This window comes from Cajanus cajan, chromosome 11 (assembly GCF_000230855.2).
Source record: "Cajanus cajan strain Asha chromosome 11, NIPB_CcT2T_4, whole genome shotgun sequence".
In the NCBI taxonomy this organism is placed as follows: domain Eukaryota; kingdom Viridiplantae; phylum Streptophyta; class Magnoliopsida; order Fabales; family Fabaceae; genus Cajanus; species Cajanus cajan.
This window is the reverse complement of record NC_138527.1, coordinates 15,134,691-15,206,779: the sequence shown is the minus strand read 5'-3', so window position 1 is coordinate 15,206,779 and position 72,089 is coordinate 15,134,691. Positions and strand designations below refer to the sequence as shown.

The 72,089-nt window shown below is 42.1% G+C and overlaps 2 protein-coding genes across 2 annotated transcripts; both read left to right on the top strand.

Annotated features, from left to right (window-relative positions):
• The first annotated feature begins 34,564 nt into the window (after positions 1-34,564).
• LOC145953396 (uncharacterized) lies at positions 34,565-42,157 on the top strand. Its single transcript, XM_083067339.1, has 4 exons — positions 34,565-34,815; positions 36,200-37,796; positions 41,007-41,122; positions 41,738-42,157. The coding sequence occupies exons 2-4, from the start codon at positions 36,203-36,205 to the stop codon at positions 42,155-42,157; spliced, it is 2,130 nt and encodes a 709-aa protein (XP_082923465.1). The 5' UTR covers positions 34,565-34,815; positions 36,200-36,202.
• Positions 42,158-53,935: 11,778 nt separating this feature from the next.
• On the top strand, positions 53,936-59,386 carry LOC145953143 (uncharacterized). The gene is made up of 2 exons (XM_083066823.1): positions 53,936-54,186; positions 55,571-59,386. Exon 2 carries the CDS (start codon positions 55,574-55,576, stop codon positions 57,218-57,220), a length of 1,647 nt encoding a protein of 548 aa, XP_082922949.1. The 5' UTR covers positions 53,936-54,186; positions 55,571-55,573; the 3' UTR covers positions 57,221-59,386.
• Positions 59,387-72,089: the final 12,703 nt, after the last annotated feature.

Sequence of the window (72,089 nt, the reverse complement as noted above, 5' to 3'; positions counted from 1 at the left end):
CAAATGAATGATTGTGTTGTAGAGTTTGTAGAGACTAGCAAACAATTAGCTTATATTTTTATAAAACCTCTACCAAGGGAAAGATTCAACCAATTGAGAATTGAATTAGGAATAATCAATGAATCATGTTTAAATTGATTATGCTTTGAGAATGACAGTTAGAGATATATATAGAAGAGAGTATTCAAGTGGCAAATTAGACTTGGTGTAATTTGAAAGGCTAAAAATTCTGGGAAGCAAAACCTCAGTGGAATAATCGATTATCTTAAAATATAATCGATTATTTTAAGTAAACCCATGATAATAATCGATTATTTGGGTAATAATCGATTATCTGAGAAACGAAGAATTCAAAGAGCCACTGGAATAATTGATTATTTAGGGAATAATCGATTATCTAGTAAGAAGAATCTAAAGAGTCATTGTTATAATCGATTATCTAGGGAAATAATCGATTATCTAAGAAGTGGAATCTGAAAGGCCACTAAAATAATCGATTATCTTGCAAATAATTGATTATCTAGGCAATGTTAGGAGAAACTACCTTCTGTAATAATTGATTATCTTGAACAATTTGATATAGATAATCGATTATCTATATCAAATTGTATTTTAAAGGGATTTTGCTAATGCAAATAATTGATTATTTGCATAAATAATCGATTATCTGGGCGATTTTTGAAAAACCCTTGAAACCTCCTATTTTCTCCCCCACTCAGAAGTTGTTAGGGCAAAACTTCTCAAAACCTCTCATTCTCTCATTTTCTCTCATTTTCTCTCATTTTCTCTCAAACCCACAAACCCTAACTCTCTCAACTCTCTCATTTTCTTCATCTTTTTCAATACCCACTCATGGCATCTTCATCAAAGAGACCTAAGAAGCTTGAAGTGAGGGGGAGCAAACGCCCTCTACCCTCTAGGCAATTGATTTCAAAGTGGTTTTCGGATGAGAAGACTCAAGAATACTACTTTGAGTGGTACGCTGGGCGAAGAATCATTCCTCCGAAGACTCTTAAGCTTGAATGGTTTAAGAATGAAGGTTTCAGTTTTCCAACCCTTCTAGAGCACCAAGAACTGGGCATGTTTTTGGAAATAGAGGGTCCCTATTATCCTGAGTTGATCAGGTTATTTCTCTGTTTTGCCACAAGCAATGAGGGCATCATACAATCGATGGTGAAAGGAAAGATGATTAAGTTGGACGGGCCAACATTGAAGGCTGCTGCGGGGCTAAGTGGTTATGGACGAGAGAAACCCCAACCCTTCAATTTTGGGGATTTTGAAGCACTGACGACCTTCCGGGACTAGGGATGGCAAATATACCCGTACCCGCGGGTAATACCTGAACCCGTCCCGACTTTGACGGGGAATACCCGGTTTGACCGGGTACGGGTACGGGTACGGGTAAAACCCGATATATTAAATCGGGTACGGGTACGGGTACGGGTATGTACTTACCCGCCCCGTACTCGTACCCATACCCGTCCCCGTTCCCATTTTTAATTAAATACCCACTTTTAATTTAATTATAATAAAGAATTTTAGTATTTTTTATGTGTAATTATTTATTATAATATGAGATAGAGAAATAATCTAATTATAATTATAATATAATTAAAAAAATAATTTAAAAATATTATATTTTTAAAAAATAATAATAAAATAAAAAATTTGACGGGTACGGGTACGGGTACGGGTATACCCGATACCCGACGGGGACGGGGATGGGGATGAAAATCACATACCCGACGGGTATGGGTACGGGGACGGGTATGGGTTTGGGTTTGGCTCGCGGGGACGGGGACGGGTATCATGAAACCCGTACCCGCCCCGCCCCGTTGCCATGCCTATCCGGGACTGTCAGAGGAACCCGGTGAATACCAACTATGAGAAATTCCTAGCGGGAGGTATGAAAAAGAATTCCCGTTCAATTTATTTCATTATTGCTTGGATGTTGAAACCTCGTTTACATAACCATGCCCAAATGTCAAGAGATGACATTCTGTTAATGCATGTGATTAAAAAATAAAATCAAGAATTATTGGGTATCAGTTGTTAATGATTGTATGTGGAAGGCAAGGCAGAAGGAAGATGGACCAATTTCATATGCTCTGTTATTGTCAAAGATTTTTGAAAATAAAGGTGTGGATTTATCAGGGGAAAGAAAAATAATTTTACATGCTTCGAACAAAATTGAGAAGTCTTCTTTACATCACATGGGGATGCTTAAACAGGAAGACAAATGGGTGTTCAAAGGAGATGTACCCCCGACCCCTGAGCCAGCAACCGATGAAGACGGTGTTCCGTCACACGATGAGGATCAACCACCACAGGTGGTGTCGCCACCGGCCCGAAACGGGCTTTCGGCATTCGCGAAGGATGGTTGGACTCGTTTATTTGTTTAAAAATGTGGATTGCTAGAATGACTTATTCTCAAACTGAGACCTCGTCAAACGAGCAATTTTATTAAAAGTCTCACTAATCCATATTAATCCCAAGCGGGACCCTCCATGGATTAGTGGTTTTCGCAAAAGGAGGGTTCGTGGAGTCGCCACCAATGTTTTACTCAAAACATTGGAAAAAGGGATAAGGCAATTGATTTTATAAATCAACTTTGGCCATTACAACCAGAGTTGGGTAAGGGAGTCGGTTACGCGTGGGGAAGGTGTTAGCACCCCACAGCGCCCCTTTCGGGTTCCCTATGACAGATTATTTCTAAAATAATAGCGTAAAATTACTAAATTACCCCTATTTATTATAAACGATTATAAATTAACTATCTACATGATGACAGTTTAAATATGCACACAGAAAGCAGTAAAAGGAAGGATTTAAGAAGAAACCTCTTGAAGCGTGCTTTTATATATTGAGTAAAACTGGGAAGCTTTTTGGCGTTCCCTCGCTCTACAAGCTCGCTCGCTCCTTCCTAAAAACTTTTGACTATGGAAATCCGGAGGATTTCCCTTCGACTGGGTTCGAATCTCCAAGCTAAGTGCTCAGAATTCCAGAACTTCGTCGGATCGACTCCCAGAGAGATTTCTAGGGCAGAACACTGCTCAAAAACCCCAGAATACTCAAGGAGGGAGTCAAAACTGTCTGAAAAAGTGTGGAATGACGTCCAATTGACGTCATATTTATAGGGAATAGGCGCAATACGGCCTACAGGGGCAATACGGCCGTATTGAAATTTTTGAACTTCAATACGGTCGTATTGAAGTTCAATACGGTCGTATTGAAGTTCAGAAATTTCAATACGCCCGTATTGAGTTCGCTGCGGTTGTATTGAAGTGTCAATACGGTCGTACTGACTTCAGTATGGCCGTATTGAAGCTTCAATACGGCCGTATTAAGTTCAGTACGGCCGTATTGGGCTTTTTCCCTCCACTTCTTTATTTTGAGCTATTCTAAGACCTCTAGACCTACAGAGAACCCTCCTAGGGCCTTCCAGGAGTCCTTCTGGCTGATCTTCCTTCAGTCTTCGAGAGTCTTCAAGCTTTATTTCCGACCCGGACAATTTTAGGGGTCTACAGCTGCCCCCCCCCCCCTTTACTTAGTCGGACGGTCTTTTGGTGTACCGGCTGACAAGTAAAGGAGTTGACCCAATTGTCCGGGTGATGTGCCAACCTTCTGACTTGTAGCGTCTTCCGGTGGAAAATTATAGAGTAGCCTCTCCAGGTTGTTGCATACCTCGGCGCTTCTGACAACCTCGGTAGCTAAGTTTAACACCAACGTGCCTCTGACGACGCTGATGGCTGAGTATTGTCTCTCCAGACCTTGAGTATTGTCTCTCCAGACCTTGAGTATTGTCTCTCCTGACCTTGAGTACTGTCTCCCCAGACCTTGTTTGAGTGCTGTCTCTCCAGACTCTGTTTGAGTACCGTCTCTCCAGACCTTGTTTGAGTGCTATCTCTCCAGACTTTGTTTGAGTACCGTCTCTCCAGACCTTGTTTAAGTACCGTCTCTCCAGACTTTGTTCGAGTACCGTCTCTCCAGACCTTGTTTGAGTATCGTCTCTCCAGACTTTGTTTGAGTACTGTCTCTCCAGACTTCGTTTGAGTACCGTCTCTCCAGACCTTGTTTGAGTACCGTCTTTCCAGACCTCGTTTGAGTACCGTCTCTCCAGACTTGTGCATACCTCGGTGCTCTCGACAACTGGGTAGCTGAGTATTGCCTTTTAGGCTTTGAGATGATTTTGTCTCCACAGTCCACGATGCTGCTTCGACGGTTTTTTCTGATTTTGTGCCACTGAGGGCTGGATAACGCAGGGATCCGTCTAGGGGATGTGCAGTCATTCACAGGTTCCTGTGCCCCAACTTGCATTGCATTGTTGGTACCCATGGGGAATTTCTGACTCCTTGGGGTGTAGACACAGATGCTCTTTCTCTCTGAGTTGAGCGATGCCTTATGTTTGGCTGACGTCCTTTGACGTTGGTGGAGTATCCCGGTTCATCCTTATTCGGGTATCTCTTTTTGATTTTCTGATTTTTGCCTCTGTGTAGGCTGTTATCCGCTGGGGGATTTCGTCGTTGATTTTGATTAGCCTCTTCTGTTAGGCGTATCGGCTTGACGTTCGATGTTTGGCTAAGAGCCGGATTCCACTTGGGGAATACTTATTGATATTTTTGATTTTCTTCTCCTTTTTGCAGGGATGCCTCTTGAGTAGGCGATTGGGGATTTGGGGATCTTATTGTATCCCAGAGTATTATTTAGGAAGCCTCTACAGGCTTAGCCTCGCTCAGTGCTTTGAGTCGGAGAGTTATCTTCCACTGAGGAAGTGTTAAGTCCTTTGACTTGTATATATTGTTTGGATGATCGCATTTCCATTGGGGATTGCGTCGATTTTGCTTTGATAGCTCTCGCTGGGGATTTTTCCGTGAGCTTGAGCTGAGGTTCCCTCTGGGGAGTATTATTTCTGCGAGCCTCTCCAGGCTCAGTTATTCTGCATACTGTGGAGGATGTGGAGTATTATTTTGGTAAGCCTCTCCAGGCTTAGTTATTTGGTACAAATTGTTTGTTGGATTTTCTATATCCTTGCCTTTTTTATTTTCGGCTTTTTCTGTATTTTGCCTTTTCTTCTGATTTGGCTTTTTCTGTATTTTGCCTTTTTTATGTTTTTGGCTTTTGCTGTACAGAAATTAAAAGTGCTAAAGAAATTAAATTTATGAGAGAGTATTATTTCGGAAAGCCTCTCCAGGCTCAGTTATTTTGTAGGAGTATTATTTCGGCAAGCCTCTCCAGGCTCAATTATTCTGTGGGAGTATTGTTTCGGCAAGCCTCTCCAGGCTCAATTATTCTGTACGAGTATTATTTCGGCAAGCCTCTCCAGGCTCAATTATTCTGAGAGTATTATTTCGGCGAGCCTCTCCAGGCTCAGTTATTTTGAGAGTATTCTTTCGGCAAGCCTCTCCAGGCTCAGTTATTCTGTATGATGCTGTTGATTTTCTGAATCTTTGCATTTTGTTTGCTGCTGTCATACACAAGCAATTTTCTATTTTTCTATTTTATGCAGTTGCCTCATGATAAGGTCTTTGAATGTGCAACTAATGTGTGTGTGATGCACAAATGCAATACAATTTTTTATTTTTGTTCATTTATTTAGAAAAGTGAGTGGCTCTCCCTATCCTCTTCTTCTTGGAGGACTTTCTGTCATTGACGCGAGGGAGTATTTTTGTGAGCCTTTATGCAAGAGATTATGGATTTTACAGGAACCCCTCCAATTTTCTTTTATTGACCGATTATTAAGAGTTTCGTACAATTTTTAGAAACATCAATTTAAAGGCATAATCACAAGGTCAAGAAAGAAAAGAAACAAATGGATATTTTATTGATATTCACAAATGTTTATACAGAAAGATTTACAAAGGGAATTTCTGAAGAATGGCTGGCCAAGGTGGGCTATACATTTTTGGCTTAAACAATTATATCTGTAATTGCTGCTCTTCCCGTTTCCCTAGTTGTTTCGGGTGAGATGCCTGAGCTAGGAGTGTAGATACTGCAAGACGCTTGCTTCTAGAAGATTATCACTTGAACCGCCTTTCGGTTTTCGGTTCAAGTGATCGTTGCTTGCTTTGTTTTTATATCTTATTCTTTTGCCCCTAATTTTTGCCTAGGACATGTCCTAGCGGGGATAATTTTGCCTTTGTTTTGCCTAGTACCATTGTACTAGCGGGCTTTTTGTCTTGCCCTAACTTTTGCCTAGGATGCCCTTTTTGGGTTTTCATCCTAGCGGGCTGATGCAAGCAACGTCTTCAAGCATAATACTTCTTTACCACGTCAGCGTTGACTGGGTATCGAAGTTCTTCTCCGTCCATGTCTGTGAGAATCAATGCTCCTCCGGAGAAAGCTCGCTTCACCACATATGGTCCTTCATAATTTGGGGCCCACTTTCCGATTTTGTCCTTTTGAGCTGGTAGCAATTTCTTCATCACCAGCTCTCCCTCATGGTAGATTCGAGGATGGACTTTTTTGTCGAAAGCCTTTTTGATCTTCCTTTGGTAGGCTTGATCATGGCATATGGCGTTCAGTCGTTTTTCTTCGATAAGGTTCAATTGGTTGTATCGACTTTGAACCCATTCTGCCTCGGAAAGTTTTGCTTCCATGATTACTCTCAGAGAAGGTATTTCGACTTCAACAGGCAGAACTGCCTCCATTCCATAAACAAGGGAGAATGGAGTAGCTCCTGTGGATGTACGTGCTGAAGTCCTATAACCATGGAGAGCGAAGGGTAGCATCTCATGCCTGTCTTTGAATGAGACAACCATCTTTTGTACTATCTTCTTGATATTCTTATTGGCTGCCTCGACTGCCCCATTCATTTTTGGCCGATATGGGGAAAAGTTGTGGTGTTGGATCTTGAACTCTTGGCACAGTTCTTCCACCATCTCATTATCCAGATTAGATCCATTATCAGTGATGATTTATTTTTCCATGCTTCCACTAGATTATCCTAAAATCTTTTGGGACAAGAGAGAAAAGAAAAGAAAGATATTTTTATTCTGAAGTTTGTGTTTTAGAGGGGATTTATTTTTTCAAAAATGGTTTTTGTAAGAATGGGTGGCCAAGGTAGGCTTAAGTGTTTAGGCTTGTTTGATTAAACACTTATGAAGTTAAAAAATCGTGTTGTGATTCGACAACTTGGATAGCTTCCCTTGAACCTTTCTTTTTGAATTTGGTTCATGGTACCATCATGGATTTCTTTTGTTTTTTGATTGTCCTTATTTTTGCCTAAAACACCCTTTTGTGGCGTTTTAGCGGACCTTTGTTTTTGTTTATTATTGTAACCCTAACTTTTGCCTAGGTCACCCTTTCGTGGGATTCCTAGCGGGTCTTTTGCTCTTATTTTTGCGCAGTCCCCTTTTTGGGTTTCCTGCCGAGCTTCTTTTATTTTGAAAGATTTCTTTTTACCCATGATGGCACTTGTCGAGGCCAAGGGAAGGTGCTCCAAGTTGTCACACACACCTCCACATAAAAATGATGTGGGTTTATTATCATTAAGATGATTTTAACCTCATTCATGTTTATTCAAACAGGGTTAAAAATAATGTGGTTTAGAATTTTATTATAAGCAAGAAAAGAAGCAATGAAGAATGATTTTATTATAATCATAGCGGAAACATGTGTCCTTATTTCATCACCGATATGGGTCCCAATATTGACCTTTTTATCTTTCGGCCCTGCCCCAAATTCACGGTCTCCAATTCCTCTTGACATGGTTGGAGTAGACGAGTTTCTTGATCTAGCAATCTTTGCAGATCCGGAGAGATGGTCTCCTCATCACTGTCCAACTCAACCCGTTTATCCTCAACTTTCGGACCCCGGTCAGAGCGAACAATTACAGACATAATTATTTTATTGGTTCTATTTAGGTTTAGAATTTATTAATGTTAATGGGGAAAGAGAGAAAAGAACAAAAAAGAGAATAATGTGAAAAATGCCTCTTTATTGATATTTTAAAAAAACTGTAAAACCCTTATTTACATGAAAAGGTTCTCATGATCTCGGGTACTGATCATGAGTCCCTTAAAAGAAAAGAAAAATATGAAGGGGCCCTATTGTGGCTTGCCATTCTCTACTCCTGCTTTGGTAGAGGATTCTTGCTCACGTCGGGCGCTGTCGAATCGAAGGTGACCCACCCGGCATCAATAAGGTTTTGGACCTTGTATTTGAGAGCTAGGCATCTCTCTGTTGAATGCCCTGGTGCCCCCGAATGGTATAAACATTTGTCTTGTGGCTTGTACCAATCGGGGTAAGGTGGGTCGATCTTCCTTGGTGGAACATGAGCTAGAAGTTTGGCTTCTACTAGCTTCGGAAGGAGATCGCTATAAGTGGTCGGAAGTTTATCAAACTTCTTCACAGGGATGAATTGTGATCTTCCTGACTTCGAAGTGGAAGAAGCCGAGGATATGGTTATAGCATTGACTCCTCCCTCATTCTTCTTCCTGAAGGTCTTCTTAGCCTCGAATGATTGGGAAGGCTTAGCTAGCTTCCCACTTTTCAATCCTTGTTCCACTCTCTCCCCAATAGTGATGATGTCCGAGAAGAGTGTCGTTGTGTTCCCTATCATTTTATCGTAATAGGGACCAGTCAACGAGTTGATGAATATGGACACCATCTCCTTATCTGACAGCGGGGGTTCTATCTGTGCCGCCAACTCCCTCCAACGTTGGGCGTACGCCTTGAAAGATTCATCATTATTCTTGCTCAAGGCTTGAAGATCTGACCTATCGGGTGTTAGGTCGATGTTGTATTTGTAGCGCTTGAGAAAGGCGTCGGCCAACTGCCTCCATGTGTGTACTAGATTTCCATCTAGCTGCATATACCAGTTGAGTGCAGTTTCAGCCAAGCTCTCTTGAAAGCAATGAATCAAGAGCTTTTCGTTTGTGGCATATGCAGCCATCTTTCGGCAGTACATGGTGAGATGACTCTTGGGGCAAGTCGATCCCACGTATCTCGGGAAATCTGGCACTTTAAATTTGGGAGGGAATTGAATATCCCTCACTAAGCACATGTCGGCGGCATCTTTGATGTCAAAATCATGCCCCTCCATAGCCCTTAGCCGATCCTCTAGGGCGTGGAATTGTTCTTTTGAAACCTCGGGCTCTTTGATCATAATTCCAGCCCCAAGAGGTATGGCATGTGGAGGATCTTCTTCATGCTCCTCCTCCTCTCCCTCATGATGGGACCCATGGTCACTGTGATGAGATCCATGAATGTTATGGTGACGCATGAGTTCCAACATTTGCGCCATCTGCTCTTTGAGCTGTGAAAGCTCGGTCGTGAGCTTCTTGTTTTGTTCCTCTAGTGCTTCCATTTTCTTGATTTTCTTTGCGCGTGTGAGGACAGAGAGATGACCAGCCACTTTCTAAAATGAATTTTTTAACCTAATTAGTTTATTCATGAATACGCTCTTGACATGAGCTTGATAACCTTTCATCTTTGAGGCGCTGCCTTTTTAAGATGAAAGTTTATCACCCTCCCTAGACTATTATCTCTCCACAACGGAGAATCTCAATAGTCACGGGTCTCTTTCGCTCACATCGAGAGGGTATTAGTGAACCTATAAATGATGATGAGGATGCATGAGGTATTATTGATAATGATGCCTATGCTCCTTACTTTTATTATATTTTCACACATTGGTTTTTCCTCTCATGTCATGACATTTTCATGCATGGGGATTATTCTTAGACCTTATCACGAGGTTATTTATTAATGCACAAACAATTGCACATAAGCATTTACACAAACAATTCACTCATCCACGAACAGTCACGAGCGAATCACGAGGTAGGGGTCTCCTGCAGAAAAGTGCATATTCAAGGAGGATCTAACTGTTCTCACTTGGTCAAAGGCCCCCAAGGTGCCCCCATTATAGGGACCCAATTCCTCTCGTCGTAGGTCGATGGAAAGTTCCAACGCACCGTCGGACTCAAGTTCATGGTTATCACCTTGAGTGATGTTTTCCGACAACGGTCTCATAGGCTCCTATAAACCCATCAACCGGCCGTACTAACATCCACTCCCTATGGATTACCACTCATGCCCCCGGGTATAGAGGGAACTGTTGTGTGCAAAGGTTTGTGTGCAATTTTATTTCAAACAATTGCGGAAAATTAAACATACAACAGTTATTAAAGCCAAATAGATAAACATGTTATCATACAAGTGAGGGGTAATAAAGTAATTTTAACTATTATTTGTTAAGAATAATCTGTCACTAAATGGGACTGACTCTCGAGGCTTCCCCAGTGGAGTCGCCATCTGTCGCCACCGGCCCGAAACGGGCTTTCGGCATTCGCGAAGGATGGTTGGACTCGTTTATTTGTTTAAAAATGTGGATTGCTAGAATGACTTATTCTCAAACTGAGACCTCGTCAAACGAGCAATTTTATTAAAAGTCTCACTAATCCATATTAATCCCAAGCGGGACCCTCCATGGATTAGTGGTTTTCGCAAAAGGAGGGTTCGTGGAGTCGCCACCAATGTTTTACTCAAAACATTGGAAAAAGGGATAAGGCAATTGATTTTATAAATCAACTTTGGCCATTACAACCAGAGTTGGGTAAGGGAGTCGGTTACGCGTGGGGAAGGTGTTAGCACCCCACAGCGCCCCTTTCGGGTTCCCTATGACAGATTATTTCTAAAATAATAGCGTAAAATTACTAAATTACCCCTATTTATTATAAACGATTATAAATTAACTATCTACATGATGACAGTTTAAATATGCACACAGAAAGCAGTAAAAGGAAGGATTTAAGAAGAAACCTCTTGAAGCGTGCTTTTATATATTGAGTAAAACTGGGAAGCTTTTTGGCGTTCCCTCGCTCTACAAGCTCGCTCGCTCCTTCCTAAAAACTTTTGACTATGGAAATCCGGAGGATTTCCCTTCGACTGGGTTCGAATCTCCAAGCTAAGTGCTCAGAATTCCAGAACTTCGTCGGATCGACTCCCAGAGAGATTTCTAGGGCAGAACACTGCTCAAAAACCCCAGAATACTCAAGGAGGGAGTCAAAACTGTCTGAAAAAGTGTGGAATGACGTCCAATTGACGTCATATTTATAGGGAATAGGCGCAATACGGCCTACAGGGGCAATACGGCCGTATTGAAATTTTTGAACTTCAATACGGTCGTATTGAAGTTCAATACGGTCGTATTGAAGTTCAGAAATTTCAATACGCCCGTATTGAGTTCGCTGCGGTTGTATTGAAGTGTCAATACGGTCGTACTGACTTCAGTATGGCCGTATTGAAGCTTCAATACGGCCGTATTAAGTTCAGTACGGCCGTATTGGGCTTTTTCCCTCCACTTCTTTATTTTGAGCTATTCTAAGACCTCTAGACCTATAGAGAACCCTCCTAGGGCCTTCCAGGAGTCCTTCTGGCTGATCTTCCTTCAGTCTTCGAGAGTCTTCAAGCTTTATTTCCGACCCGGACAATTTTAGGGGTCTACAGGTGGAAGCTGAACCTGGCAGGGAGCCAGAAGCGGAGCCAAAACCGTTTTCACCTTTTGAGCAAATCATGAAAAATAAGATTGATGCTGTAATGGAAATGTCTCGAAGGCATGAATCTTTGTTTTTTGATATTCTTGACAGGTTTGAGATCTTGATCATGAAGTGAAGCTGCTCAAGACTCACCTTGGCATACCTGAAGAAGAAGATTAATTTTTGTTCTGTTCTGATGCTTAGTTTTAATTAGGTTTTTAAATTCTGTTTTTGGATTTTTAAGTTTAATTTGGTTGTAATAGCTTAAGTTTGGAACAATTTACCTGCTTTGTGTTGTTGAACAATTAATTTCTGTGAAATTTGAAGTCTATTTTGCTGATATGATGGCTCGATTTGATTCCAAATTGTGATTTGGATAGCCGGTGCATTGATGCTCTGTTTTTGAGCATATATGTGTTGATGTTCTATTTTTAATTGTCATATTTTTAATGAGCCATGGTTGATTGATGATCATAATGTTCTGTTTTGGGTTGAAAATTCTGAGTTGTGTTTTGAAACAATTCTGGCTGAGATGGTGTTGTTCACAAAGATTGAATCAAATGCCTATGTTATGTTATACTTGGTTTGGTATGATTCTAAGCACTTAAGGAATGTGCATATGGCTTATATTGTGTGAAACATAGCTTGATTTGCTTTTTATAATGCCAAAGGGGGAGAAAGGTTGTGTGTATGTATGTAGTTGTTGTTTTTGCAGGTATTGTGCTTGTGTATGTGTATAATATTGCAGGTTGTGTATGTTGAAATTAGAAGCACAAATGGTTGAAGCCTAGATTGGTTGTCATCATCAAAAAAGGGGAGATTGTTGAGCTTAGAGGAGCTTGAAGCTTAAAGGAGTTTTGATGATCACAAGATGTGTGTCAAGGGCAATTACAAACAACAACAACTTAGAAGCACAGAAACAAAGTTAAAGAAAATGTCAAAGAAAATGCTATGTAATAGAGTTTAGTATATAAATTGTTTTGAATGAGTTTATATGTTGTGTGTGCTTTGTGCATGAGCAAATTCTATAACTAAACTAAGTAGAGAGTGTATGATGATGAGTTAAGAAGATTAGAAAGTTATTTTGAGGCTTAAAATGAAGTTTTGAAAACTAACTCAAAATAATCGATTATCGTTAAATATAATCAATTATTCCAGCAATAGGCAAAATGGGATGCCTTGCTGCAATAATCGATTATTTGCCAAATAATCGATTATCCCAGAAATAACTCTCTGGAATAATCGATTATCCAGCAAAATAATCGATTATATTGTTCTTAGTTGGTTTCCAGAAAACCTGAAGAACAAAATAATCGGTTATTCTTTAAAATAATCGATTATCTGGGTCTGAGACTTTTATAAATAGTTTGAAATTTTAGAAACTTCAGACATGAGTTAGAACTGAGAATCAAATTTAGAAAAACATTTTTGTGGAGTCTTTGTGACTATCTTAGAGAGTTTTCTTTGTGAAATCCAAGAAGAAAACTGTTTGTGAAAAACTTTGTTAGAAGATCATCATCATCATAATATTCTTGAAAGGGGAAGATTAAGATTTGCTTCTAAATTCCAGGTGAATTCGTTCCTTTATTCTTTGTGAATACTTGTAAAATCTTGAGAAGGGTTTCTCAAGTGGTAAGGTTTCTTGTAATGGGTTTCTACAAGGGGTGCTTTCTTGGGGTCAAGAAAGTGGTTATCTTTAGTGTTGAAGTATATGCATGTGTGGTGTGCTTGTAAACATTCTTCATTGAGATAGTGGAACAAATCTTGATCAGGTGCTGATTAAGGACTAGATGTAGGTCACATGTGGAGTGGCTGAACCAGTATAAAAGACTTGTGCAATCTTCTTCTACCTTTATCTTTTACTTTGAGTAATAACTTGGTTGAACATTAAAGAAGATAATTCTTGATTAACATGTGTATGTGAATTTTGATGGTTTAATCTGAATTAAAGCATTACATTTGAATCTCATTATTGTGTAATCAAGAAAGCATATAGCATTCATACTTATATAAACAAGTCTTTGAAGAAACTTCATTGAAAATTTAGTCTTAGAAAATTTTAAGTGAAATAAAGATCCTAAATACTCTGAAAATTTTTAAAGGGTCATAGAATCCAATTCACTCCCCCTCTTGGATTGTGCCATTCTTTTCTAACAAATAGGACAACCATGCATCAGACGAAGGATAGCACGGACTAAGAGACACTCCAAATGGAAACAAGGTTTTGTCTAGTCACACTATTAATCAGACCAAGGAAGATTCAAAGCACTAAACTCAGACGAATACAAAGATTTTCATAAAAAAATATGAAGAATCAAGTCTCAGAGGAAAACTCAGATCGTCCACATTCATACAAGAAGCTCTCTACGACAAAGGAAAGAAAAAAGGAGAAGAGAGACAAGTAAAAATAGAAAGCATGCATGTGTCAGAAAAAGTGCGTTACTTTTTCAGAAAAGGACACTATGTTGCTGCATGACCAGAAAAAGACAAATAACTTTTAAACCTTAGATAAAGTCAAACACAGCTGCAACACAACAAAGAAGAATACACGCAATCTCTAAAAATAGGAAGCAAAATTTAATGCAAGACCAAATGCATTAAATGAAAGGATCAAACTAGTCATAAATGATTATATTAGCTTCAACGAACATATGCAATGGGAAGCTCCGCTTCAACAAACATATTCAAAATCAAGCAAAGTAGAACTCACAAGACTATATAAGCCATGACTTCAAATCATAAAATGGTAAGGCAAAAAGCAATGAAAGAATGATTATATGCCTTGCCTGGGGCTCGTGGATTGAAATAAAAAGAGTGATATCAAGCCCATGAGACAGAGACCAGAGATGAGCATACATAGTCATATGTACAATGTAATATTGTAATTTTATCTCTATAGACTAAGGTTTTTGAAATGTCAGTGATAGACTAAACCTTAGTGAGTGTTGTAAACCTTTGTATCCTCTCCATAAGAGTAACCCAAACACTCAAACACAAGTCTCTGTAAAACTAAGGTAGCAAACCTTAGTGAGTGTAAGAAATTCCCAATCCTCTCTGTAGAGTAACCCAAAACACTCGAACCCGACTATACAATTGTCAACATTGAAAAGCCTGAAGAGGCTAGGAAAAGAATACTTGTAAAGCCCAGAGGGGCTTGTCAAAGAATACTCACTACTAACCAGAAGTGGCTAAGAAGAAAGTACTAGCCTTGGTGAGTGAAGCTGGCAGGCCAAGAGTGGTCAAGAATACTTGGAGAACCAGAAGTGGTTTAAGAATACTAGCGCTAGTGAGTGAAGCTGGCAAGCCAGGAGTGGTCAAGAATACTTGGGGAACCAGAAGTGGTTTTAGAATACTAGCGTGGGTGAGTGAAGCCGACAAGCCAGGAGTGGTCGAGACTACTCAGGGCCAGGAGTGGTCGAGAATATTCAAGGCCAAGAATGGTCGAGAATACTCAAGTCTAGGAGTGGATGATAATACTCAATGTACTTCATTTTATATCTAGTGGAACCCTTCAAGTTGAAGGAGACTAGACGTAGCTTAGTTGAGTAAACCAGTATAAAATGATTGCATTCCTTTACTTACTTAGATGCAAATCTTCCTTATTGATGAAACCTTTGTGAAAGACTTCGTCCAATGTTTATATATCTTTAAAAGAACTTTTAGACAAAGACGCTAACCTTGCTTGATAGACTTATTACAGTGAAAGTTTCATCTGCCACTTATCCTTAAACGAAACTATTTTGAAAAGGAAAATGTAAGAACTTAAATTAATATTTTTATGAGACATTTTCCCTAGTTGACGATAAACCTTTCAGACGCATTGATCGTAAGTTAAGCAAGCTTTGCTCAATCATCTAATATTCAAAAGTGCAGTGGACGGAGAGTACTACTCTTGTAAAAAAGTTTTAAAATACCTTTGTTCATACACACACATATTCAACCCCCCCTTCTACGTGTTTTTTCGCTAACCTCAATTGGTATCAGAGCTTGACCCCTTGGGTTGAGCATCTAACAATGCAGGGGAATATGACGATCCATAGAGGAATAAAGGACGAAGGAGTGCTGAGAAGACAGGAGGACAAACAAACTAGTATAGGTAAATCTAGTATCAAAACTTCTATTTCAACTGTGCATAATATTTATATTGTGTGTATAAACCATATCTGATAGATTAAGACATTATGTGTGCTCATGCAAATTCTTCTAAAACATATTAGAACAACAATTGTAGCAATACACTACGTTAGTCACCCCTCTAAATGAGTAAGAAACCACTTGGTCTGAAAATCATCACTCAATGCCACACTATTTTTTATGATCATCTGAGTCTCGGAAAACCCTATCAATTATACCCCAAATTGATAACAATTGTCATTGGAAAGCGTGTCTATCATGCGTGTCGCAACCCAAAAATTTCCGATCTTGCGACCTATGGTTTAGACATCCTTTTAAAGATCTCATCAATTAAAGAATGCCTGGACACCAGACTAATCCTTAATCAATGGTTTTGAAAATAGGTTCATGGAGTCGCCTCCAATGTTTTACTCAAAACATTGGAAAAAGAAAAGGTTTTTTTAAGGTCTAGTAATGGCCTTGATAACCAGAATTGAATTCGGGGGTCGATTACGTGTAGAGAATGTATTAAGCACCCCTACAACGCCCTAAATCGGTACCCTATGATGAAATTAACACGATAAGAAATAATAAATTAAATATTGAATCCCCTTTATTAATATTTATTTACATGCTTAAAATATAAATTAAGCGATTAACTCTAAAATAACTACATTATGACGTTTATTATAACAAAAAAAAAGATAAAGATGAGAAATAAAAGGAAGAAAAGAAGATTGACTAAAATACCTCTTGAACAAGCTTTATTGAATCTTCAAATATGGACAAGGTGCTTTGTGGCGACCTTTCACACTACAGTATGCCTCATAGATCTCAAGAAATATAATAGGAGGGAGAGAGAATATAGAGACGCGACACAAATACCAAGAAATACAATAGAAGGGAGAGAGATAGAGAATTTTCATGCTCAAAGAAGTCTTATTCGAAATTTCTCTGGCCGCCCTGAGAACTGTGCCCAAGGCTTCTATTTATAGGAATCAGAAAGGGGCCAGAACAGCCGCTTCCAAATTCAGAACGGCCCTTTCTGGGCCAATCGTTATGTGCAAATTACGCACCCTGGAACAGCCCATTCTGAAAAAAGAATGACCCATTCCAGAATGGAAATTAACACAAAGTTGCCCTTTCCAGAATGGCCCGTTCCAAATTTGACTTGTTTGGAACAGTCCGTTCTGGTATTGGAACGACCCATTCCAGCCTAGGACTCTTTAGGTGTTTTAGTCACGTTGGAACGACCCATTCTAATATTAGAACGGCCCATTCAGGGGTTCAGAACAGTCCATTCCGGGGTTTGAAACGACCCTTTTCGATTTTGGAACGGGCCGTTTTGGGCTACTAAAATCACCGTATTTGACCTTTAGGCCTTCTGATGTCCTGTCTTGTTGTTTGCCTGCTTCAGGAGCTCCTTCCCTTCATAACGGAGGACTATTTCCTTATTTGTGTGCCCCGGACGAAATTGGGTGTCTACAATGCGTACTCAAATATTTCTGAGTATTGACATATATGTTTGTCAATCAATAGGCAGCATGATCGTCAGTCTTGCATCTGTAGGAAAAGATGACTCCCTTATCCCCAATTAAATGCAGTCGCACGTTACTTTGCACGAGGAGATAAATAAGTGCCATGTAATGTATATTTTCTTACCGGGGATCTGAGATAGGGTTGATCCGCTGGGTAAGGTCGGTGAGCCTCCTAAACTGGTACGCTTGAATGCTCCAAGATAGGGGTGGTACCTGCAAAAGAGACTCTGATGCTAAAGTTAGGGTTTGTATGAATACATGTCTCGTATAAGTAATGCACTTACCTTAGTGTGAATTAGGGTTGCGTTGGGCCTTGGGCCTGAAATCAGTTATGATATGATTAAGTAGTGGATCCCGTCAGGGGCAGAATCTTTGAGATTAGTTATGATCTGGTTGAATTGCGGATCTCGCCTAGACCGAGATCGCTCAGCGCGTATCCGAGGTCATCCTGCATTGTGATGCCGAGCTCGAGCTCGGCATGGCTACACGGATAGTACACTAGCCCCCCGAACTCTGAAGATCGTGGGTCGAGGAGTTTAAGACCAAGCTCATCAGAGAGCAGTGACCCTTAGCGTACGCCTTCCTGTAGGGGTGCCACGTGTCGTATCTATCACTTCGTTCTTGAGAACATGTGGGGGCGAGTTAAAGAGGAGTGAAGGTTATGTAATGATGGTCATGCCTGCCATAGTGGGGCTCATTAAATGAGTTGCCAGTTACGCTCTCTCTCTCAGACACGTGGCATGACCGTTTGAATTTTAGGGGGTCCTTTTTTCTCTTTCTCTCGCGCCTCTTCATTCACTTTACTCTTTTCGTTTCCTTTCTTTCTCCTTTGGCTTCTTGCGCAAGCTACTCCCTGCACTCTCGCTTCCGTGCCTTCCACCGTCGTCAGTTCCGGCAACCGGGTTCCCGTCTTTCGTTCTTGTTCTTTGTTTGTCAAAGGGGGTACCATGTACTTCTATTTCTCTATTCTTTCTCCTTTCTCAAACATTCTCCTTCCTCAAGCCTTTCTTGTTTTTTCTATGGCTAGAGTGAGTGGTGTTGGGTCCTCCGCCCCTTCCAAGGGCAAAGGTAAGGCGCAGGTTAGGCGATGGCTACCGGGACGGCCACCACCGAGAAGAAGAAGGCTCCGAATCCGCCTAAGGACCTCGTTCCAGGCATACCTGGGTACGATTGGGTTCGGTGCGAGATGGGGGAGTCCAAAGTGTGTTTCAATCTTTCCTTGAGGTTAATGCGGTTTGGAAATCGCACAGAATCTGTGACCCTTCTATTTCTCGACTTATCCGCCTTGAACCTTGTCCGACTGAAGAGGGCGTGTACATGGGGAAGTCTACTGACTTTCCCCATTTCTATATGTACCAATGTTTCTTTAGGGATTTAGGTGTCCGTTTTCCCTTCACATAATTCAAGTGTGATTTTTTGAATTTTATCAACTCGGCTCCTTGCCAGTTGCATCCCAACAGTTGGGGTTTTTTGAGGGCTTTCCAGGTTTTGTGTTTAACTCTAGGGATAGAGGTGTCTCTTCCCTTCTTTCTTCATTTTTACCAGTTAAAGATAGGCTTTCTGCCTTACGGCATACTGTCTCTGAGTGGGAGTAGGGATGGGGGTTTATTCACTCTCTTCTCCCAGTCATACAAAAATTTCAAACAAGAGTTTTTCCGAGTTGCTCTTGTGGATGTCAACCCGTTGGAAGATGGGGCGTTTTACTTTGGCGGGCTGCCGAAATTCCATTTCTATTTGTGCCCCAATCCGTCTAGGTTTCATGGGGTGGGCCAATTGAAACTGACAGCTTCAGAGACGACCGTCGTTGAGAACCTCGCAGCGCTTCCTCGTCCGCTGGATTGCAAGCTCGTTCTGTCACTTGCGAACTCAGCATACAAGGAGAGGAGCTTGGAGAGTGAGTATCTCGTCTTCTTTAGACTGTTAGGCTTTGTGAAACCTTCTTTTGCTGATGTGTTTTATTTGCTATGTTTGCATGCATAATGGGCAAAAGTAAGTGGCGTGAGCTGAAGCACCGCTACAACGTTGCTGAGCTCGAGGTTCCTGAGCCTCAAGAGGAGGAGGTTTCCCCCCTGAAGGTCAACTGAAAAAGAAAGAGGGGTGAGAAAGAGGTCGGGGGGACCTCTACCCCTCGTGGAACGGAGGAGGTGACCTCTAAGGCTGTTGATGCCGATGCAGTCGACCTTACTGGGAGCCCTCCGCCTGGGGAGGCTCCCCAGATGGCCGCTGCAGTGACTGCTGAGCGAGTTCCTCCCTCTACTGAGGTAGGTGTCTTGTTTTGCTTAACTTTTCTTCTATGCTGGTTTTGCTTAGTTTATTGAGGTATCGTTCTTTGCAGGCAGGGATAGCTACCGAGGTCGGGGCTTATGTGGCTGAGCAAGTCACCCAGGCCACCGTGGTGAGTACCTAGTTTTCTTTTTTCTTGTACTTATTATGTTGTTCTTTTGTCCTCTGATATTTTTTTTTTGTAGGTGGGGGATGCTGTTGAGACCCTAGCAGCTCCGAGCTCGGTGATGCCCGAGGCAGGTGCTCCTATTGCTGAGCAAGGGACGTCGGCTGCCGCCTCTGCTACTGCCAAGGTTCAGGGCAAGGGGCTAAGTTCTGAGGTCTCTATGGCTACGCCTGCAGCCTCTGCGCCATCGTCAGGTCCGTCACAAGGGGTCTCCCGAGCTGATACATTGCTCACCGCTTCGGGAAGGATCGCTCTGATGTGCGCCTGGACCATGTGAGTGCCTTGGCCGACATGAATTTTCTGTGGAGCGTGGGGGTGACCGCTGAGATGTTCTTCCCCAAGGGTTCGCTGAGCTCGGAGGACCGGGAGATGATAGAAGAGGTTGGGTCTGTGGAAGGCTTTGACGCCGCCCAGGTCTTTCTGCAGAGGGTGATGGCGATTCTGGACCACTGGAAGCATAAGTGGTCCAAGAAGTAGGAGGACCTGGTCAGACTGAGGGGCCTAGTTCAACCCTTGAGGGACGAAAACAAGGTCCTGAAGGAGGAGATCAAGGTTCTTGGCGCTGCTCTCGGTGAAGCGAAGTTGTAGGGTGTCGAACTTCGAGCTGCTAGGGGAGACCTTGCAAGGGTCCAGAAGTCGCTAGAGATCACCCTACGCTCCAACGAGAATTACGCCTCTCAGGTGAACGAGCTGTAGGGGCTCACCGCCTCGTCCCAAGGTCGAGTGCATTTCTTGGAAGACGAGGTGGCGTATTCCTGAGGTCGAGTTCGCTCCTTGGAGGACGAAGTGATCTCTCTGAAGAGCGAGCTGGTGACGGCGGTTGAGAAGTACCTCTGTGACGAGGTCGTCCTTGGGGCCAAAGAGGAGGAGGTCGCCGCTTTGAGAGTGGAACTGGCGAAGCAAGAGGTGGAGAGGGCGGAGCTGGAGAAGAAGTTGGAGGAAACCGAACGATTGATCGTGGTTGAGCATAAGCGAGGTTTCCTCAAGGCAGCTCGCAAGGCGAGGCTTCTTGCTCCGGGGTTTGACTTCTCTGCCATGCATGTGGAGAAAGTGGTCCATTTTGGGAAGCTGGTGAAGGAAGACGACCTCGAGGAGAGCTCCAGCGAAACTGCCTCTGCCTAGGCCCTTTTCCTTTTGTAATAGCTTTAGTTTAGTTTTTCCTGTTTTATTTTTCTTGTTGAATTCAAGTATGGGACTTTGAAACATTGTTGTATATATGTGTATTTTTTGTCTATTTGCCATTGCGCTTTTCTTTCCCTTTGCGTTGATTTTTCTCGTTTGTGCGTTTTGCGATACACATTCAATGTCTGTCGTGTACTTTTGTACTTTGTGGTGTTTGGCCTTGAGTTGATCGTGCCGGGGTTCGAACATGACCTCAGATTTTTGTTAAGCAATTTTTTGTGGAGGTTCGAACTCGACCTCGAGCTGATCATACTGAGGTTCAAACTCGACCTCAGGTTTTTGTTAAGCAGTTCTTTGTGGAGGTTCAAACTCGACCTTGTCGCCACCCGCCGAAACGGACGTTGGCATTCGCGACGATGGTTGGACTCTTTTTTAAGTTTGAAAAATGATGGATTGTTAGAACGACTTATTCTCAAACTGAGACCTCATCGAACTAACAATTTTGTTAAATGATTCTCACCAATCCATGTTAATCCCAAACGGGACCCTCCATGGATTAGTGGTTTTCGTAAAACGAAGGGTTCTTGGAGTCGCCACCAATATTTTACTCAAAACATTGGAAAAAGATATAAGGCAATTGATTTTCGCAAATCAACTTCGGTCATTACAACCAGAGTCGGGTAAGGGAGTCGGTTACGTGCGAGGAAGGTGTTAGCACCCCACAACGCCCCTTTCGGGTTCCCTATGACGGATTATTTCATGAATAATAGTGTAAAGTTACTAAATTACCCCTATTTATTAGAAACGATTATGAGTAAAATATTTACATGATGAAAACTCTAAACATGCAATGCAACAATCAAAAAGCAATAAATAGAAGCGGTAAAAGAAAGGATTTGAAAGAAACCTTCGAAGCGGGCTTTCATATATATATCAGAACAGCGTTAGGAGGCTTTTTGGCGCTCCTTCCCACTACACGTCCGCTCGCTCCTTTCCCTAAAGATAATTTTTACTATGGAAATCAAAGAGATTTCCCTTCGACTTGTTCGAGTCTCAAGCTAATGGCTCATGACTCAAGAACTTCGTCGGATCGGCTCTCGGAGAGACTTCTAGGGCAGAGAATAGCTCAAAAACCCAAGAATACTCAGCACGAGGGTCCAGAAGTGTGGAAAAAAAGTGTGGAAAGACATGCCAATGACGTCCTATTTATAGGATTGAGGCGCAATACGGCCTGGGAGGTCAATACGGCCCGTATTGAGTTTTTGAACTACAATACGGCCGTATTGAATTCAATACGGCCGTATTGAAGTTCAAAAACTTCAATACGGCCGTATTGGTTTCAGTATGGCCGTATTGTAGTTCAAAAAGCTCAATACGTCTGTACTGAACCTCTGTTAGGGCGTATTGAGCTCCAATCCTCACACACCCTTATTCTAAGCTACTCTAAGACTTCTAGACCTACAAAGAATCATCCTAGGGTCTTCCAGGAGTCCTTCCGGCTGACTTTCCTTCGGTCTTTGAGAGTCTTTGAGCTTTATTTCCGGCCCGGACAATTTTAGGGGTCTACAGCTGCCCCCCTTTACTTAGTCGAACGACTTTTTGGTGTACCGGTTGACAAGTAAAGGAGTTGACCCAATTGTCCGGGGAGTAAGCCACCCTTCCGACTTGTAGTGTCTTCAGGTGGGAAAACTGTTGAGTAGCCTCTCCAGGTTGAGTATTAGTCGTCGCCTCTCCAGGCTCGTGCATACCTCGGTGTTTCTGACAACCTTGGTAGCGTGAGTTTGCCCTCTCCAGGGTCTGCATGCCTCCGTGTTTCTGACGACGTTGGTAGCTGCATACCTCCGTGTTTCTGACGACGTCGGTAGCTTGAGTATTAGTCGTCGCTTCTCCAGGCTCGTTGCATACCTCGGTGTTTCTGACAACCTCGGTAGCTGCATACCTCCGTGTTTCTGACGACGGGGTAGCTGAGTATTAGTCGTCGCCTCTCCAGGCTCGTGCATACCTCGGTGTTTCTGACAACCTTGGTAGCTGCATACCTCCGTGTTTCTGACGACGGGGTAGCTGAGTATTAGTCGTCGCCTCTCCAGGCTCGTGCATACCTCAGTGTTTCTGACAACCTCGGTAGCTGCATACCTCCGTGTTTCTGACGATGGGGTAGCTGAGTATTAGTCGTCGCCTCTCCAGGCTCGTGCATACCTCGGTGTTTCTGACAACCTCGGCAGCTTGAGTTTGCCCTCTCCAGGGTCTGCGGTTTGCCCTCCCCAGGGTTGCATACCTCCGTGCTTCTGGTCACTTTGGTAGCGTGAGTTTGCCCTCTCCAGGGATTTGTGATGATTTTGTCTCCACAGCCCACGATGCTGCTTCGACGGTTGTTTTTGATTTTGGTGCCGCTGAGGGCTGGATAACGCAGGGATCCGTCTAGGGGATGTGCAGTTACTCATAGGTTCTTGTGTCCCAACTTTCCATTGCGTAGTTGGTGCCCACTGGGGAAATTCTGATTCCTTGGGGGTGTAGACACAATGATGCTCTTTCTGAGGTGAGCGGTGCCTTATGATTGGCTGACGTCCTTTCGACGTTGGTGGAGTATCCCGGTTATCCTTATTCGGGTGACTTTTTTTTTATTTTCTGGTTTTGTTGCCACTGCGTAGGCTGTTATCCGCTGGGGGATTCTGTCGTATTGATTTTGACTGGCCTCTTCTGTTAGGCGGATTATTTTGACGTTCGGTGTTTAGCTGAATACCAAATTCCGCTTGGGGAATGGGTATTGATCTTTTTGGATTTTCTCTTTTTGAAGGAGTGTCTCTGAGTAGGCGAATGGGGATTGAAGATCTTATGTATCCCAGAGTATTATTTAGAAAGCCTCTTCAGGCTTAGCTTCACTCGTCGCTCGAGTTGGAAAGCTATCTTCCACTGAGGAAGTCTAAGTCCTTTGACTCGGATATTTTATTTGGTGATCATGCTTCCATTGGGGAATCTTGCTGATCTTGCTCTGATAGCTTTCACTGGGAATTCGGCCCAAGAGTGCAAGCTGAGATGTCTCTAGGGAGTATTATTTTGGCAAGCCTCTCCAGGCTCAGTTATTCTGTATGATTGTTGGGTTTTCTGAGTTTTTGCCTTTTTTGTCGATTTTTTGGCTTTTTCTGTACATAAATTAAAGTGCTAAAGAATTTGGATTCAAAAGTGGAAAATTTCATTTATTAACTGGGATGAAATTTGTACAATGGTAATGAGAAGAGTGGGGTACAGCCCGATCAATCAAATAAACAAAAAGCAAGAAAAATAGCCGGTCTTCACTCCCCTGCCGGCAGATCCTGTGGAGGGTCTGGGAAGCGACGATGCAGCCAGACTGACAGGCTGTCAAAATCCTATCGTAGGGCGTCGATACTGTGATGAGCAGTGTTGAATCGAGCGTCGATGCTCTGCTGCAACGCGTCGAAACGAGCGTCAAAATAGGCCCTGTCCTGCTGCGAGGTGTCGGCCTCTGGCTGCGGGTCCACATCACCCGGGAGCTCGATGTTCTCGAAGAGCTCGCTGAAGGTGTCGTGGGTGGTCGCTCGTACATATTGCCTCCCTGCCCTGGCAATGATCTTCATGTTGAGCAGGGTGGCAGCATTGATGGGCTTGGGCGCTAACTCCCCCGCATCTACGCCATCGGGGCACCCCCAAGTCTCGGCGAGTCGTGAAAGGAGCGTGGAGACCATAATGTATCCTCGTCGAGCGTCGCTACCCTCTCTTGCCCCCAGATTCTTTATGTGCTCGAGGAAAAAGAATCCGAGGTTGGCCCTCTGTCCGGTGACCATGCAGTAAAGAGCCAATAGATCCTGCCGCGTCACTGACTCTGGACTCTTCGGTCTGGCATGGATGGAGCCGGTGATCAGCTTGTGGCAGATCCGGAGCGCAGTCGGGAGCCGAGTACCCTTCACTCTAGCGTGGTAATCCATCTGACCCGTGACCTATCTCCACATCTCGATCGGGGTCAGGTTATCGGGGCACTCGCAGACGGCGTCTCGATACTCCAGCTGATCGGCTCGCTGAAAGAAGCCAGCCTGGACGTTGAACTCATCCAACGTCAGGGAGCGGTATCCTCCCTTCATCCAGAAGTCCACCGAGTAGACCGTCGCACCGTAGCTATTCGTCGACTCTGTGACGCCGACGGTAGCCAGAAACTCCTTCGACGCGGTCGGATAGATCTTAGGGTGGGGATCAAGGAGGAACCCCCATCCTATGGCGTTAATGTAGCCTCTGACCTCATCCTCCCATTCCATTGCCCGGAGGATGTTGAAGTCGAGCGCCCTCGACGACTGGAAGATGAACGACTCAAGGAACTCCAGCCTCTCTTGATGTCGCGCGGTCATTTCGAATTGCGCGGGGACCCTCTGTCTCTTTCTTGATGACTCGGCCATTTCTCGGAATTGGAGGGATCTCAGACACACTCACAAAAAAAGTATGCAGAGGGATGAGAATGTTGTGCAGAATGAGAGGGGAAAGGGACGTATTTATAGAGAAAAGTAGGTCAGTACGGCCCGTATTGAATTGAGTACGGCCGTACTGACCTTCCCGTTAATGTACAAAAGGAGGGGCCAATACGGGCCGTATTGAATTCAATACGCCCGTATTGGTGTGACCGTTATGGCCAATACGGGCGTATTCAACTCAGTACGCCCGTATTGAGTTAAAAATATATGCATAACCCTAATTGCAATACGGGCGTACTGAATTGAATACGGCCGTATTGAGTTTTTTTTTTTTTTTTTTAATAATAAACAGAGAATAAGTGATCTTCCAGTACACCTATCATCTGTATGCATATATGCGGTATGATGCACCTAATTCTATTTGATTTATTTTCTCAAAAGAATTAACCGATGCGTTTCTTTGTTTGGATTTTGCCATTCCTCTAGACGGGCTGTGCGCTGCCGATTTCTGTAACCGAGGAATGATGCGTGTTATATCGAGATTGGTGTCATCAACCCAGTGATCCTTCCCTTCCTTTAGAAGACGTATCAACCCTCCTATTGACCACTATATCTCCATGTTTCCACTAGATTATTCTAAAATCGTTTGGGACAAGAGAAAAGAAGGGAAAGATATTTTTGTTCAGAAGTTTGTGTTTTAGAGGGGATTATTATTGTTTTGAAAATGGTTTTTGTAAGAATGGCTGGCCAAGGTAAGCTTATGCGTTTAGGCTTGTTTGATTAAACATTTATGAAGTTAAGCAAGTCTTGTTATTGACGTTGCGATTCGACAACTTAGATAGTTTCCCTTGAACCTTTCTTTTTGAATTCAGCTCATGGTACCATCATGGATTTATTTTGCTTTTTGACTGTCCTTATTTTTTGCCTAAAACACCCTTTTGTGGCGTCTTAGCGGACCTTTGCTTTGGTTTATTTTTGCAACCCTAATTTTTGCCTAGGTCACCCTTTCGTGGGATTCCTAGCGGGTTCTTTGCTCTTATTTTTGCGCAGCCCCCTTTTTGGGTTTCCTGCCGAGCCTTTTTGTTTTTATGATTTTTGTTCTTAAAGGATTTCTTTTTATCCATGATGACACTTGTCGAGGCCAAGGAATGGTGCTCCAAGTTATCACACACACTTTCGCATAAAAATGATGCGGGTTTATTGTTATTAAGACGATTCTAACTTCATTCATGCTTATTCAAACAGGGTTAAAATAATGTGGCCTAGAAATTTATTGCAAGCAAGAAAAGAAGCAATGAGAAAGAATAAAGAACGATTTTATTATAATTACAGCGGAAACATGTGCCCTATCGAGGCTCGGGGGTCGGGCTGTCCCCGAGGAGTAATCTCTAATAGTCATCAGGTCTATACATCCCTATCGGAAGGAGAAGGGCACTTGATGACGACGACCGGCCTTGACGCTTGTGAACCGGCCTTCCTAAAGATCTGGCTTAAAGAACGTCGAGAAGGATATTGGTTCCTCTTCATCCTTTGATCTTTATTAGGGTTGTATCCTAACCCTTGTTTTCCCGGATTATCCTTAATAATGGGTAGCTCGGGAATCCCTTGGGAATCCTTGCCAAGTCCTTGTCCAGGCAAGTATCCGTTCTTGGTAAGCATGTAGGCTACCTTCTTCATCTCTCGGGGAAACGTTTCAACATTGGCAATTTCCAATGCTTGGAAGGCGGTCTCCAGAGCTTCCTCTGCTGCATCCACGTAGGGTATGGCAGATGGCTTGCTGATGAGTATGTCATCTTCAGCTTGTACGGTCACCAGCTTGTCACCCACTATGAATTTGACTTTCTGGTGGAGCGTAGAGGGAACAGCTTTCGCATCATGAATCCAAGGTCGGCCGAGGAGACAGCTGTATGCGGGAGTAATGTCCATCACTTGAAATTCGACATTGAAGATGGTGGGTCCAATTTGGATTGGAAGATTGATTTCTCCCACCACTTCTCTTTTAGAACCGTCGAAGGCTCAGACGATCATGTTGCTTGGGCGCATTTGGACTCCCTTGATTGCCATTTGATCGAACGTTCTTTTTGGCATCATATTCAAGGAAGATCCGTTATCCACCAAGACTTTAGCGATGTGATATTCCTTGCACTTTACAGAGATGTGCAAGGGCTTGTTGTGATTCGGTCCCTCAGCGGGGATTTCTTCATCGGTGAAAGTGAGGTGATCATTAGCCGTGATGTGACTAACAATCCCCTCAAACTTGTCTTGGGAGATGGTGTGTGACACGTATGCCTCGTTCAAGACTTTCAACAGAGCTTGCCGATGCGGTTCGGAGCTTAGGATCAACGACAACAGAGTGATCTTTGTTGGCGTCCTATGAAGTTGATCCACGATGGAGTACTCGCTCTGTCGGATATATTTTAATAGCTCGTCAGTCTCCTCCTCGGATTCTTTATTTTCCTCGGTTTTCTCTTTTTCTTTTTCTTTTCCTTTATTCTTGGGAGCTTTATCATGAATATCTTCGGGAGTGTAGATCTTGCCACTCCTAGTCATGCCCCAAAGTCCAGCGATGTTAGAGATATCGCTGTCGGCAGAAGAATGGATGTCGTATATCCATGGCACAGCCTTATTCGATTCGTAGGGAAAAGGTCTTGGAGCAGTGATCCTTAACGGTGTCGGACCTTCCCCTTTATTCGTCTTGATTACCAACAACGGAGTTGATGTGCGTTCGCTTGGCGCGGTTGTTGGCTTGCACTTAATAACAAACGGCGTGCGATCCATTCTGAATATACGCATCGATTAATTCTTTCTTTTTATTGATGTTATTAATAAATTACTAGGAGAGATGTATGCAAATGAATGACTATGAAATGCAAAGGCAATTGGAAGATTTCATAGATCTCAAAAATTCGATTTATTAATCAAAGAAAGTGTACAACTCATTATACAATGCTTCGAAGCAATTTTTTACAAAATAAGAAAAGCCGATAGAAACCCACAGGCGGGTTCATGTTTCTTCTCCATTCATCTTCGGCTTCCTCTACATGACGGGTCATTGCTTCGGCTTGCGTATAGACTGCTTGGCTCATATCATCACTAATCTTTTGAGCGTCCTTCGCCTTTTGAATGTGATAGTTGATCATGGCTTGCAGCTCATTAAGCTCGTCTTCGGCTCGATCCTTCTCCTCTCGGAGTTTAGCCATCTGTGCTAATCCTTCCCTTTCCTTCTTGCGAAAATCGGAAAGGCTTGCGGTTTGTTGTTGGGCAACTTCCCGCCATTGCTGCGCATCGGATCGAGTCAAGAGTAGATCATCCTGCATGTCCTTGATCAACTGTGCCTGCCTTGCGTACTCGGCTTCAAGGTGTGCTATCTTTGCGTTGACATCTCGGAGTTGACTACTCAGTTCGACCTTTGGCATTTTGGATGCCCGAATAGCCTCCTCATTAAGGTTAGCACACTCATCCTTGAGCCGCTCTATCTCATGGTCTTTTTTCTTGCACTGCCTTTGTAGACCGTCAATAGCGAAACTGGATTCTTCGTTTTTCTCTTCAAGAACTCTCATCTGAGCTTCCATGATTTCCAGCTTCTTGGTCAAGGCATCGACTTGTTCTTGCAGCACCCTCCTTGTGACTGCGGTTGAGCAAGAGGTGGATGGTTGGGGTACCCCCCTCTCGCTCCTCCAAATCTCGTAGTCGGTGGAGACGGATACCCGAGGCTTTCCAAGCTCTCGATCTCCCTCGTAGATTGGTCTCTCCCACGCTCTAATGACAGCGTGCATGTCCCTTTGATGCTCAGAATTAAAGGAGAAACACAATCCCCCAAGTTCCTCTTTAGTAGGCACAATCTGAGTCCTCATAAGTTGCCTCATAGCCAATCTAGGTGAATAGGCTATGCAACCTCTGAGGCCCATCAAAGGTACACTTGGATAACTGCCGCATCTTATCAATACATTGCTTGGACGGAACCAAGGACAAACCCATGTGAAGTGCTCAATGCTCCACTGTTCCATCTCCTCCTTCCATTCGAAAGCGTAGCGGCGGCATACGGGGATCTTCGAAAAGCTCCTCATCGGATCGGGCAAAGTCCCCATGTGACTAGAGGCGTAGAAGTGTGTGATGCTCCACACATATAACAAGGAGGTGCAGCATCGGATAATCTTCCCTTGCTTATGCTGAGATAGGTGGACAGAAAGCAAGGTGTCGGCAAGAATGGCAGCCACGGGACTCTTCATGTGCACGTCCCATGCGAAGAAAGCGTCCATAGCGGCATGGTCCACTGTGTTAGCGTGAAAGGGGAATAAGACTGTCCCAAACACGGCTAATGCTAGAGTCTTGTTGAAAGCTAACCAATCTCCCTCATCAGCTAAGGAAGAAAGGTGGTCCTCAATCATAGCGAGCTTCCAACCTTTGATACTGCCGTTCCCCACTAAGGTAGATGAGCGTGATGGTAGTTTGACTTGAGTAGCGACCCTCTCTACGGCCACATAATTACCATGAAAGACATAGACCCCTGCTGATTTGGGCCATCGCAGCATGAGCTCGTACTCCTCGAGAGTAGGAACTAAGTCAAACTGGGGGAACTCGAAGCAATGCAGATCAAGACTCCAAAAGTGAACCAATGCTCTCAGAAAAGCCGGATCCACACATATCTTCATCAAATCGAGGACTCGTCCATATGATTTCTCGAACTCAATACGAGCCTCACGTGGCATCAAAGAACAGAGGTGGTCCAACCTCTCAGCACGGTATAATAAGAAGTCCACTTTCTTCAACTGCCCTTGCATTCCCCTAGATCCCTCCATGACCTTCAACAAGAATGCATGATATGAGATGATGGCGTTGAATATGCATGCATTGTGTTTATTCAACTAAGCATTATCATGTTTTCAGGATGTTCCTAAGATGATGCATGATATTGCTTGGTTTGGATAAATAACTCTTTTTTGGGTATTTTATTTTTTTGGGTGAAAAAGGAAACTACTTACATGAATGTGATGAAGGTAGATGTTAACACCATGTAATGGAAGATTCTTATTCCTATTTATTCTTATTTTAAAAGGGGAATGTTGTATGTTTAAAGAATGCAATGTATGCTCAAACAATGTCACATAAACAATGCACAAACAATTCACTCATCCACGAACAGTCACGAGCGAATCACGAGGTAGGGGTATCCTGCAGAAAAGTGCATATTCAAGGAGGTTCTAACTGTTCTCACCGGTCCAAGGCCCCCAAGGTGCCCCCATTATAGGGACCCAATTCCTCTCGTCGTAAGTCGATGGAAAGCTCCAACGCACTGTCGGACTTGAGTTCATGGTTTTCACCTTGAGTGATGCTTTCCGACAACGGTCTACGGGCACCTATAGAGCCATTCGACAACCGGCCGTACTAACACCCACTCCCTATGGCTTTCCACTCATGCCCCCGGGTATAGAGGGAACTGTTGTGTGCAAAGGTTTGTGTGCAGTTTATATTTCAAACAATTGCGAAAATTTAAACATCCAACAGTTATTAAAGCCAATTAGGTAAAACATGTTATCATACAAGCGAGGGGTAATGAAGTAATTTTAAACTATTATTTTAGAAACAATCCATCACTAAATGGGACTGACTCTCGAGGCTTCCCCAGTGAAGTCGCCATCTGTCGCCACCCGCCGAAACGGACGTTGGCATTCGCGACGATGGTTGGACTCTTTTTTAAGTTTGAAAAATGATGGATTGTTAGAACGACTTATTCTCAAACTGAGACCTCATCGAACTAACAATTTTGTTAAATGATTCTCACCAATCCATGTTAATCCCAAACGGGACCCTCCATGGATTAGTGGTTTTCGTAAAAAGAAGGGTTCTTGGAGTCGCCACCAATATTTTACTCAAAACATTGGAAAAAGATATAAGGCAATTGATTTTCGCAAAATCAACTTCGGTCATTACAACCAGAGTCAGGTAAGGGAGTCGGTTACGTGCGAGGAAGGTGTTAGCACCCCACAACGCCCCTTTCGGGTTCCCTATGACGGATTATTTCATGAATAATAGTGTAAAGTTACTAAATTACCCCTATTTATTAGAAACGATTATGAGTAAAATATTTACATGATGAAAACTCTAAACATGCAATGCAACAATCAAAAAGCAATAAATAGAAGCGGTAAAAGAAAGGATTTGAAAGAAACCTTCGAAGCGGGCTTTTATATATATATCAGAACAGCGTTAGGAGGCTTTTTGGCGCTCCTTCCCACTACACGTCCGCTCGCTCCTTTCCCTAAAGATAATTTTTACTATGGAAATCAAAGAGATTTCCCTTCGACTTGTTCGAGTCTCAAGCTAATGGCTCATGACTCAAGAACTTCGTCGGATCGGCTCTCGGAGAGACTTCTAGGGCAGAGAATAGCTCAAAAACCCAAGAATACTCAGCACGAGGGTCCAGAAGTGTGGAAAAAAAGTGTGGAAAGACGTGCCAATGACGTCCTATTTATAGGATTGAGGCGCAATACGGCCTGGGAGGTCAATACGGCCCGTATTGAGTTTTTGAACTACAATACGGCCGTATTGAATTCAATACGGCCGTATTGAAGTTCAAAAACTTCAATACGGCCGTATTGGTTTCAGTATGGCCGTATTGTAGTTCAAAAAGCTCAATACGGCCGTACTGAACCTCTGGGAGGGCGTATTGAGCTCCAATCCTCACACACCCTTATTCTAAGCTACTCTAAGACTTCTAGACCTACAAAGAATCATCCTAGGGTCTTCCAGGAGTCCTTCCGGCTGACTTTCCTTCGGTCTTTGAGAGTCTTTGAGCTTTATTTCCGGCCCGGACAATTTTAGGGGTCTACAGACCTCAAACTAATCATATCGAGGTTCGAACTCGACCTCAGATTTGTGTTAAGCGGTTCTTTTTGGAGGTTCGAACTTGACCTCGCACTAATCATACCGAGGTTCGAACTCGACCTCAAATTTGTGTTAAGCGGTTCTTTTTGGAGGTTCGAACTCGACCTCGCACTAATCATACCGAGGTTCAAACTCGACCTCAGATTTGTGTTAAGCGGTTCTTTGTGGAGGTTTGAACTCGACCTAGCACTAATCATACCGACGTTCGAACTCGACCTCAGATTTGTGTTAAGCGGTTCTTTGTGGAGGTTCGAACTCGACCTCGAGTGAGAGCGAAATAAGTTGGTTCGAACTTGACCTTTATTTAGCATAAAACGTAAAATAATGTGGAACTAAGAAAATATGAGTTGAACAGAATGAGTTATTTTATTGATGAATATATGTGCCTCGTTAAAAACCCTCTCAGCCAAAACCCCTTTTTCTATTTTTTGGGACAAAAGACTGAGGCGGGAAAAGAGTGCACAGCTCATTCATACAAGATTTAACTGAAATAAAACTTAAGATGCGTAGCATTCCAAGTTCGTGGTATAGGTTTTCTGCTGAGCTCCTCTAGTCGGTAGGCTCCATTTTCCAAGTCTTCTGAAACTCAGAATGGGCCACCCCAGGTGGGTGCAAGCTTTCCTTCTTACTAGGTCGCCAACTCGGAAAGAGCGAGGTCGCACTCGTGTGTTGTATCTCCGGGAAGTTGGGAGTTTGCAGGCTTCTTCGTGAATTTGGGCTCGTCTCTGAGCTCATCAACCAGGTCGAGGTCGGCGGCTAACTCTTGAGCGTTCTGTTCGTCGTTGAAGGCTTGGCGTCGATGCGATGTTTCCCCAACTTTTACTGGGATCATTGCGTCAGCCCCGTAAGTTAGCCTGTAAGGCGTTTCTTGCGTTGTTGACTGGGGTGTGCAATGATACGCCCAGAGAATGTCGGGGAGCTCGTCGACCCACTATCTTTTGGCATTTTCAAGGCATTTTTTGAGTTCTCAGAGTATCACCTTGTTAGCTGCTTCGGCTAGACTATTTGTTTGCGGGTGTTCCACAGAAGTCGGAAGATGCTTGATTCTGAGTTCCCTAAGAAAGTCTTCAAAGTCTTGCACGATGAACTATTGGCCATTGTCAGTGACAAGGGAATGGGGTATCCCGAATCTACATACGATACTCTTCCAGGTGAATTTTCGTATGTTCTTAGTGGTGATCTTAACTAGTGGGCATGCCTCGATCCACTTGGTGAAGTAGTCGATTGCCACCAAGAGGAACTTAAGCTGACCCTTCGCTGGGGGGAATGGTCCTTGGATGTCCATTCCCCACTGGGCGAAAGGCCATGATGACATCATTTGGTGGAGAGTTTCAGGTGGCTGTCGATGTGTGTTGCCGAATTCTTGGCACTCCTTGCACTTCTGTACGTAGTCTTGGTAGTTTGATTTCAAAGTGGGCCAGTTGATGGAAGAGCATGGGCTAAAGGCCCAACCACTAGAGCTATGGCCAGGAGGTTACTTGAAGATTTGACTGCTTCAGAGCTTAGTGGGCCCGATGGGCTTGGTGGGCCTAGGGTGCTTCTCACTTGGGCTTTGATTGATTGAACACCATGTTTTTATTGTCTTTTATGAGAATAGGAATTTACTTTGTTGTTGGTCTTGTATTTTGACCATAGTTTAGGTTTAGGCTAGTTGGGCCTAGTTTTGGGCTTCATGGGCCTTTGGGCTTTTGATACCCAATATTGGGCTCATTTTCATTCTTGTAATTTTTCCTATTGATTGTATTCACTAGACCATTGTATTTTGGTCATTAGATTAGGTTTTTAGGAGGATTACATTAATAGGAGAAATAGGTTTCATTTAAGCATCATTTAGAAGTAATTTGAATTGAATTTGAGTCACATGGATGGCATGGGAAGGATCCGGCCATGTGAGCCTCAAATTCATTCCAAATCACTCCTAAATGACACTTAGATGAGGGTAGCATCCGTGTGAGTGTGTGAGTTGGCCAAAGTTTGAATTTCAAATTCAAATTTGAAATTCAAACTTGGCGCCAACTTGGTTCACCAAGGTGCCGTCCAAGTTAACCTAATTTTCCCTCCTATAAATGTAACCTTTCTCACCTTGTAACACACTTTTGATATATGAGAATTTTCTGAATATTTCTTCAGCCAAATTCCCTCAAGAGTCACCTGTAGACCCCTAAAATTGTCCGGGTCGGAAATAAAGCTTGAAGACTCTCGAAGACTGAAGAAGGATCAGCCAGAAGGACTTCCAGAAGGCCCAAGGAGGGTTCTCTATAGGTCTAAGAGGTCTTAGGATAGCTAAAAATAGAAAATAGGAGGAATTGGGACCAATACGGGCTGCTTGGGGACCAGTACGGCCTGTATTGAAGTTTTGAACTTCAATACGGCCGTACTGGACTCAATACGGCCGTATTGAAGATTTGTGAACTTCAATACGGCCGTATTGAGTTCAATACGGCCGTATTGAAGAACAAATTCTCAATACGGGCCGTATTGACCCCAGCGCCCGTATTGCTCCTATTTCCTATAAATATGGCGTCATTTGACGTCAATACACACTTTTCAACCATTTCTTGACTCTCTTATTGAGTGTTCTGGGGTTTTTGAGCAGTGCTCTGCCTTAGGAACCTCTCTGGGAGTCAGGACCGGTTAAATCCTCGAGTTCTGAGCGCTTTGCTTGAGTCTCGGATTTAACCGAAGGGGAAATCTTTTTGATTCCCTTAGTCAAAAATTTTCTTCGAGGAGAGTGTCGAGCGAGCTTGTAGAGGGAAGGAGCGCCGCAAAGCCTCCTAGCATTTATTGAGATTTATAAAAGCACGCTCCAAGAGGTTTTCTTTAATTCCCTCCTTTTACTGCTTTCTGTGTGTTTAATTTAAGCATCATGTAGATATTTAAGATAATAATCGTTCATAAATAAAAGGGGTAATTTAGTAATTTTGTGCTATTATTTGTAAAATAATCCGTCATAGGGAACCCGTTAGGGGCGCTGTGGGGTGCTAACACCTTCCTCACGCGTAACCGACTCCCTTACCCGACTCTGGTTATAATGGCCGAAGTCGATTTTTGAAATCGATTGCCTTAACTTCTTTTTCCAATGTTTTGAGTAAAACATTGGTGGCGACTCCACGAACCCTCCCTTTTTACAAAAACCACTAATCCATGGAGGGTCCCGCTTGGGATTAAATTGGATTGGTGAGACTCTTTCAATAATAAATTGGATAAGATCGACGAGGTCTCAGTTTGAGAACAAGTCGTTCTAACAATCCAATACATTTTCAAACAAAAAATAAAAAGAGAGCTCGACCGTCTTCGCGACCGCCGAGGCCCGTTTGGGCCGGTGGCGACAGATGGCGACTCCACTGGGGAAGCCTTGAGAGTCAGTCCCATTTAGTGATGGATTATTTTCAAAATAATAGTCTAAAATTACTTCACTACCCCTCACTTGTATGATAACATGATTTATTATATGGCTTTAATAACTGTTGTTTGTTTAATTTCCGCAATTGTTTGAAATACAAACTGTACACAAACCTTTGCACACAACAGTTCCCTCTATACCCGGGGGCATGAGTGATAATCCATAGGGAGTGGATGTTAGTACGGCCGGTTGATGGGTTTATAGGAGCCTATGAGACCGTTGTCGGAAAAACATCACTCAAGGTGATAACCATGAACTCAAGTCCGACAGTGCGTTGGAACTTTCCATCGGCTTACGACGAGAGGAATTGGGTCCCTATAATGGGGGCACCTTGGGGGCCTCAGACCGGTGAGAACAGTTAGAACCACCTTGAATATGCACTTTTCTGCAGGATACCCCTACCTCGTGATTCGCTCGTGACTGTTCATGGATGAGTGAATTGTTTGTGCATTAACTATGTGACATTGTATGAGCATACATTTGCATTCTTTAAACAAACAACATTCCTATTCTATTAAAATAAGAATAAATAGAAATAAGGATCTTCTAGTACATGGTGTTAACATCTACCTTCATTACATTCATATAGGTAGTTTCCCTTTTCACCCAAAAAAAAACAAACAACAAAAAAAAATATATACAAAAATCCAAAAGAAAAAATACATATTTATCCAAACCAAGCAGTATCATGCATCACATTAGGAAAATCCCGAAAACATGATAATGCTTAGTTTAAATAAACACTATGCATGCATATTCATCTTCATCATCTCATATCATGCATTGTATTGTAGATTATGGAGAGATCTAGGGAGGTGCATGGGCAGTTGAAGAAAGTGGACTTCTTGTTGTACCGTGCCGAGAGGTTGGATCACCTCTGTACCTTGATGCCACGAGAGGCTCGTTTGGAATTTGAGAAATCCTATGGACGAGTTCTCGACTTGATGAAGATCTGTGTGGATCCAGCCTTTCTGAGAGCCTTGGTCCATTTTTGGAGTCTCGATTTGCACTGCTTCGAGTTTCCCCAGTTTGACCTAATTCCTACTCTCGAGGAGTACGAACTCATGCTTCGATGGCCCAAATCAGCCGGGGTCTATATTTTTCATGGAAATCATGTGGCTGTGGAGAGAGTTGCCACTCAGGTCAAACTACCATCACGATCAGCTGCCTTAGTGGGGAACGGCAGTATCAAGGGTTGGAAGCTTGCTATGATAGAAGACCACCTTTCTTCCTTGGCTGGTGAGGGAGATTGGTTAGCTTTCAACAAGACTCTTGCGTTAGCCGTGTTTGGGACGATTCTATTCCCCTTTCACGCTAACACAGTGGACCATGCTGCGATGGACGCTTTCTTCGCTTGGGACGTACATATGAAAAGTCCCGTGCCTGCTATTCTTGCCGACACCTTGCTGTCTGTTCATCTAACACAACAGAAGCAAGGAAAAATCATCCGATGTTGCACCTCCTTGCTGTATGTGTGGGGCATCACGCACTTCTATGCCTCTAGTCATATGGGGACCTTGCCCGATCCATTGAGGAGTTTCTCCAAGATCCCCATGCGCCGCCGATATGCTTCCGAATGGAAGGAAGAGATGGAACAGTGGAGCATTGACCACTTCACATGGGTTTGTCCATGGTTCCGTCCAAGCAATGTATTGATAAGATGCGGCAATTATCCAAGCATACCATTGATGGGCCTCAGAGGTTGCATAGCCTACTCACCTAAATTGGTTATGAGACAACTAATGAGGACTCAAATTGTTCCTACTAAAGAGGAGCTTGGAGGGTTGTGTTTCTCCTTTGATTCCGAACATCAGAGGGACATGCACGCTATCATAAGAGCGTGGGAGAAACCAACCTATGAGGGAGATCTCGAGCTTGGGAAGCCTCGGGTATCCGCCTCCACCGACTATGAGAAATGGAGGAGCGAGAGGGGGGTGTCTCAGCCATCCACTTCTTGTGCAACTACAGCAACAAGGAAGGTGTTGCAAGAACAAGTCGACGCCTTGACCAAGAAACTGGAAATCCAAGGAGCTCAAATGAGAGTTCTTGAGGAGAAAAACGAAGCATCCAGTTTCCTCATTGATGGTCTTCAAAGGCAATGCAAGAAGAAAAACCACGAGATAGAGCGGCTCAAGGATGAGTGTGCTAACCTCAACAAGGAGACTACTCGGACATTCAAAATGCCAAAGATTGAACCGGGTAGTCAACTCCAAGAAGTCAACGCTAAGATAGCACGCCTTGAAGCCGAGCATGCAAAGCAGGCACAGTTGATCAAGGACATGCAAGACGATTTACTCTCGACTCGATCCGACGCACAACAATGGCGGGAAGTCGCTCAACGACAAGCTGCAAACCTTTCCGACTTCCGCAAAAAAGGAAAGGGAAGGATTGGCACAGATGGCCAAACTCCAAGAAGAGAAGGATCGAGCCGAAGACGAGCTTAATGAGTTGCAGGCCATGATCAACTACCATATTCAAAAAGTGAAAGAGGCTCAGAAAATCAGTGAAGATATGAGCCAAGCGGTCCATACGCAGATTGAAGCAATGACACGCCATGTCGAGGAAGCCGAAGAAGAATGGCAAAGACGTATGAACCCGCCTGTGGGTTTCTACCGGCTTTTCTCTTTTTGTAAAAAATTGCTTCAAAGCATTGTATAAAAGTTGTACACTTTCTTCAATGAATAAAAATCATATTTTTGAGATTTATTGCCTTTGCATCTCATTAGTCATTCATTTGCATTTATCTCTCCCGGTAATTAAATAATAAAGATTAATAAAAAGAAAGAATTAATCGATGCGTATATTCAGAATGGATCGCACACCATTGGTAATAAAATGCAAACCAACAACTACGCAAAGCAAGCACACGACAGCTCCGTTGTTGGTAATCAAGACAAATAAAGGGGAAGGTCCGACGCCTTTAAGGATTAACGCTCCAAGGCCTTTTCCCTACGAATCGAATAAGGCTGTGCCGTGGATATACGACATCCACACTTCTGCCGACAGCGATATATCAAACATCGCTGGACTTGGGGGCATGACCAGGAGTGGCAGGATCTACACTCCCTAAGATCTTCATGACAAAGCTCCCAAGAATAAAGGAAAAGAAAAAGAAAGAACCGAGGAAAATAAGGAATCCGAGGAGGAGACTGATGAGCTGTTAAAATTCATCAGACAGAGCGAATATTCCATCGTGGATCAACTTCACAAGACACCAGCAAAGATCACTTTGTTGTCGTTGATCCTAAGCTCCGAACCGCATCGGCAAGCTCTGTTGAAAGTCTTGAACGAGGCGTATGTGTCGCACTCTATCTCCCAAGACAAATTTGAGGGGATTGTTAGTCACATTACGGCTAATGATCACCTCACTTTCACCGATGAAGAGATCCCCACCGAGGGACCTAATCATAACAAGCCCTTGCACATCTCTGTAAAGTGCAAAGAATATCACATCGCAAAAGTCTTGGTAGATAATGGATCTTCCTTGAACGTGATGCCAAAAAGAACTCTCGAGCAAGTGGCAATCAAGGGAGTCCAAATGCGCCCGAGCAACATGATCGTTCGAGCTTTTGACGGATCTAAAAGAGAAGTAGTGGGAGAAATCAATCTTCCAATCCAAGTTGGACCCACTATCTTCAACGTCGAATTTCAAGTGATGGATATCACTCCCGCATACAGCTGTCTCCTCGGCCGACCTTGGATTCATGATGCAAAAGCTGTACCCTCTACGCTTCACCAGAAAGTCAAGTTCATAGTGGGTGACAAACTGGTGACTGTACAAGCTGAAGATGACATACTCATCAGCAAGCCATCCAATATACCATATGTGGATGCAGCAGAGGAAGCTTTAGAAACCGCCTTCCAAGCATTGGAGATCGCCAGTGTTGAAACGTTTCCCCGAGAAATGAAGAAGGTAGCCTCCATGCTCACAAAGAATGGATACTTGCCAGGACAAGGATTAGGCAAGGACTCCCAAGGAATCCCGGAGCTACCCATTATCAAGGATAATCCGGGGAAACAAGGGTTAGGATATGACCCTAGTAAAGATCAAAGAACGAAGAGAAACAAAGATCCATCTCGACGTTCTTTAAGCCAGATCTTTAGGAAGGCCGGTTCACAAGTATCAAGGCCGGTCGTCGTCATCAAGTGTTCTTCTCCTTCTGATAGGGATATGTAAACCTGATGACTATTAGAGATTACTCCTCGGGGACAGCCCGACCCCCGAGCCTCGATAGGGCACATGTTTCCACTGTGATTATAATAAAATCATTCATTATTATTTCTTATTGCTTCTCTTCTTGCTTGCAATAAAATTCTAAACCACGTTATTTAACCCTGTTTGAATAAACATGAATGAGGTTAAAATCATCTTAATAATCAATAAACCCGCATCATTTTTATGTGGAAGTGTGCACGACAACTTGGAGCACCTTTTCTTGGCCTCAATAAATGCCATCATGGATAAAAGAAATCCTAAAAAACAAGAGAGGCTCAGCAGGAAACCCAAAAAAGGGGGCTGCACAAAAATAAGAGCAAAAGACCCGCTAGGAATCCCACAAATGGGTTACCTAGGCAAAAATTAGGGTTACAAAAAATAAACAAAAACAGAAGCCCGCAAAGACACCACAAAGGGGTGTTTTAGGCAAAAGATAGGGCCATCAAAAAGGAAAAACAAAAATAAATCCATGATGGTACCGCCAACAGAATTCAACAAGGGGCTCAAGAAAAGCTATCCAAATTGTCAAAAGCACAATCATTAATAACAAAGATGTGCTTAACTTCATAAGTGTTTAATCAAACTAACCTAAACACTTAAGCCTACCATTGGCCAGCCATTCTTTCAAAATCAATTTTTCAAAAATAAAATTGAATCCCTCTAAAACACAAACTTACAGGAAAAATATATTCTTTCCTTCTCTTCTCTCTTGACCCACGCGATTTTAGAATAATCTAGTGGAAACATGGAGATATAGTAGTCAATAGGAGGGTTGACGTATCTTCTAAAAGAAGGGAAGTATCATTTGGTTGATGGCGCCAAATTCAAACTCAATATGCATCATTCCTCGGTCATAAAAGTCGGCAGCGCACAGTCCGTCTTGAGGAATGGCAAAATCCAAACGAAAAACGCGTCGATTAATTCTTTTGAAAAAATGAATCAAATAGAATTAGATGCACCATATTTGCATACATGCATACAGATGATAGGTGTACAAGAAGATCACTTATTCTCTGTTTATCTTTAAAAAAAAAAAAAAAAAAAAAAAAAAAAAAAAAAAAATCAATCCAATACGCCCGTATTGGTAACTAATACGGCCGTATTGAAGTAAACGTTGAAGACAACGTTTCAACTTCAATACGGGCGTATTAAACCCAATACGCCCGTATTGAAGAGCCAATACGGCCGTATTAAATGAAATACGGGCCGTATTGATTTTAAATTTTGCACACAAACGGCTATGCCAATACGGCCGTATTGAATCCAATACGGGCCGTATTGGCGAAAGCCTGTCTATAAATAAGCCTTTCCCTTTCACATTTTGCATACCAATCTTCATCCTCTGCATCCCTGTTTGTGAGTGCAAACCCCCAAAAAACCCTCAGAGATAATGGCAGAGCCATCCCGCAAGAGACAGAGAGCCCCAGCTCGACGTGAGATGACGGATAGGCACAAGCAACGGCTGGAGCTTATCGAGACATTCAACTTCGAGCCGTCAAGGGTGCTCGACTTTGATCTTCTCCGAGCAGTGGGCTTGGAAGATGACATCAGGAGTAACTTCGACGCCATAGGATGGGGTTTCCTTCTCGATCCTCCTTCTCAGCTGTACCTGACAGCCACGAAGGAGTTTCTGGCTTCCGTCGGCGTTACTGAGTCGACGAGCAGTTTTGGGGAGCAGGTCTGCACGGTTGACTTCTGGATGAACCAGGGGTACCGCTCGGTGACGTTGGATGAGTTCAACGTCCAAGCAGGATTTTTCAGCCGCGACGATCAGCTAGCATTCCGAGATGCCATATGCGAGTGGCCGGAGGAGTGGACTCCGGTTGACATGTGGAGGTTGCTTACGGGCCGAGAGGATTACCATTCAGGGGTAAAGGGCTCCCGGCTCCCGACCGCTCTTAGGATCTGCCATAAGATCCTTACTAGCACCATTCATGGCAGGTCTAGGAGTCCCGAGTCGATCACTCGTCCAGACCTGCTAGCATTATACTGCATGGCCACCGGACGGAAGGCCAACCCTGGATATTTCTTCCTCGAGCACGTGAGGAAGCTGGGGATACGAGAGGGAGGAGAGGCTAGACAGGGGTATATCTTGGCCGCTCCACTCCTTTCACAGCTAGCGAGGACATGGAGATGCCCCGACGGCGAGGAGCCAGGGGCGCTGACGCCCAAGCTGATTGGCGCTTCCACCTTGATTAGCATGAGGATCATTACGAGATCAGGAGAGCGGTATGTACGAGTAGATGGCCCCGATGCCTATGCCGACGTCCTCAATGATCTCGATTTTGAGGGTGGTGACTTCCCGCAGCCAGAGGATGGTCCTTCACAGTCAGACAGGAACTACTTTGATGCCCGCTTTGACGCACTGCAGCAAAGCATCGACACACGACTCGATGCATTTCAGCATAGCGTCAGTACATGGCAGCAGAGTACCGACGCTCGACTAGACACCTTGGTACAGGGGTTCGATAGCCTCTCGGTTTGGCTCCATGGCCACTTCCCCGCTCCTCCACAGGATCCGCCGGCAGAGGATTGAGGACCGGCTTATTTCTTCTTTATGTATATGTTTGAATGGGCTGCGTCCCATCATTATTATTTTGTACAAAATTTCATGCTTATTTAATGAATGAAATTTTTCACTCTTCGAGTCTAGATTCTTTATTATTTCTGTACAGAAAAAGCCAAAACCAATAAAGAAAAGGCAAAAACGAAAAAAAGCCGTAACCAATAAAAAGGCAAAACATAGAAAAAGTCGAAAACGAAAAAGGCAAAAATACAGAAAATCCAACAAAAAGCTTGTACAGAATAATTGAGCCTGGAGAGGCTCGCAGAAATAATACTCCTTCAGAATAATCGAGCCTGGAGAGGCTCGCAGAAATAATACTCCCCAAAGGGAACCTCAGCTCATGAAGCCAATATCCAACAAGAGCTTTCAAAGCAAGATCGTCAAAATCTCCCAAAGGAAGTACGATCATCCAAGTAATATCTCCAAGTCAAAGAACTTCAGACTTCCTCAGTGGAAAGTAGCTCTCCGACTCAGGCATTGAGTGAGGCTAAGCCTGTAGAGGCTTCCTAAATAATACTCTCCCGATCAGACAGAATAATTGAGCCTGGAGAGGCTCGCAGAAATAATACTCCTTCAGAATAATCGAGCCTGGAGAGGCTCGTAGAAAGAATACTCCCTTCAGAATAATTGAGCCTGGAGAGGCTCGCAGAAATAATACTCCTTCAGAATAATCGAGCCTGGAGAGGCTCGCAGAAAGAATACTCCCTTCAGAATAACTGAGCCTGGAGAGGCTCGCAGAAAGAATACTCCCTCAGAATAATTGAGCCTGGAGAGGCTCGCAGAAACAATACTCTTCCTTCAGAATAGTTGAGCCTAGAAAGGCTCGATTCCCCAGAGATATCTCAAGCTTACACTCACGGGCCAAATTCCCCAGTGAAAGCTATCAGAATGCGATCAGCGAAATCCCCAAAGGAGGCCTGATCATCCAAGAAAAATGTCTAAGGACTTTAAACTTCCCCAATGGAGGATAGTTTTCCAACTCAAAAGCGATGAGTGAAGCTAAGCCTGAAGAGGCTTTCTAAATAATACTCTGGGATGAATAAAGACTTCAAATCCCCAATCGCCTACTAAAGAGGCATCTCTTCAAAAGGAAGACCAATAAACTATTCCCCAAGTGGAATTTGGCTCTCAGCCTAACAAATGAACGTCAAGATGATCTGCCTAACAAAAGAGGCCAATCAACATCAATCCCCAGTGGATGATCGCCTATCCAAGAGGCATCCCCACAAAAGGGGAAGAAAATCAAAAAGATTAATAAAATTCCCCAAGCGGAATTTGGCATCCCGCCAAAACATCGAACATCAAGACTATCTGCCTAACAGAAGAGGCCAGTCAAAAAATCAACATGTCAACATCCCTAGCGGATAACAGCCTACACAGAGGCTACAAAACCAGAAAAGTCAAAAAGAGTCACCCGAATAAGGATAACCGGGATACTCCACCAACGTCGACAGGACGTCAGCCAAACATAAGGCATCGCTCATTTCAAAAAGAGCATCTTTGTGTCTACACCCCAAGGAAACAGAAATTCCTCAATGGGCACCAACCATACAATGCAAAGTTGGGACACAAGAACCTATGAGTAACTGCACATCCCCGAGACGGATCCCTGCGTTATCCAGCCCTCAGCGGCATCAAAATCAAAATCAAACCGTCGAAACAGCATCGTGGACTGTGGAGACAAATCAATCACAGATCCCTGGAGAGGGCAAACTCGCCATGCCGAAGTGATCAGAAACACGGAGGCAGACCCTGGAGAGGGCAAACTCGCCATGCCGAAGTGATCAGAAACACGGAGGCAGACCCTGGAGAGGGCAAACTCGCCATGCCGAAGTGAACAGAAACACGGAGGCAGACCCTGGAGAGGGCAAACTCACTTTGCCAAAGTGATCAGAAACACGGAGGCAGACCCTGGAGAGGGCAAACTCAGTACCGAAGTGTTCAGAAAGCACGGAGGTATGCAACTTTCGGCTCGGGCGGCGAGTAAAGTTGTATCTGGAGAGACAGTACTCACAGCTTCCGGCTAGGGCGTCTAGTGAAGCTACCCTGGAGAGGGCAAACTCAGTACCGAAGTGTTCAGAAAGCACGGAGGTATGCAACTTTCGGCTCGGGCGGCGAGTAAAGTTGTATCTGGAGAGACGGTACTCACCCTGGAGAGGGCAAACTCAGTACCAAAGTGTTCAGAAAGCACGGAGGTATGCAACTTTCGGCTCGGGCGGCGAGTAAAGTTGTATCTGGAGAGACGGTACTCACCCTGGAGAGGGCAAACTCAGTACCAAAGTGTTCAGAAAGCACGGAGGTACGCAACTTCCGACTCGGGCAGCGAGTGAAGTTGTACTCACAGCTTCCAGCTAGGGCGTCTAGCGAGGCTAACCTGGAGAGGCTACTCAACCAATTTTCCACCGGAAGACGCTACAAGTCAGAAGGTTGGCACATCACCCGGACAATTGGGTCAACTCCTTTACTTGTCAACCGGTAAACTAAAAGGCCGTTTGACCAAGTAAAGGGGGGGGCAGCTGTAGACCCCTAAAATTGTCCGGGTCGGAAATAAAGCTTGAAGACTCTCGAAGACTGAAGAAGGATCAGCCAGAAGGACTTCCAGAAGGCCCAAGGAGGGTTCTCTATAGGTCTAAGAGGTCTTAGGATAGCTAAAAATAGAAAATAGGAGGAATTGGGACCAATACGGGCTGCTTGGGGACCAGTACGGCCTGTATTGAAGTTTTGAACTTCAATACGGCCGTACTGGACTCAATACGACCGTATTGAAGATTTGTGAACTTCAATACGGCCGTATTGAGTTCAATACGGCCGTATTGAAGAACAAATTCTCAATACGGGCCGTATTGACCCCAGCGCCCGTATTGCTCCTATTTCCTATAAATATGGCGTCATTTGACGTCAATACACACTTTTCAACCATTTCTTGACTCTCTTATTGAGTGTTCTGGGGTTTTTGAGCAGTGCTCTGCCTTAGGAACCTCTCTGGGAGTCAGGACCGGTTAAATCCTCGAGTTCTGAGCGCTTTGCTTGAGTCTCGGATTTAACCGAAGGGGAAATCTTTTTGATTCCCTTAGTCAAAAATTTTCTTCGAGGAGAGTGTCGAGCGAGCTTGTAGAGGGAAGGAGCGCCGCAAAGCCTCCTAGCATTTATTGAGATTTATAAAAGCACGCTCCAAGAGGTTTTCTTTAATTCCCTCCTTTTACTGCTTTCTGTGTGTTTAATTTAAGCATCATGTAGATATTTAAGATAATAATCGTTCATAAATAAAAGGGGTAATTTAGTAATTTTGTGCTATTATTTGTAAAATAATCCGTCATAGGGAACCCGTTAGGGGCGCTGTGGGGTGCTAACACCTTCCTCACGCGTAACCGACTCCCTTACCCGACTCTGGTTATAATGGCCGAAGTCGATTTTTGAAATCGATTGCCTTAACTTCTTTTTCCAATGTTTTGAGTAAAACATTGGTGGCGACTCCACGAACCCTCCCTTTTTACAAAAACCACTAATCCATGGAGGGTCCCGCTTGGGATTAAATTGGATTGGTGAGACTCTTTCAATAATAAATTGGATAAGATCGACGAGGTCTCAGTTTGAGAACAAGTCATTCTAACAATCCAATACATTTTCAAACAAAAAATAAAAAGAGAGCTCGACCGTCTTCGCGACCGCCGAGGCCCGTTTGGGCCGGTGGCGACATCACCGAATTCATCCAAGAGAGAAAACCAAGAGAATGCCTTCAAAAACCTTAGGAAAACCTAGTTTCCTTTTCTTTGAAGTGTGCAATCCCTTGAGTACTTGAGCTTGGGTGCTTCCGTCTTCTAAGTTCAGCAAGAGTTCATCATCTTCATGAGTTCTTCAAGAGTACTTCTACCTCCATTGAAGAAGATCCGAACCTAGGAGGAGTTTAGGAGGAGATTGTGTTTCACTTCTACTACTCACCTCCATCATTTTTGGTATCAAGAGCAAGGTCTTCAAGGAGATAAGTGTTCTTGAGTTTTGGTCCGAATAGTCTTGTGATATTTTGTGTTTTTTTGTGTTCTTATGTTTGTCTTAATTGAGTTTCAATTTTCGGATCTATATTTTAATGTTCTTTTGTTCCATAGATCCATTGGTTGATTGTTTTTGAATTTTCTTCCACAATCAACATGTTTAGGACCTATTAGCTTGTGCTTGTTTTGATTTAATTTGAGTCTCTCCATTCTTGTATGTGTCCGTGATTGGACTTCATGCATTTGCATTAGATTTTGGTTTTTAATCCATGTTTTTGTCTTAGAGTTTGTGTGTAGTCTTTCTATGTCACAAAATTCCTTGAATAGCATGTTGACCTAAATTTTTTCTTTGAGTACATTGTTCATATTTTGCTTTCGGTTTGTGTTCAATTGTGCCTACCTATATGTGCTTTTTCTTTTACCTTATTGTGTTCATGATTTGCTATTAGTCCTAGCAAGTTTCCTTAGAGTTAGGTTTCCATTGTGTTCTTTAAGTTTTCAAATTACATTCCCTTGAAAATCTTCTAAACATTTTGTGACTCAAAATTTCAAGTGTAATCCTACTTCTAGTGCACTCTTCTTGTGGATTCAATTTTAAAAAAAAAATGATGATTAAGAGGCTGGAAAACAGAGTTTAAAACAGAGCCTAAAAGACCTAAAAATTTGAAAAGAAAATAGTTCAAAAAGAATCCAAACCAAAACCTAAAACTAGTGCACTAGTTTCACATTTTCACTTGAAATTTGACCTAATTTTTGGCTGTTTTGTTGGTTCGGTTTCTATAGCTTGGAATCATAGAAAAATTTGAAACAAAAGGCAATTATACTCTCTGGACTCTTAATTTGATACTGGAAAAAGAAAGAATTAAAAAAAAAAATAGAGAAAGAAAATTAAAAGGAAAAAGCCGAGAGGTATACAAGTTGAAAAACCTACTTGATTCCTTGTTATTGTTTTGACTACTACTTTTGCTATACTTGTCCAATTATCTTCAAATTTTTTTTGTTTTGTTCATCTATTCTAGTACCTATCTAGGAACTCTTCTCTCTGAGTGCTATCTTTTATTTGGAGTCTTAATTTTCAGTTTTACTTGTTGAACTTCTTTGAGTCTTGTCATATACACATATTACTCTTAATTTTGGTATAAGCTTTCCAAATTGTGCTTTGTTGCTTGTCTAGTTTTCTTTCAATAATTTCTTGTGCTGGAAGTGGCCTTAAATCCTTGCTCAAGGATCAAGCATTGCTCAACAAAGAGTAGGAAAAATTTTGGACACTATAATCACCAAATTTGACCTAATTTAGTGACCAAAATCATCCTAAATCTCCTTCACTTGAGTGACCAATTCCTTCACCTTGTGAGGCAGCCACCTTAACCTCTTTGTTGTGTTTCTTTTGCAGGTCCAGGAGCAGCATATTGAAGGATTAGTGGTGGATTAAACACTTGGTTAAGTGTTAGAAAAGTTGAACACAAAACCGCCACTAATTGGTCACCAAAGCCGCTACTTTATTGCTTTTTAGGCTAGTTTAATTTTTGTCAATTCTCTTGTATTTTTAAACCAATTTGTAAAGCTTGGAGGGAGTATTAAGAAGCTGGTCAGGTATATCTACATCCTTGATAGACTCTCACGTGTAGTACTAGTGGAAGTGGCTTGAAAATTTCATATGTTTCAAGCTTCCACTTAGGATATCCGACTAGTTGCTTAACTTGTTTCTTTCAAGTTTTCTTGTACTTAATTGCTTTGATTTGTTGCTTATAAACGTCTAGAATTGTGTAGTTTTATTTGTTCACGTTTAGTTAAGTGTTAAAAACAAACCAATTGTGAAAAAGCATACAAAAATTTTTGTGAAAAGTTTTGAGGAATTGGAAATACCACAAAGGAGTTTAGTGATTTCCACTTGAAAAGGCTTGGTTATTAAGTGGCTCTTTGTAGCTCACCTCCCTTGATAGTGCAACTTGTACACTTAGACTTCCAAGTGCTATTTTCATTCCTAGAAAATACCAAAAACATTTTATAACTTTTTGCATAGCATACAAATTCTTTTGCTTAACCATGAGTCATCATTCTCAAGGTAGTAGTGACTTTGATACTCCCAAAAGCTTTGAAAGAATTGTCAAGGAGGTTGAAGCACTAAAACTTTGGAAAAATGATGAGATGCTTCAAAAACAAAAAGAGAAACTTGAAAAAGAAGTACAAATCATGGCTTTGGAACAAGAAATCCAAAAGATTAAGCAAAGAGAAGAAAAACTTTTAAAAAGTTTAAATAAAAATAAAAGTCCAAAAGGTTCTTCTAGGAGCTCAACCAAGAGCTCCAATGATTCTCAAAACCAAGATAATGATGGTAGTATGCATATGGATGCTTACTATCAACCAACACCTAGGAGAGTCATTAAAGAACACAAAGTGAGGGAATCAAGGGTTGATCTCCCTTACTTTCATGGAAAAGATAATGTGGACACCTACTTGGATTGGGAGATGAAAGTGGAGCAAATCTTCACTTGTCATCAAGTAGGTGAGGAAAGAAAAGTTCCTTTGGCCACCCTAGCTTTTCAAGGACAAGCCATGTATTGGTGGACATCCTTGGAAAGAGAGAGAAGACTTCACAATGATCCTCCCATCACTTATTGGAATGAATTGAGGAGTGCTATGAGAAGAAGGCACATTCCTTCTTATTATAGTAGGGAGCTTATGGATAAGCTCCAAAGGCTCCAACAAAAGGGTATGAGTGTTGAGGAGTATAAGCAAAAGATGGAGTTATATCTCATGAGGGCTGGGATAAGGGAAGAAGAAAGATTGACCATAGCTAGATTTCTAAGTGGTCTTAATTTTGACATAAGAGATAGAGTTGAGTTACTCCCTTATAGGGACCTTGATGATTTGGTCCAACTTTGTATAAGGGTGGAACAACAAAATTTGAGAAAATCCTCTTTTAAAGGAAAAACTCAATCTAGCTCTTATGTTAAGAAAGACTACAAGAGGGAGGGTCACTTTGATTCCTCTAAGAAATTTGGCAAAGAAAAAGAAAAAGAAAAAGAAAATGATAAAAATAAAAATATTGTCACTTCTAGTAGCAAAACTAGTGATATCAAATGCTTTAAGTGTCTTGGGAGAGGACACATAGCCTCTCAATGCCCAACTAAAAAGGTGATGATTTTGAAGGGGCAAGACATTTATAGTAGTGTTGATGAGTCTAGTTCCACTACTTCAAGTGATAGTGAATCAAGTGAGGAAGACCATTCCATTGAAAGTGCATATCCTTGTGATGGTCAACTTCTCATGATTAGAAGGCTTCTAGGAAGCCAACCTAATGAGTTCCATCTTTCACAAAGGGAGAACATTTTTCACACAAGGTGTAAAGTTTTAGACAATGCTTGTTCTCTCATTGTAGATAGTGGATCTTGTTGCAACTGTTGTAGCACAAGGTTGGTGGAGAAGCTTGGTCTTACTATTATTCCTCATCCGAAACCATATCAACTTCATTGGATTAATGAAGATGGGGATATTAATGTTAATCAACAAGTGAAAGTCAAGTTCTCTATTGGTAACTATGAAGACCAAGTGGTTTGTGACATAGTTCCAATGGAAGCTTGTCATATTTTGTTGGGAAGGCCATGGCAATTTGACAAGAAAACCATGCACAATGGCCTTACCAATGAAATTACTTTCACTCATAAAGAAAAGAAATTTGTACTACATCCTTTGTCCCCTTCACAAGTAATAGAGGATCAAGTACAAATGAAAAAGAAAAGAGAAGAAGAAAAAAAAAACTTGAATAAAAAAAAAAGAAAAGAAGGAAAAGAAGCATAAGTTTTCAAAGAAGGATGAAGAAAAATCTTTTCTAAAAGAAGGAATTCAACAAGAACCTTTAAAAAAAAAAAACTTTGATTGTTGAAAAACTTTCTTACATTCTTCTTTGTAAAGGTATGCTTCAGTGTCATAATTTAAGTATTGAACTTAATTCTTTATCTCCTCAAATTTCTCATTTATTAAAAGAATTTGATGATATATTCCCTAGTGAAGGTCCACAAGGCCTTCCTCCTTTTAGGGGTATAGAACATCAAATTGATTTTGTGCCTGGGGTTAGTCTACCCAATAGACCAGCCTATAGGACAAATCCTCAAGAAACTAAGGAGATCGAGAATCAAGTCCATGAATTATTGAATAAGGGTTGGATACAAAAAAGTTTGAGTCCCTGTGCTGTGCCTGTATTGTTAGTGCCCAAGAAAGATGGAAAATGGAGAATGTGTTGTGATTGTAGGGCCATTAACAATATCACAATCAAGTACAGGCACCCAATCCCTAGACTTGATGATATGCTTGATGAGTTACATGGTGCTTCCATATTTTCTAAAATTGATCTTAAAAGTGGTTATCACCAAATAAGAATTAAAAAGGGTGATGAGTGGAAAACTGCTTTTAAAACCAAATTTGGATTATATGAGTGGCTAGTTATGCCTTTTGGTTTAACTAATGCACCAAGTACATTCATGAGGCTTATGAATCATGTCTTGAGAGAGTGTATAGGAAAATTTGTGGTTGTTTATTTTGATGACATTTTAATCTATAGTAGATCTCAAGATGATCATTTTGGACATCTTAGAGAAGTTATGATGATCCTTAGGGAAAACCAATTATTTGCAAATTTTGAAAAATGTACTTTTTGTGTGGATCATGTGGTTTTCCTAGGGTTCATTGTAAGCAAAAATGGGGTTCAAGTGGATCCCGAGAAAATCAAAGCCATTCAAGAGTGGCCCAAGCCTAAAAATGTTAGTGAAGTTAGGAGTTTTCATGGATTAGCAAGTTTTTATAGAAGATTTGTGCCTAACTTCTCTAGCATTGCTTCACCATTGAATGAGCTTGTCAAAAAAGATATTTTATTTGAATGGACTGCCAAGCATGACCAAGCATTTCAATTACTTAAAGATCAACTTACTAATGCACCCATTTTAGCTCTACCTAATTTTGAAAAGACTTTTGAGTTAGAATGTGATGCATCAGGAGTTGGCATAGGAGCTGTGTTATTGCAAGGAGGACACCCCATTGCATATTTTAGTGAAAAACTAAAAGGTGCCTCCCTCAATTACCCTACCTATGATAAAGAGTTGTATGCCTTGGTTAGAGCTTTACAAACTTGGGAGCACTATCTTGTGTCCAAAGAGTTTGTCATCCATAGTGACCATGAGTCACTTAAATATTTAAGAGGTCAAGGTAAATTAAATAAGAGACATGCCAAATGGTTAGAGTTTCTTGAACAATTTCCATATATTATTAAATTCAAGAAAGGAAAATCCAATGTTGTAGCTGATGCTTTATCTAGGAGACATACCTTGCTTGTGTCTCTAGGAACTCAAATTCTTGGATTTGATAATATTAGGGAATTGTATGAAGAAGATCTTGAATTTGGTGTTAATTATAAAAAATGTCAACAAAAAGCTTTTGATGGTTTTTATATGGCTGAGGGGTATTTATACAAAGAAGGAAGATTGTGTATACCCCAAGGATCCATTAGGAAACTATTAATTAAAGAGAGTCATGAAGGTGGGCTTATGGGGCACTTTGGTGTTGATAAAACCCTTAGTTTGCTAAAAGAAAAATTTTATTGGCCCCATATGCGAAAAGATGTCCAAAGGCATTGTTTTAGATGTTTAGCTTGTTTACAAGCTAAGTCTAAAGTAATGCCTCATGGAACATACACACCTTTGCCTGTTGCTTCTTCTCCTTGGGTAGATATTAGCATGGATTTTGTGCTAGGTTTACCTAGAATCCAAAGGGGAATGGATTCTATTTTTGTGGTAGTGGACCGTTTTAGTAAAATGGCTCATTTTATTCCATGCCACAAAGTAGATGATGCAAGCAACATTGCAAAACTCTTCTTTAGAGATGTGGTTAAACTTCATGGGCTTCCTAAAACTATAGTTTCAGATAGAGATACAAAGTTTCTAAGCCATTTTTGGCGTGTCTTATGGTCAAGACTAGGAACTAAACTCCTCTTTTCAACTACTTGTCATCCTCAAACAGATGGCCAAACTGAGGTAGTGAATAGATCTCTGTCTACTATGCTTAGGGCAGTCCTAAAGGGTAATCACAAATCTTGGGATGAGTTTTTACCTCATATTGAATTTGCCTACAATAGGGTAGTTCATAAAACTACCAATATTTCTCCTTTTGAGGCTGTTTATGGGTTTAATCCTTTAACTCCTTTGGACTTGATACCTCTTCCTAATGTTGAACATTTCATTCATAAGGAAGGGACTTCAAGGGCTGATTTTGTTAAGAAACTTCATGAAAGGATTAAAATTCATATTCAAAATCAAAATGAGAAATATGCAAAACAAGGAAGTAAAGGCAAGAAGTCTATGATCTTCGAGGAAGGTGATTGGGTTTGGCTTCATTTAAGAAAAGAACGTTTTCCAAATCAAAGGAAGTCTAAACTCAGTCCTAGAGGAGATGGTCCCTTTCAGGTCTTACAGCGTATCAATGATAACGCCTATAGACTTGATTTACCCTCTGAATATGGAGTCAGCACCACTTTTAATGTCAGTGATCTTAAACCTTTTGTAGGTGCTAGCGATGATGAGGAAGAGTCTTCAGATTCGAGGACGAATCCTTCTCAAGAGGGAGGGAATGATGGAAGAGCATGGGCTAAAGGCCCAACCACTAGAGCTATGGCCAGGAGGTTACTTGAAGATTTGACTGCTTCAGAGCTTAGTGGGCCCGATGGGCTTGGTGGGCCTAGGGTGCTTCTCACTTGGGCTTTGATTGATTGAACACCATGTTTTTATTGTCTTTTATGAGAATAGGAATTTACTTTGTTGTTGGTCTTGTATTTTGACCATAGTTTAGGTTTAGGCTAGTTGGGCCTAGTTTTGGGCTTCATGGGCCTTTGGGCTTTTGATACCCAATATTGGGCTCATTTTCATTCTTGTAATTTTTCCTATTGATTGTATTCACTAGACCATTGTATTTTGGTCATTAGATTAGGTTTTTAGGAGGATTACATTAATAGGAGAAATAGGTTTCATTTAAGCATCATTTAGAAGTAATTTGAATTGAATTTGAGTCACATGGATGGCATGGGAAGGATCCGGCCATGTGAGCCTCAAATTCATTCCAAATCACTCCTAAATGACACTTAGATGAGGGTAGCATCCGTGTGAGTGTGTGAGTTGGCCAAAGTTTGAATTTCAAATTCAAATTTGAAATTCAAACTTGGCGCCAACTTGGTTCACCAAGGTGCCGTCCAAGTTAACCTAATTTTCCCTCCTATAAATGTAACCTTTCTCACCTTGTAACACACTTTTGATATATGAGAATTTTCTGAATATTTCTTCAGCCAAATTCCCTCAAGAGTCACCTGTAGACCCCTAAAATTGTCCGGGTCGGAAATAAAGCTTGAAGACTCTCGAAGACTGAAGAAGGATCAGCCAGAAGGACTTCCAGAAGGCCCAAGGAGGGTTCTCTATAGGTCTAAGAGGTCTTAGGATAGCTAAAAATAGAAAATAGGAGGAATTGGGACCAATACGGGCTGCTTGGGGACCAGTACGGCCTGTATTGAAGTTTTGAACTTCAATACGGCCGTACTGGACTCAATACGGCCGTATTGAAGATTTGTGAACTTCAATACGGCCGTATTGAGTTCAATACGGCCGTATTGAAGAACAAATTCTCAATACGGGCCGTATTGACCCCAGCGCCCGTATTGCTCCTATTTCCTATAAATATGGCGTCATTTGACGTCAATACACACTTTTCAACCATTTCTTGACTCTCTTATTGAGTGTTCTGGGGTTTTTGAGCAGTGCTCTGCCTTAGGAACCTCTCTGGGAGTCAGGACCGGTTAAATCCTCGAGTTCTGAGCGCTTTGCTTGAGTCTCGGATTTAACCGAAGGGGAAATCTTTTTGATTCCCTTAGTCAAAAATTTTCTTCGAGGAGAGTGTCGAGCGAGCTTGTAGAGGGAAGGAGCGCCGCAAAGCCTCCTAGCATTTATTGAGATTTATAAAAGCACGCTCCAAGAGGTTTTCTTTAATTCCCTCCTTTTACTGCTTTCTGTGTGTTTAATTTAAGCATCATGTAGATATTTAAGATAATAATCGTTCATAAATAAAAGGGGTAATTTAGTAATTTTGTGCTATTATTTGTAAAATAATCCGTCATAGGGAACCCGTTAGGGGCGCTGTGGGGTGCTAACACCTTCCTCACGCGTAACCGACTCCCTTACCCGACTCTGGTTATAATGGCCGAAGTCGATTTTTGAAATCGATTGCCTTAACTTCTTTTTCCAATGTTTTGAGTAAAACATTGGTGGCGACTCCACGAACCCTCCCTTTTTACAAAAACCACTAATCCATGGAGGGTCCCGCTTGGGATTAAATTGGATTGGTGAGACTCTTTCAATAATAAATTGGATAAGATCGACGAGGTCTCAGTTTGAGAACAAGTCGTTCTAACAATCCAATACATTTTCAAACAAAAAATAAAAAGAGAGCTCGACCGTCTTCGCGACCGCCGAGGCCCGTTTGGGCCGGTGGCGACAGATGGCGACTCCACTGGGGAAGCCTTGAGAGTCAGTCCCATTTAGTGATGGATTATTTTCAAAATAATAGTCTAAAATTACTTCACTACCCCTCACTTGTATGATAACATGATTTATTATATGGCTTTAATAACTGTTGTTTGTTTAATTTCCGCAATTGTTTGAAATACAAACTGTACACAAACCTTTGCACACAACAGTTCCCTCTATACCCGGGGGCATGAGTGATAATCCATAGGGAGTGGATGTTAGTACGGCCGGTTGATGGGTTTATAGGAGCCTATGAGACCGTTGTCGGAAAAACATCACTCAAGGTGATAACCATGAACTCAAGTCCGACAGTGCGTTGGAACTTTCCATCGGCTTACGACGAGAGGAATTGGGTCCCTATAATGGGGGCACCTTGGGGGCCTCAGACCGGTGAGAACAGTTAGAACCACCTTGAATATGCACTTTTCTGCAGGATACCCCTACCTCGTGATTCGCTCGTGACTGTTCGTGGATGAGTGAATTGTTTGTGCATTAACTATGTGACATTGTATGAGCATACATTTGCATTCTTTAAACAAACAACATTCCTATTCTATTAAAATAAGAATAAATAGAAATAAGGATCTTCTAGTACATGGTGTTAACATCTACCTTCATTACATTCATATAGGTAGTTTCCCTTTTCACCCAAAAAAAAACAAACAACAAAAAAAAATATATACAAAAATCCAAAAGAAAAAATACATATTTATCCAAACCAAGCAGTATCATGCATCACATTAGGAAAATCCCGAAAACATGATAATGCTTAGTTTAAATAAACACTATGCATGCATATTCATCTTCATCATCTCATATCATGCATTGTATTGTAGATTATGGAGAGATCTAGGGAGGTGCATGGGCAGTTGAAGAAAGTGGACTTCTTGTTGTACCGTGCCGAGAGGTTGGATCACCTCTGTACCTTGATGCCACGAGAGGCTCGTTTGGAATTTGAGAAATCCTATGGACGAGTTCTCGACTTGATGAAGATCTGTGTGGATCCAGCCTTTCTGAGAGCCTTGGTCCATTTTTGGAGTCTCGATTTGCACTGCTTCGAGTTTCCCCAGTTTGACCTAATTCCTACTCTCGAGGAGTACGAACTCATGCTTCGATGGCCCAAATCAGCCGGGGTCTATATTTTTCATGGAAATCATGTGGCTGTGGAGAGAGTTGCCACTCAGGTCAAACTACCATCACGATCAGCTGCCTTAGTGGGGAACGGCAGTATCAAGGGTTGGAAGCTTGCTATGATAGAAGACCACCTTTCTTCCTTGGCTGGTGAGGGAGATTGGTTAGCTTTCAACAAGACTCTTGCGTTAGCCGTGTTTGGGACGATTCTATTCCCCTTTCACGCTAACACAGTGGACCATGCTGCGATGGACGCTTTCTTCGCTTGGGACGTACATATGAAAAGTCCCGTGCCTGCTATTCTTGCCGACACCTTGCTGTCTGTTCATCTAACACAACAGAAGCAAGGAAAAATCATCCGATGTTGCACCTCCTTGCTGTATGTGTGGGGCATCACGCACTTCTATGCCTCTAGTCATATGGGGACCTTGCCCGATCCATTGAGGAGTTTCTCCAAGATCCCCATGCGCCGCCGATATGCTTCCGAATGGAAGGAAGAGATGGAACAGTGGAGCATTGACCACTTCACATGGGTTTGTCCATGGTTCCGTCCAAGCAATGTATTGATAAGATGCGGCAATTATCCAAGCATACCATTGATGGGCCTCAGAGGTTGCATAGCCTACTCACCTAAATTGGTTATGAGACAACTAATGAGGACTCAAATTGTTCCTACTAAAGAGGAGCTTGGAGGGTTGTGTTTCTCCTTTGATTCCGAACATCAGAGGGACATGCACGCTATCATAAGAGCGTGGGAGAAACCAACCTATGAGGGAGATCTCGAGCTTGGGAAGCCTCGGGTATCCGCCTCCACCGACTATGAGAAATGGAGGAGCGAGAGGGGGGTGTCTCAGCCATCCACTTCTTGTGCAACTACAGCAACAAGGAAGGTGTTGCAAGAACAAGTCGACGCCTTGACCAAGAAACTGGAAATCCAAGGAGCTCAAATGAGAGTTCTTGAGGAGAAAAACGAAGCATCCAGTTTCCTCATTGATGGTCTTCAAAGGCAATGCAAGAAGAAAAACCACGAGATAGAGCGGCTCAAGGATGAGTGTGCTAACCTCAACAAGGAGACTACTCGGACATTCAAAATGCCAAAGATTGAACCGGGTAGTCAACTCCAAGAAGTCAACGCTAAGATAGCACGCCTTGAAGCCGAGCATGCAAAGCAGGCACAGTTGATCAAGGACATGCAAGACGATTTACTCTCGACTCGATCCGACGCACAACAATGGCGGGAAGTCGCTCAACGACAAGCTGCAAACCTTTCCGACTTCCGCAAAAAAGGAAAGGGAAGGATTGGCACAGATGGCCAAACTCCAAGAAGAGAAGGATCGAGCCGAAGACGAGCTTAATGAGTTGCAGGCCATGATCAACTACCATATTCAAAAAGCGAAAGAGGCTCAGAAAATCAGTGAAGATATGAGCCAAGCGGTCCATACGCAGATTGAAGCAATGACACGCCATGTCGAGGAAGCCGAAGAAGAATGGCAAAGACGTATGAACCCGCCTGTGGGTTTCTACCGGCTTTTCTCTTTTTGTAAAAAATTGCTTCAAAGCATTGTATAAAAGTTGTACACTTTCTTCAATGAATAAAAATCATATTTTTGAGATTTATTGCCTTTGCATCTCATTAGTCATTCATTTGCATTTATCTCTCCCGGTAATTAAATAATAAAGATTAATAAAAAGAAAGAATTAATCGATGCGTATATTCAGAATGGATCGCACACCATTGGTAATAAAATGCAAACCAACAACTACGCAAAGCAAGCACACGACAGCTCCGTTGTTGGTAATCAAGACAAATAAAGGGGAAGGTCCGACGCCTTTAAGGATTAACGCTCCAAGGCCTTTTCCCTACGAATCGAATAAGGCTGTGCCGTGGATATACGACATCCACACTTCTGCCGACAGCGATATATCAAACATCGCTGGACTTGGGGGCATGACCAGGAGTGGCAGGATCTACACTCCCGAAGATCTTCATGACAAAGCTCCCAAGAATAAAGGAAAAGAAAAAGAAAGAACCGAGGAAAATAAGGAATCCGAGGAGGAGACTGATGAGCTGTTAAAATTCATCAGACAGAGCGAATATTCCATCGTGGATCAACTTCACAAGACACCAGCAAAGATCACTTTGTTGTCGTTGATCCTAAGCTCCGAACCGCATCGGCAAGCTCTGTTGAAAGTCTTGAACGAGGCGTATGTGTCGCACTCTATCTCCCAAGACAAATTTGAGGGGATTGTTAGTCACATTACGGCTAATGATCACCTCACTTTCACCGATGAAGAGATCCCCACCGAGGGACCTAATCATAACAAGCCCTTGCACATCTCTGTAAAGTGCAAAGAATATCACATCGCAAAAGTCTTGGTAGATAATGGATCTTCCTTGAACGTGATGCCAAAAAGAACTCTCGAGCAAGTGGCAATCAAGGGAGTCCAAATGCGCCCGAGCAACATGATCGTTCGAGCTTTTGACGGATCTAAAAGAGAAGTAGTGGGAGAAATCAATCTTCCAATCCAAGTTGGACCCACTATCTTCAACGTCGAATTTCAAGTGATGGATATCACTCCCGCATACAGCTGTCTCCTCGGCCGACCTTGGATTCATGATGCAAAAGCTGTACCCTCTACGCTTCACCAGAAAGTCAAGTTCATAGTGGGTGACAAACTGGTGACTGTACAAGCTGAAGATGACATACTCATCAGCAAGCCATCCAATATACCATATGTGGATGCAGCAGAGGAAGCTTTAGAAACCGCCTTCCAAGCATTGGAGATCGCCAGTGTTGAAACGTTTCCCCGAGAAATGAAGAAGGTAGCCTCCATGCTCACAAAGAATGGATACTTGCCAGGACAAGGATTAGGCAAGGACTCCCAAGGAATCCCGGAGCTACCCATTATCAAGGATAATCCGGGGAAACAAGGGTTAGGATATGACCCTAGTAAAGATCAAAGAACGAAGAGAAACAAAGATCCATCTCGACGTTCTTTAAGCCAGATCTTTAGGAAGGCCGGTTCACAAGTATCAAGGCCGGTCGTCGTCATCAAGTGTTCTTCTCCTTCTGATAGGGATATGTAAACCTGATGACTATTAGAGATTACTCCTCGGGGACAGCCCGACCCCCGAGCCTCGATAGGGCACATGTTTCCACTGTGATTATAATAAAATCATTCATTATTATTTCTTATTGCTTCTCTTCTTGCTTGCAATAAAATTCTAAACCACGTTATTTAACCCTGTTTGAATAAACATGAATGAGGTTAAAATCATCTTAATAATCAATAAACCCGCATCATTTTTATGTGGAAGTGTGCACGACAACTTGGAGCACCTTTTCTTGGCCTCAATAAATGCCATCATGGATAAAAGAAATCCTAAAAAACAAGAGAGGCTCAGCAGGAAACCCAAAAAAGGGGGCTGCACAAAAATAAGAGCAAAAGACCCGCTAGGAATCCCACAAATGGGTTACCTAGGCAAAAATTAGGGTTACAAAAAATAAACAAAAACAGAAGCCCGCAAAGACACCACAAAGGGGTGTTTTAGGCAAAAGATAGGGCCATCAAAAAGGAAAAACAAAAATAAATCCATGATGGTACCGCCAACAGAATTCAACAAGGGGCTCAAGAAAAGCTATCCAAATTGTCAAAAGCACAATCATTAATAACAAAGATGTGCTTAACTTCATAAGTGTTTAATCAAACTAACCTAAACACTTAAGCCTACCATTGGCCAGCCATTCTTTCAAAATCAATTTTTCAAAAATAAAATTGAATCCCTCTAAAACACAAACTTACAGGAAAAATATATTCTTTCCTTCTCTTCTCTCTTGACCCACGCGATTTTAGAATAATCTAGTGGAAACATGGAGATATAGTAGTCAATAGGAGGGTTGACGTATCTTCTAAAAGAAGGGAAGTATCATTTGGTTGATGGCGCCAAATTCAAACTCAATATGCATCATTCCTCGGTCATAAAAGTCGGCAGCGCACAGTCCGTCTTGAGGAATGGCAAAATCCAAACGAAAAACGCGTCGATTAATTCTTTTGAAAAAATGAATCAAATAGAATTAGATGCACCATATTTGCATACATGCATACAGATGATAGGTGTACAAGAAGATCACTTATTCTCTGTTTATCTTTAAAAAAAAAAAAAAAAAAAAAAAAAAAAAAAAAAAAATCAATCCAATACGCCCGTATTGGTAACTAATACGGCCGTATTGAAGTAAACGTTGAAGACAACGTTTCAACTTCAATACGGGCGTATTAAACCCAATACGCCCGTATTGAAGAGCCAATACGGCCGTATTAAATGAAATACGGGCCGTATTGATTTTAAATTTTGCACACAAACGGCTATGCCAATACGGCCGTATTGAATCCAATACGGGCCGTATTGGCGAAAGCCTGTCTATAAATAAGCCTTTCCCTTTCACATTTTGCATACCAATCTTCATCCTCTGCATCCCTGTTTGTGAGTGCAAACCCCCAAAAAACCCTCAGAGATAATGGCAGAGCCATCCCGCAAGAGACAGAGAGCCCCAGCTCGACGTGAGATGACGGATAGGCACAAGCAACGGCTGGAGCTTATCGAGACATTCAACTTCGAGCCGTCAAGGGTGCTCGACTTTGATCTTCTCCGAGCAGTGGGCTTGGAAGATGACATCAGGAGTAACTTCGACGCCATAGGATGGGGTTTCCTTCTCGATCCTCCTTCTCAGCTGTACCTGACAGCCACGAAGGAGTTTCTGGCTTCCGTCGGCGTTACTGAGTCGACGAGCAGTTTTGGGGAGCAGGTCTGCACGGTTGACTTCTGGATGAACCAGGGGTACCGCTCGGTGACGTTGGATGAGTTCAACGTCCAAGCAGGATTTTTCAGTCGCGACGATCAACTAGCATTCCGAGATGCCATATGCGAGTGGCCGGAGGAGTGGACTCCGGTTGACATGTGGAGGTTGCTTACGGGCCGAGAGGATTACCATTCAGGGGTAAAGGGCTCCCGGCTCCCGACCGCTCTTAGGATCTGCCATAAGATCCTTACTAGCACCATTCATGGCAGGTCTAGGAGTCCCGAGTCGATCACTCGTCCAGACCTGCTAGCATTATACTGCATGGCCACCGGACGGAAGGCCAACCCTGGATATTTCTTCCTCGAGCACGTGAGGAAGCTGGGGATACGAGAGGGAGGAGAGGCTAGACAGGGGTATATCTTGGCCGCTCCACTCCTTTCACAGCTAGCGAGGACATGGAGATGCCCCGACGGCGAGGAGCCAGGGGCGCTGACGCCCAAGCTGATTGGCGCTTCCACCTTGATTAGCATGAGGATCATTACGAGATCAGGAGAGCGGTATGTACGAGTAGATGGCCCCGATGCCTATGCCGACGTCCTCAATGATCTCGATTTTGAGGGTGGTGACTTCCCGCAGCCAGAGGATGGTCCTTCACAGTCAGACAGGAACTACTTTGATGCCCGCTTTGACGCACTGCAGCAAAGCATCGACACACGACTCGATGCATTTCAGCATAGCGTCAGTACATGGCAGCAGAGTACCGACGCTCGACTAGACACCTTGGTACAGGGGTTCGATAGCCTCTCGGTTTGGCTCCATGGCCACTTCCCCGCTCCTCCACAGGATCCGCCGGCAGAGGATTGAGGACCGGCTTATTTCTTCTTTATGTATATGTTTGAATGGGCTGCGTCCCATCATTATTATTTTGTACAAAATTTCATGCTTATTTAATGAATGAAATTTTTCACTCTTCGAGTCTAGATTCTTTATTATTTCTGTACAGAAAAAGCCAAAACCAATAAAGAAAAGGCAAAAACGAAAAAAAGCCGTAACCAATAAAAAGGCAAAACATAGAAAAAGCCGAAAACGAAAAAGGCAAAAATACAGAAAATCCAACAAAAAGCTTGTACAGAATAATTGAGCCTGGAGAGGCTCGCAGAAATAATACTCCTTCAGAATAATCGAGCCTGGAGAGGCTCGCAGAAATAATACTCCCCAAAGGGAACCTCAGCTCATGAAGCCAATATCCAACAAGAGCTTTCAAAGCAAGATCGTCAAAATCTCCCAAAGGAAGTACGATCATCCAAGTAATATCTCCAAGTCAAAGAACTTCAGACTTCCTCAGTGGAAAGTAGCTCTCCGACTCAGGCATTGAGTGAGGCTAAGCCTGTAGAGGCTTCCTAAATAATACTCTCCCGATCAGACAGAATAATTGAGCCTGGAGAGGCTCGCAGAAATAATACTCCTTCAGAATAATCGAGCCTGGAGAGGCTCGTAGAAAGAATACTCCCTTCAGAATAATTGAGCCTGGAGAGGCTCGCAGAAATAATACTCCTTCAGAATAATCGAGCCTGGAGAGGCTCGCAGAAAGAATACTCCCTTCAGAATAACTGAGCCTGGAGAGGCTCGCAGAAAGAATACTCCCTCAGAATAATTGAGCCTGGAGAGGCTCGCAGAAACAATACTCTTCCTTCAGAATAGTTGAGCCTAGAAAGGCTCGATTCCCCAGAGATATCTCAAGCTTACACTCACGGGCCAAATTCCCCAGTGAAAGCTATCAGAATGCGATCAGCGAAATCCCCAAAGGAGGCCTGATCATCCAAGAAAAATGTCTAAGGACTTTAAACTTCCCCAATGGAGGATAGTTTTCCAACTCAAAAGCGATGAGTGAAGCTAAGCCTGAAGAGGCTTTCTAAATAATACTCTGGGATGAATAAAGACTTCAAATCCCCAATCGCCTACTAAAGAGGCATCTCTTCAAAAGGAAGACCAATAAACTATTCCCCAAGTGGAATTTGGCTCTCAGCCTAACAAATGAACGTCAAGATGATCTGCCTAACAAAAGAGGCCAATCAACATCAATCCCCAGTGGATGATCGCCTATCCAAGAGGCATCCCCACAAAAGGGGAAGAAAATCAAAAAGATTAATAAAATTCCCCAAGCGGAATTTGGCATCCCGCCAAAACATCGAACATCAAGACTATCTGCCTAACAGAAGAGGCCAGTCAAAAAATCAACATGTCAACATCCCTAGCGGATAACAGCCTACACAGAGGCTACAAAACCAGAAAAGTCAAAAAGAGTCACCCGAATAAGGATAACCCGGATACTCCACCAACGTCGACAGGACGTCAGCCAAACATAAGGCATCGCTCATTTCAAAAAGAGCATCTTTGTGTCTACACCCCAAGGAAACAGAAATTCCTCAATGGGCACCAACCATACAATGCAAAGTTGGGACACAAGAACCTATGAGTAACTGCACATCCCCGAGACGGATCCCTGCGTTATCCAGCCCTCAGCGGCATCAAAATCAAAATCAAACCGTCGAAACAGCATCGTGGACTGTGGAGACAAATCAATCACAGATCCCTGGAGAGGGCAAACTCGCCATGCCGAAGTGATCAGAAACACGGAGGCAGACCCTGGAGAGGGCAAACTCGCCATGCCGAAGTGATCAGAAACACGGAGGCAGACCCTGGAGAGGGCAAACTCGCCATGCCGAAGTGAACAGAAACACGGAGGCAGACCCTGGAGAGGGCAAACTCACTTTGCCAAAGTGATCAGAAACACGGAGGCAGACCCTGGAGAGGGCAAACTCAGTACCGAAGTGTTCAGAAAGCACGGAGGTATGCAACTTTCGGCTCGGGCGGCGAGTAAAGTTGTATCTGGAGAGACAGTACTCACAGCTTCCGGCTAGGGCGTCTAGTGAAGCTACCCTGGAAAGGGCAAACTCAGTACCGAAGTGTTCAGAAAGCACGGAGGTATGCAAATTTCGGCTCGGGCGGCGAGTAAAGTTGTATCTGGAGAGACGGTACTCACCCTGGAGAGGGCAAACTCAGTACCAAAGTGTTCAGAAAGCACGGAGGTATGCAACTTTCGGCTCGGGCGGCGAGTAAAGTTGTATCTGGAGAGACGGTACTCACCCTGGAGAGGGCAAACTCAGTACCAAAGTGTTCAGAAAGCACGGAGGTACGCAACTTCCGACTCGGGCAGCGAGTGAAGTTGTACTCACAGCTTCCAGCTAGGGCGTCTAGCGAGGCTAACCTGGAGAGGCTACTCAACCAATTTTCCACCGGAAGACGCTACAAGTCAGAAGGTTGGCACATCACCCGGACAATTGGGTCAACTCCTTTACTTGTCAACCGGTAAACTAAAAGGCCGTTTGACCAAGTAAAGGGGGGCGCAGCTGTAGACCCTAAAATTGTCCGGGTCGGAAATAAAGCTTGAAGACTCTCGAAGACTGAAGAAGGATCAGCCAGAAGGACTTCCAGAAGGCCCAAGGAGGGTTCTCTATAGGTCTAAGAGGTCTTAGGATAGCTAAAAATAGAAAATAGGAGGAATTGGGACCAATACGGGCTGCTTGGGGACCAGTACGGCCTGTATTGAAGTTTTGAACTTCAATACGGCCGTACTGGACTCAATACGGCCGTATTGAAGATTTGTGAACTTCAATACGGCCGTATTGAGTTCAATACGGCCGTATTGAAGAACAAATTCTCAATACAGGCCGTATTGACCCCAGCGCCCGTATTGCTCCTATTTCCTATAAATATGGCGTCATTTGACGTCAATACACACTTTTCAACCATTTCTTGACTCTCTTATTGAGTGTTCTGGGGTTTTTGAGCAGTGCTCTGCCTTAGGAACCTCTCTGGGAGTCAGGACCGGTTAAATCCTCGAGTTCTGAGCGCTTTGCTTGAGTCTCGGATTTAACCGAAGGGGAAATCTTTTTGATTCCCTTAGTCAAAAATTTTCTTCGAGGAGAGTGTCGAGCGAGCTTGTAGAGGGAAGGAGCGCCGCAAAGCCTCCTAGCATTTATTGAGATTTATAAAAGCACGCTCCAAGAGGTTTTCTTTAATTCCCTCCTTTTACTGCTTTCTGTGTGTTTAATTTAAGCATCATGTAGATATTTAAGATAATAATCGTTCATAAATAAAAGGGGTAATTTAGTAATTTTGTGCTATTATTTGTAAAATAATCCGTCATAGGGAACCCGTTAGGGGCGCTGTGGGGTGCTAACACCTTCCTCACGCGTAACCGACTCCCTTACCCGACTCTGGTTATAATGGCCGAAGTCGATTTTTGAAATCGATTGCCTTAACTTCTTTTTCCAATGTTTTGAGTAAAACATTGGTGGCGACTCCACGAACCCTCCCTTTTTACAAAAACCACTAATCCATGGAGGGTCCCGCTTGGGATTAAATTGGATTGGTGAGACTCTTTCAATAATAAATTGGATAAGATCGACGAGGTCTCAGTTTGAGAACAAGTCGTTCTAACAATCCAATACATTTTCAAACAAAAAATAAAAAGAGAGCTCGACCGTCTTCGCGACCGCCGAGGCCCGTTTGGGCCGGTGGCGACATCACCGAATTCATCCAAGAGAGAAAACCAAGAGAATGCCTTCAAAAACCTTAGGAAAACCTAGTTTCCTTTTCTTTGAAGTGTGCAATCCCTTGAGTACTTGAGCTTGGGTGCTTCCGTCTTCTAAGTTCAGCAAGAGTTCATCATCTTCATGAGTTCTTCAAGAGTACTTCTACCTCCATTGAAGAAGATCCGAACCTAGGAGGAGTTTAGGAGGAGATTGTGTTTCACTTCTACTACTCACCTCCATCATTTTTGGTATCAAGAGCAAGGTCTTCAAGGAGATAAGTGTTCTTGAGTTTTGGTCCGAATAGTCTTGTGATATTTTGTGTTTTTTTGTGTTCTTATGTTTGTCTTAATTGAGTTTCAATTTTCGGATCTATATTTTAATGTTCTTTTGTTCCATAGATCCATTGGTTGATTGTTTTTGAATTTTCTTCCACAATCAACATGTTTAGGACCTATTAGCTTGTGCTTGTTTTGATTTAATTTGAGTCTCTCCATTCTTGTATGTGTCCGTGATTGGACTTCATGCATTTGCATTAGATTTTGGTTTTTAATCCATGTTTTTGTCTTAGAGTTTGTGTGTAGTCTTTCTATGTCACAAAATTCCTTGAATAGCATGTTGACCTAAATTTTTTCTTTGAGTACATTGTTCATATTTTGCTTTCGGTTTGTGTTCAATTGTGCCTACCTATATGTGCTTTTTCTTTTACCTTATTGTGTTCATGATTTGCTATTAGTCCTAGCAAGTTTCCTTAGAGTTAGGTTTCCATTGTGTTCTTTAAGTTTTCAAATTACATTCCCTTGAAAATCTTCTAAACATTTTGTGACTCAAAATTTCAAGTGTAATCCTACTTCTAGTGCACTCTTCTTGTGGATTCAATTTTAAAAAAAAAATGATGATTAAGAGGCTGGAAAACAGAGTTTAAAACAGAGCCTAAAAGACCTAAAAATTTGAAAAGAAAATAGTTCAAAAAGAATCCAAACCAAAACCTAAAACTAGTGCACTAGTTTCACATTTTCACTTGAAATTTGACCTAATTTTTGGCTGTTTTGTTGGTTCGGTTTCTATAGCTTGGAATCATAGAAAAATTTGAAACAAAAGGCAATTATACTCTCTGGACTCTTAATTTGATACTGGAAAAAGAAAGAATTAAAAAAAAAAATAGAGAAAGAAAATTAAAAGGAAAAAGCCGAGAGGTATACAAGTTGAAAAACCTACTTGATTCCTTGTTATTGTTTTGACTACTACTTTTGCTATACTTGTCCAATTATCTTCAAATTTTTTTTGTTTTGTTCATCTATTCTAGTACCTATCTAGGAACTCTTCTCTCTGAGTGCTAGCTTTTATTTGGAGTCTTAATTTTCAGTTTTACTTGTTGAACTTCTTTGAGTCTTGTCATATACACATATTACTCTTAATTTTGGTATAAGCTTTCCAAATTGTGCTTTGTTGCTTGTCTAGTTTTCTTTCAATAATTTCTTGTGCTGGAAGTGGCCTTAAATCCTTGCTCAAGGATCAAGCATTGCTCAACAAAGAGTAGGAAAAATTTTGGACACTATAATCACCAAATTTGACCTAATTTAGTGACCAAAATCATCCTAAATCTCCTTCACTTGAGTGACCAATTCCTTCACCTTGTGAGGCAGCCACCTTAACCTCTTTGTTGTGTTTCTTTTGCAGGTCCAGGAGCAGCATATTGAAGGATTAGTGGTGGATTAAACACTTGGTTAAGTGTTAGAAAAGTTGAACACAAAACCGCCACTAATTGGTCACCAAAGCCGCTACTTTATTGCTTTTTAGGCTAGTTTAATTTTTGTCAATTCTCTTGTATTTTTAAACCAATTTGTAAAGCTTGGAGGGAGTATTAAGAAGCTGGTCAGGTATATCTACATCCTTGATAGACTCTCACGTGTAGTACTAGTGGAAGTGGCTTGAAAATTTCATATGTTTCAAGCTTCCACTTAGGATATCCGACTAGTTGCTTAACTTGTTTCTTTCAAGTTTTCTTGTACTTAATTGCTTTGATTTGTTGCTTATAAACGTCTAGAATTGTGTAGTTTTATTTGTTCACGTTTAGTTAAGTGTTAAAAACAAACCAATTGTGAAAAAGCATACAAAAATTTTTGTGAAAAGTTTTGAGGAATTGGAAATACCACAAAGGAGTTTAGTGATTTCCACTTGAAAAGGCTTGGTTATTAAGTGGCTCTTTGTAGCTCACCTCCCTTGATAGTGCAACTTGTACACTTAGACTTCCAAGTGCTATTTTCATTCCTAGAAAATACCAAAAACATTTTATAACTTTTTGCATAGCATACAAATTCTTTTGCTTAACCATGAGTCATCATTCTCAAGGTAGTAGTGACTTTGATACTCCCAAAAGCTTTGAAAGAATTGTCAAGGAGGTTGAAGCACTAAAACTTTGGAAAAATGATGAGATGCTTCAAAAACAAAAAGAGAAACTTGAAAAAGAAGTACAAATCATGGCTTTGGAACAAGAAATCCAAAAGATTAAGCAAAGAGAAGAAAAACTTTTAAAAAGTTTAAATAAAAATAAAAGTCCAAAAGGTTCTTCTAGGAGCTCAACCAAGAGCTCCAATGATTCTCAAAACCAAGATAATGATGGTAGTATGCATATGGATGCTTACTATCAACCAACACCTAGGAGAGTCATTAAAGAACACAAAGTGAGGGAATCAAGGGTTGATCTCCCTTACTTTCATGGAAAAGATAATGTGGACACCTACTTGGATTGGGAGATGAAAGTGGAGCAAATCTTCACTTGTCATCAAGTAGGTGAGGAAAGAAAAGTTCCTTTGGCCACCCTAGCTTTTCAAGGACAAGCCATGTATTGGTGGACATCCTTGGAAAGAGAGAGAAGACTTCACAATGATCCTCCCATCACTTATTGGAATGAATTGAGGAGTGCTATGAGAAGAAGGCACATTCCTTCTTATTATAGTAGGGAGCTTATGGATAAGCTCCAAAGGCTCCAACAAAAGGGTATGAATGTTGAGGAGTATAGGCAAAAGATGGAGTTATATCTCATGAGGGCTGGGATAAGGGAAGAAGAAAGATTGACCATAGCTAGATTTCTAAGTGGTCTTAATTTTGACATAAGAGATAGAGTTGAGTTACTCCCTTATAGGGACCTTGATGATTTGGTCCAACTTTGTATAAGGGTGGAACAACAAAATTTGAGAAAATCCTCTTTTAAAGGAAAAACTCAATCTAGCTCTTATGTTAAGAAAGACTACAAGAGGGAGGGTCACTTTGATTCCTCTAAGAAATTTGGCAAAGAAAAAGAAAAAGAAAAAGAAAATGATAAAAATAAAAATATTGTCACTTCTAGTAGCAAAACTAGTGATATCAAATGCTTTAAGTGTCTTGGGAGAGGACACATAGCCTCTCAATGCCCAACTAAAAAGGTGATGATTTTGAAGGGGCAAGACATTTATAGTAGTGTTGATGAGTCTAGTTCCACTACTTCAAGTGATAGTGAATCAAGTGAGGAAGACCATTCCATTGAAAGTGCATATCCTTGTGATGGTCAACTTCTCATGATTAGAAGGCTTCTAGGAAGCCAACCTAATGAGTTCCATCTTTCACAAAGGGAGAACATTTTTCACACAAGGTGTAAAGTTTTAGACAATGCTTGTTCTCTCATTGTAGATAGTGGATCTTGTTGCAACTGTTGTAGCACAAGGTTGGTGGAGAAGCTTGGTCTTACTATTATTCCTCATCCGAAACCATATCAACTTCATTGGATTAATGAAGATGGGGATATTAATGTTAATCAACAAGTGAAAGTCAAGTTCTCTATTGGTAACTATGAAGACCAAGTGGTTTGTGACATAGTTCCAATGGAAGCTTGTCATATTTTGTTGGGAAGGCCATGGCAATTTGACAAGAAAACCATGCACAATGGCCTTACCAATGAAATTACTTTCACTCATAAAGAAAAGAAATTTGTACTACATCCTTTGTCCCCTTCACAAGTAATAGAGGATCAAGTACAAATGAAAAAGAAAAGAGAAGAAGAAAAAAAAAACTTGAATAAAAAAAAAAGAAAAGAAGGAAAAGAAGCATAAGTTTTCAAAGAAGGATGAAGAAAAATCTTTTCTAAAAGAAGGAATTCAACAAGAACCTTTAAAAAAAAAAAACTTTGATTGTTGAAAAACTTTCTTACATTCTTCTTTGTAAAGGTATGCTTCAGTGTCATAATTTAAGTATTGAACTTAATTCTTTATCTCCTCAAATTTCTCATTTATTAAAAGAATTTGATGATATATTCCCTAGTGAAGGTCCACAAGGCCTTCCTCCTTTTAGGGGTATAGAACATCAAATTGATTTTGTGCCTGGGGTTAGTCTACCCAATAGACCAGCCTATAGGACAAATCCTCAAGAAACTAAGGAGATCGAGAATCAAGTCCATGAATTATTGAATAAGGGTTGGATACAAAAAAGTTTGAGTCCCTGTGCTGTGCCTGTATTGTTAGTGCCCAAGAAAGATGGAAAATGGAGAATGTGTTGTGATTGTAGGGCCATTAACAATATCACAATCAAGTACAGGCACCCAATCCCTAGACTTGATGATATGCTTGATGAGTTACATGGTGCTTCCATATTTTCTAAAATTGATCTTAAAAGTGGTTATCACCAAATAAGAATTAAAAAGGGTGATGAGTGGAAAACTGCTTTTAAAACCAAATTTGGATTATATGAGTGGCTAGTTATGCCTTTTGGTTTAACTAATGCACCAAGTACATTCATGAGGCTTATGAATCATGTCTTGAGAGAGTGTATAGGAAAATTTGTGGTTGTTTATTTTGATGACATTTTAATCTATAGTAGATCTCAAGATGATCATTTTGGACATCTTAGAGAAGTTATGATGATCCTTAGGGAAAACCAATTATTTGCAAATTTTGAAAAATGTACTTTTTGTGTGGATCATGTGGTTTTCCTAGGGTTCATTGTAAGCAAAAATGGGGTTCAAGTGGATCCCGAGAAAATCAAAGCCATTCAAGAGTGGCCCAAGCCTAAAAATGTTAGTGAAGTTAGGAGTTTTCATGGATTAGCAAGTTTTTATAGAAGATTTGTGCCTAACTTCTCTAGCATTGCTTCACCATTGAATGAGCTTGTCAAAAAAGATATTTTATTTGAATGGACTGCCAAGCATGACCAAGCATTTCAATTACTTAAAGATCAACTTACTAATGCACCCATTTTAGCTCTACCTAATTTTGAAAAGACTTTTGAGTTAGAATGTGATGCATCAGGAGTTGGCATAGGAGCTGTGTTATTGCAAGGAGGACACCCCATTGCATATTTTAGTGAAAAACTAAAAGGTGCCTCCCTCAATTACCCTACCTATGATAAAGAGTTGTATGCCTTGGTTAGAGCTTTACAAACTTGGGAGCACTATCTTGTGTCCAAAGAGTTTGTCATCCATAGTGACCATGAGTCACTTAAATATTTAAGAGGTCAAGGTAAATTAAATAAGAGACATGCCAAATGGTTAGAGTTTCTTGAACAATTTCCATATATTATTAAATTCAAGAAAGGAAAATCCAATGTTGTAGCTGATGCTTTATCTAGGAGACATACCTTGCTTGTGTCTCTAGGAACTCAAATTCTTGGATTTGATAATATTAGGGAATTGTATGAAGAAGATCTTGAATTTGGTGTTAATTATAAAAAATGTCAACAAAAAGCTTTTGATGGTTTTTATATGGCTGAGGGGTATTTATACAAAGAAGGAAGATTGTGTATACCCCAAGGATCCATTAGGAAACTATTAATTAAAGAGAGTCATGAAGGTGGGCTTATGGGGCACTTTGGTGTTGATAAAACCCTTAGTTTGCTAAAAGAAAAATTTTATTGGCCCCATATGCGAAAAGATGTCCAAAGGCATTGTTTTAGATGTTTAGCTTGTTTACAAGCTAAGTCTAAAGTAATGCCTCATGGAACATACACACCTTTGCCTGTTGCTTCTTCTCCTTGGGTAGATATTAGCATGGATTTTGTGCTAGGTTTACCTAGAATCCAAAGGGGAATGGATTCTATTTTTGTGGTAGTGGACCGTTTTAGTAAAATGGCTCATTTTATTCCATGCCACAAAGTAGATGATGCAAGCAACATTGCAAAACTCTTCTTTAGAGATGTGGTTAAACTTCATGGGCTTCCTAAAACTATAGTTTCAGATAGAGATACAAAGTTTCTAAGCCATTTTTGGCGTGTCTTATGGTCAAGACTAGGAACTAAACTCCTCTTTTCAACTACTTGTCATCCTCAAACAGATGGCCAAACTGAGGTAGTGAATAGATCTCTGTCTACTATGCTTAGGGCAGTCCTAAAGGGTAATCACAAATCTTGGGATGAGTTTTTACCTCATATTGAATTTGCCTACAATAGGGTAGTTCATAAAACTACCAATATTTCTCCTTTTGAGGCTGTTTATGGGTTTAATCCTTTAACTCCTTTGGACTTGATACCTCTTCCTAATGTTGAACATTTCATTCATAAGGAAGGGACTTCAAGGGCTGATTTTGTTAAGAAACTTCATGAAAGGATTAAAATTCATATTCAAAATCAAAATGAGAAATATGCAAAACAAGGAAGTAAAGGCAAGAAGTCTATGATCTTCGAGGAAGGTGATTGGGTTTGGCTTCATTTAAGAAAAGAACGTTTTCCAAATCAAAGGAAGTCTAAACTCAGTCCTAGAGGAGATGGTCCCTTTCAGGTCTTACAGCGTATCAATGATAACGCCTATAGACTTGATTTACCCTCTGAATATGGAGTCAGCACCACTTTTAATGTCAGTGATCTTA

Excerpts from the sequence above, each read along its gene's own strand:
- LOC145953396 (XM_083067339.1), top strand. The coding sequence starts at position 36,203 with ATGGAGAGATCTAGGGAGGTGCATGGGCAGTTGAAGAAAGTGGACTTC. Across the intron at positions 37,797-41,006 it reads AAAAGGAAAGGGAAGGATTG|AGATAATGGCAGAGCCATCC; the intron begins GCACAGATGGCC and ends AAAAACCCTCAG. Across the intron at positions 41,123-41,737 it reads TCAACTTCGAGCCGTCAAGG|CTAGCGAGGACATGGAGATG; the intron begins GTGCTCGACTTT and ends CTCCTTTCACAG.
- LOC145953143 (XM_083066823.1), top strand. The coding sequence starts at position 55,574 with ATGGAGAGATCTAGGGAGGTGCATGGGCAGTTGAAGAAAGTGGACTTC.